The 70,094-nt window shown below is 43.8% G+C and overlaps 7 protein-coding genes across 8 annotated transcripts; 4 read left to right on the top strand and 3 right to left on the bottom strand.

The window, feature by feature from the left end:
* The first annotated feature begins 13,709 nt into the window (after positions 1-13,709).
* LOC307074876 (phospholipase A2, minor isoenzyme-like) lies at positions 13,710-14,829 on the top strand. The gene is made up of 4 exons (XM_079735276.1): positions 13,710-13,814; positions 13,914-14,064; positions 14,428-14,561; positions 14,701-14,829. Exons 1-4 carry the CDS (start codon positions 13,772-13,774, stop codon positions 14,817-14,819), a joined length of 447 nt encoding a protein of 148 aa, XP_079591402.1. The 5' UTR covers positions 13,710-13,771; the 3' UTR covers positions 14,820-14,829.
* A 4,194-nt stretch (positions 14,830-19,023) lies between these two features.
* cox6a1 (cytochrome c oxidase subunit 6A1) lies at positions 19,024-21,475 on the top strand. Its single transcript, XM_079749531.1, has 3 exons — positions 19,024-19,146; positions 19,730-19,872; positions 21,167-21,475. The coding sequence occupies exons 1-3, from the start codon at positions 19,041-19,043 to the stop codon at positions 21,254-21,256; spliced, it is 339 nt and encodes a 112-aa protein (XP_079605657.1). The 5' UTR covers positions 19,024-19,040; the 3' UTR covers positions 21,257-21,475.
* A 347-nt stretch (positions 21,476-21,822) lies between these two features.
* Positions 21,823-27,556, top strand: hps4 (HPS4 biogenesis of lysosomal organelles complex 3 subunit 2). The gene is made up of 12 exons (XM_079739813.1): positions 21,823-22,126; positions 22,318-22,408; positions 22,572-22,715; positions 22,809-22,916; positions 23,087-23,203; positions 23,474-23,568; positions 23,653-23,725; positions 24,052-24,176; positions 24,751-25,396; positions 25,830-25,956; positions 26,366-26,477; positions 26,823-27,556. Exons 1-12 carry the CDS (start codon positions 22,098-22,100, stop codon positions 26,992-26,994), a joined length of 1,839 nt encoding a protein of 612 aa, XP_079595939.1. The 5' UTR covers positions 21,823-22,097; the 3' UTR covers positions 26,995-27,556.
* A 3,763-nt stretch (positions 27,557-31,319) lies between these two features.
* Positions 31,320-37,506, bottom strand: mlec (malectin). 2 transcript variants are annotated; one of them, XM_079754607.1, is made up of 6 exons: positions 37,319-37,506; positions 36,664-36,884; positions 35,839-36,017; positions 35,325-35,501; positions 34,392-34,449; positions 31,320-34,262 (listed from the first exon to the last, which is right to left on the bottom strand). In XM_079754607.1, the coding sequence occupies exons 2-6, from the start codon at positions 36,869-36,871 to the stop codon at positions 34,009-34,011; spliced, it is 876 nt and encodes a 291-aa protein (XP_079610733.1). In that variant the 5' UTR covers positions 36,872-36,884; positions 37,319-37,506; the 3' UTR covers positions 31,320-34,008. The 2 variants fall into 2 exon arrangements, with proteins under 2 accessions (XP_079610733.1, XP_079610734.1); XM_079754608.1 differs by having other exon boundaries at positions 37,325-37,506.
* Positions 37,507-40,061: 2,555 nt separating this feature from the next.
* On the bottom strand, positions 40,062-45,194 carry cabp1a (calcium binding protein 1a; the record flags this gene model as incomplete). The annotated part of the gene is made up of 7 exons (XM_079734402.1): positions 40,062-40,087; positions 40,181-40,256; positions 40,468-40,542; positions 40,664-40,773; positions 40,894-41,037; positions 41,384-41,414; positions 44,475-45,194. The coding sequence occupies 7 exons, from the start codon at positions 45,192-45,194 to the stop codon at positions 40,062-40,064; spliced, it is 1,182 nt and encodes a 393-aa protein (XP_079590528.1).
* A 796-nt stretch (positions 45,195-45,990) lies between these two features.
* Positions 45,991-53,982, bottom strand: asphd2 (aspartate beta-hydroxylase domain containing 2). The gene is made up of 4 exons (XM_079751568.1): positions 53,836-53,982; positions 51,453-52,697; positions 50,641-50,754; positions 45,991-47,920 (listed from the first exon to the last, which is right to left on the bottom strand). Exons 2-4 carry the CDS (start codon positions 52,306-52,308, stop codon positions 47,811-47,813), a joined length of 1,080 nt encoding a protein of 359 aa, XP_079607694.1. The 5' UTR covers positions 52,309-52,697; positions 53,836-53,982; the 3' UTR covers positions 45,991-47,810.
* Positions 53,983-62,021: 8,039 nt separating this feature from the next.
* Positions 62,022-69,648, top strand: ggt5a (gamma-glutamyltransferase 5a). The gene is made up of 12 exons (XM_079729508.1): positions 62,022-62,332; positions 62,498-62,625; positions 62,760-62,855; positions 63,432-63,615; positions 63,734-63,894; positions 64,747-64,893; positions 66,826-66,956; positions 67,211-67,395; positions 67,496-67,587; positions 68,098-68,204; positions 68,336-68,446; positions 68,654-69,648. The coding sequence occupies exons 1-12, from the start codon at positions 62,166-62,168 to the stop codon at positions 68,798-68,800; spliced, it is 1,656 nt and encodes a 551-aa protein (XP_079585634.1). The 5' UTR covers positions 62,022-62,165; the 3' UTR covers positions 68,801-69,648.
* The last annotated feature ends 446 nt before the right edge of the window (positions 69,649-70,094 follow it).

The raw sequence follows: 70,094 nt of genomic DNA, 5'->3' as shown, positions 1-70,094 counted from the left end.
TCTCCCTCATGGAGCACAGGGCCTTTTGCTCCTGTGCTGGCTGGCCGAGGGCTGGCTGGGCCCTGGCCACTGTGGGCCGAGTACAGGGGCGGCTAGCCGCAGATGGTTGCCTCCCCCGTCCTCCTCCCTAGGTGCCTGCCACACACCATAATAGGAAATGGACTGCATTTATATAGCGCTTTTATCCAAAGCGCTGTACAATATTGACTAACATTCACCTATTCATCCATACATACATACAGCGTTGTCAGCCATGCAAGGCGACAGCCAGCTCATCGGGAGCAGTTAGGGTGAGGTTCCTTGCTCATGGACACCTCGACATTCAGCTAGGAGTAGTGTTGGGCAAAATAACCTGCTGAGCACATCACATGTACATTATAAATATAGCTAACTCCTACCCTAGCTTAATGAGCACATCACATGGCAGTCACCTTATAATATAGTCAACTTTTAACACATAACACATACATGAGAATATAGTCAGGTCAGGGCCGGAGCCAGGGCCCCATATCTCCTCCCGGCAGATGGTAGACACTCAGACAATGCACCAGTCATCCTCAAGAACGGGAGGACCACAACAGGTGATGCTCTGAAGCTCTCCCCCGTGAGGAGGAACACAAGAAGATATACATGCATACACTAGTGCCTGGGAGCCAAGGTCAAGTAAAAACACACAGAACCACACACATCTCAAACGCACACACCTCATCACGAGGAGATACAGCATAAGACTGTATCACTCGGAGACTCTTCACCTTCTTCTGAAGCAGACCTTCCACGGAGGCGAAGCTCCAGACGAACCATCAGCGCTGATTAGGGACTTAGACATATTCGATTTCTCACGCTTATGACTCTGTATAACCGTTGCCACTTTACTTAATAAATCCAAGGTCCTCGTGCCGACAGACTTTATTACCTCTCCGTCTCATTTTATCTGGTCCAGTAACTAGACAGACCGTTTTTCCCTTCAGTAGCCGGGGATCGAACTAGAAACTTTACGGTTACCAGCCGCTCTACCTCCTGAGCTCCTGCCACACTGCCTCCACCTAGGTGACTTCTTTTGGGCTCCTCCAGACAAAGGACAAAGGGTGGTGGTGTAAAAATCTGGTTTATTGCAACGGCTTGATAATTAACATGGCAAGGGTGCTCCGCTCCCATCCAAGAGATCTCCCCAGCTGTTTTGTAGAGATGATTTCTCCTGCTCAATGTGCATTACTTATCGTGCAACAGGTGTGCAGACTCACCATCAGACAGAATTAAACCGGCTGTAGGATCAATAGGTCTAATTAGTGAAGCTTCAGCTTGACGCTCCGTTTTCCCTTCGACGCATACATCATTCAATATCCACAAAAATAATCCACCCGACCACGATGGGAAGTTTATAGGGTTTACTTGTCAAATGCAAAATACAAAAAATCCTTTTCCACAATGAGGTTATTATTAGAGGTAAGAGATAGAAAGAGAGCGAGAGGTCAAAAAACTGTGCGGCTCCACGCTTGTTATCCTGACAGTCTGTCACCGGTAGTTAACACAATTAAGTTCCTCTCACACTTAAAAATAAAGTAACTAAATGTGCGCATACACCAAAAATATTGCAAGTGAATTTCCAAATAAAATTCTATATATTCGAAATTAACACAATTAACTGTTATATTATTTCACTTATAAAAATCCAAACATCATCGTAAAATATGAACTTAAATAAAGCAAATAGGCATTTAGGCTCCTACATTACCGGCCCCTAATTGTTATCAATCTCTTTGAAACAATTACCCAAATAACTCAGATTAAATTAAAGGAGCCTTTAGAACAGTCCATTATTGTCATCCAACTCTTGGAGCAAACATGGCTTTGTTATCAGGCTTTGTTATTGGTCTTGGTCTTGACTTTAACCTGACGGACAAAGCCTTTCTTGTCCGGAAAAGTCTCCAGGATCCTCCCAAGAGGCCATGAATTTCTGAGAGATGTGTCGTCCACAATCAGCACCACATCGCCGACGCAGAAGTTTCGTCCAGGAGTGGACCATCGTTGGCATTCTTGAAGCTGTGTCAGGTACTCCTTGCACCAGCGTTTCCAGAAGACGTCCGAAAGATACTGGACCTGTCTCCATCTGCGGTTAGCATATTGATAGTCCTTGTTGAATAATCCTGGAGGTAACTCGGGCTTGACCTTGAGTAACAACAGGTGATTGGGTGTTAAGGCCTCTAATTCGTTGAGGTCTGAAGATGGCTTTGTGATGGGCCTGCTGTTTATGACAGCCTCAGCCTCACACAGCAATGTATGGAGACCTTCTTCATCCAAAGTTGTTCCTTTATGGTGACGTTCAGAATCTTTCTCACTGAACGGATCAACCGCTCCCAGCTTCCTCCATGGTGCGAACCTGCTGGAGGATTGAATTCACTGTCAGCAGACTGAAAGTTGGTTCCGTTATCCGAGTACATCTCTCTGACTTGTCCTCTTCTGGCAATGAACCTCCTTATTGCGTTGAGGCATGCATCAGTGTCAAGAGAAGTTGCAACTTCTAAATGCATAGCTTGTATGGCGAGACAGGTAAAACTGACACCGTATCTCTTTACTTGCACCCTACCACTCTTCACCAGGAACGGGCCGAAATAGTCAACGCCAACTCGAGTGAATGGAGGGTCATCAGGCAGAACTCTGCATGTTGGTAGATCTGCCATGAGTTGTTTGCCAGCTGTTCCATGTAACTTCTTACAGACAACGCACTTGGACAGGAAAGTTCTGATGGCTCCGTTAGCTCCAGGTATCCAGAACCGTTGACGGAGTTGAGCCAACATGTGGTTCCTTCCAGCGTGAGCTGTAATGTCATGAATGTGTCTCAACACAAGCCTTGTGATGTATGAATGCTTTGGCAGGATGGCTGGCTGCTTAGAATGATCTGGCATCGCCGCTCTGCTCAACCTTCCTCCAACCCTCATGACTCCTTCTTGAAGAACTGGATTCAACTTATAAAGTGAGCTACCTTTCTTCACTCTCTGATGTTCCTTCAGCATTGTCAAGTTGTCAAATCTCTGTTTCTGACAGTACATAACGATTTCTGTTTCAGCTTCTAACAAATCGTCACATGCAAGGTTTGTTCCTTTGTAAGCCTTCTTAAACTGCTCCACTCTGCTTTCTCCACATAATGTGTTAGGTTCCTTTCTCTTTGCTTTCAGCTCTGTAAGCAACCCTTTCATCTTCAGAAACCAGCCAACAGCAAGTTTGAGCTTTGTCCAGGATGAGAAGTGGCTCATCAACTGGTCCACTGGATCTGTTGGGTCTTACCCTTTTGACCCCAGAGTCGTCGATATCAACCATTCCAGGATCTGGATTATTTGGCCACTGATCTTCTGTATGGAGCAAGAAATCTGGTCCTGAAAGCCAGCATCCCAACTTCAAAAATGCTTTAACAGTCTGTCCTCTTGAGACATGGTCAGCGGGATTCAGAGTGGTATTGACGTACCTCCACTGTGAAGTCTGTGAGTGCTCCAGGATTGCTGAGAGTCTATTAGCAACGAAGGTCTTGAATCTTGTATGCTCGCTGTTCAAGTATTTAAGCACAGCCTGTCCAAACAGTGTGGTATGGTTGGTGACTTTAAAGGTGTGACCCTGGCCTTTGCCATCATCAGGGTGGATTGAGCTTCTCCAGATGCAGTACGCAGTAGCAGCTTGTTGTTCCATAAGCATCCTCACTCGCGTCTGCGAAGTGATGCAGCTGTGCGAAGTCTGGTGGACCAAACTGCTTCGTTTTAATGCATCTGTCAACTCCAAAATTCTCGAGCTGTTGCAAACTTGAGATCCATCCCCCCAGCCAAACTTGTCTGCATAATTCTTGAAGGATCTTCTTGGCGGGCAGTACCACTGGAGCGACAAACCAAGCGGATCAAAAATGGAACTGACGAGGAAAAGCAGGCCTCTCCTAGTGTGTGGTCGATCTTTGAGGTTTATCTTGAACTTGAACTGATCGGATTCGGCACACCACTGGATTCCCAATGCTCTCTTCATTGGTAAGTTATCTTCATTAAAGTCCAGATCCTGAAAACCCTTTGCCTTTTCATCTTCAGGAACTGAACTGAGAAACTTACAGCTGTTGCTCGACCATTTCGTAAGTCGAAATCCACCTCTTGCCAGCATGCTCCTCAGGTCAACACAAAGTTTAATAGCTGTATCTTCATCAGTAGTTGATTAAGACAGTCGTCTACGTAGACATTTCTCTTGACTGTTTTGGCAGTTTCTTGACCAAAGTCATCCTCAAAATCTGTTGCATATTTCTGCAGTGCAAAGTTAGCAACACTTGGCGACGATGTTGCACCGAAGAGGTGGACCAACATCTTGTGTTCAACCAGCCCTTGCTCGTAGTTCCCATCGGGCCACCAGAGAAACCTGAAGAGATCCGTGTCTTCATTGCTGACTCTGATCTGGTGGAACATGCTCTCCACATCAGCCATAACTGCCACACTCTCTTGTCGAAACCTCATGAGGACCCCCAGTAGCGAGCTCGTTAGGTCCGGTCCCTGCAGGAGTTGCTGGTTCAGCGATGTTCCTTGAAAGCTTGCACCGCAGTCGAATACAACACGTAGCTTTTGCTTGACTGGATGTCTAACTCCGTGATGAGGCAGGTACCAGGTTCTTCCTTCCGTTGGCTTACGCTCAGCACCGTTGAGTTTCACTAAATAGCCCTTCTTGAGAATGTCATCCATGAATGGAACATATTCCTTGTAAAATCTCAAGAGAATCTTTTCTTTAAGTTCAAAGCCCGTTGCTCCGCAACCGCTCTGTTGTTGGGCATGCACTGGGACTTGCTCCTCACTGGAAGACAGACGCTGTAATGACCATCGACGAGTTTTGAAGATTCGGACACCATGTTGATAAACTGGTGATCGTCCTTGGACATTTCGATGTCTTCGTCATGTCCTGCATCAGGAAAGTCCTGCTTGAACTGCAGCTGCCAAAGCTGTTCTAGCTTAGCTACGGAGATGCGATTTGCAGTGATTTCTGTCACTTTGTTTGCTTCCATGGCATCACTTCCACCTCTGAGTGGTCCGTTTACTGTCCAGCCTAATACTGACGGCGTATGGTCCATCATCTACACTGCTGATCACCTGTAACGGCTCCATTGCCTTGGGAACATTGGCTCCTATGAGTAACCCAACCTCTGCTTGGATAGTCGGGACATTCACCTCTTTAAAGGTAGGGCCAACAGTTAACGTCCTCTTGGCGGGATATATTATCCTTGGTTACAGGGATGTTTTTTGTGAGAAAACCTCAGCAAGCTCAATAAACTGGTTGCAATCCAGGCTACTGATTTCCAGTCCGGTTACGATGCGGGTGTTGACGATAGATTCATTACCCATTGTTCTCAATAAGATGCTTGTATTGCGTCCACTCATGTTCAGTTGGTTAATCAGTGACTCTGTAGCAAAAGTCGCTGAGCTACCTGGATCTATAAACGCGTAGTGTCATGATCCGCCCCTGGTTTTCCCATTCACCTGCCTGCCACCCTGATCACTCCCAATTAACCCAACCACCTTCACCTGTGTTTCCCCTATATCAGTCCTTTCCTCCCAAACATTCCCTGCCAGATTGTCTCTTGTGTTTCACAGTGCTTTCCCGTGATTCGAATCCTGACCTACCACCTATCCTGCCTGCTCTCTGATCCTCGCCTGTCTGACTATTCTGCCGGTTCCTGATCCCCGCCTGTCTGACTATCCTGCCTGCTCCTGAACCCCGCCTGTCTGACTATTCTGCCGGTTCCTGATCCCCGCCTGTCCGACTACCCTGCCTGCTCCTGATCCCCGCCTGTCTGACTATCCTGCCTGCCGATCCTGAATCTGAATAAACGATTGACACTGTTCCACGCTCTTCGCCCGTCTGTGCACTTGGGTTCAGCCAAACGCTCACGTTACAGTAGGTCGCCACTGCCTTGGATCCCTTTTGTGCCTTAACACACACTGAAATGATTGAAAGAATGCAATCTTCTTTACCGGCCCCTGTGACACCAAAAGTTTCCGTCATCTGTACAAGGGCGCTTGATATGGATTGTTGATCGCAGCTTTCCATTGTTGTTTCATCTCTGGAGGATTTAGTGTTCATGTGCAGCAGGGTAGGATGCGGTCGGGAGCATTCTCGACATTGAACCTTCTCCTTACAGCCGCTGCTCATGTGAACGTGTTTTAAACATGCAAAACACAAACCTTTGCTTCTTAAAAAGTCAATCTTCTCCTTGTATGGCTTGCTCTTTAATTTTCTGCAGACGGTAAGACTGTGTTGCTCTTCTTTGCAATAAAGACAAGGCTTGCCATAGGAGTTCACTGATACAGTTTGTGCATTTGATGTCGCTTGTTTGTCGTTCTCCATCTTGATTTGGATTTCTGGGGAAACAACCGTTGTTGTAAACACCTTCCTTGGTTTGAGTGTCTCTGTATATTGTTGGTTTCGGTTTTTGTCGCACTGGGTTTCTCGTGCCTGCGTTGGGGTCTTGAATGTTTCCGTAAAGCGGGTGTAATAGATATTTAACCTGCTTGTTGACAAAGTCTACAAAATCATTAAAGTTGACTTGTTTCTTTGTTTTTTCTTGTAGGTCGCAGGCAGACTTTCTCCATGCTTCCTTGAGCCTGTATGGAAGCTTGTTGGCCAGTGCTTTTATGTTAGCTGTGTTGTCCAAGTCTTCCATGTAGCTAATATCTGCCATTGTGTTGGAGCAGCCTGTGAGGAATAACGCAAAGGACTGTAGTGCTTTGCCATCCTCTGGCTTGATCGTCTGCCAATCCAAAGCTTGCTTTATGTAGGCCTCAGCTATGTTGTAGTCGTCACCAAAAAACTCTTTTAGCATTTTCTTGGCTCTAGCATAACCTGCTGAAGGTTCTATGTGAATGCAGCTCTTAACCAACTCATGTGGTTGTCCACTTGTGTACTGCAGCAAAAATTGTAGCCGATCACGGTTGTCATCAGTGCGGCTTTCAATTCCATGTTCAATGGATCTGATAAAGGTGTTATACTCAAGCGGGTCACCCTTGAATTTTGAAATGGTGAGATCAGGGAGTAAAGCTGCTTTGTGATACTTCACAAGGTATTCTGTGGCATTGGCTTGCTGAGACATGGCTTTGCAGAAGCCATCGAAAACATGTTCATTGATGGAATCCATGTTCGGCGAAGGCGGGGCATTTTCCAGTGGTGCAGGCAGAATGTTGTGCTTAACCTTGGGTGGAGATGAGACAAACTGCAATGGTGGTTGAAAGCTAGCTTTCACATTAGTTTCTCCTTTTTGTTCATCAACTTCAGCGCTGCTCATTTCCACTTGTGTTTTCGTATTTTTTCAAAACTTCAATTTTTGCATCTGATTCAGCGAGCACTGTCTGCATTTCATGCATTTCCTTTCTAGCCATCATAGCAGCCTCAAAATCAACCTCTCGAAACTTTCCTTCTGCTTCCCTGCATCTTTTTTCCGCGCGCCAAACCGATTCTTCCTTTTCTAATGCCAACTTGTCTCTTAAAGCTGCAGCCTTTGCCAACAATGATGCACGTTCCATTTCTGCCTTTATCCTGATTGTAGAAGATGAGGATGAGACGCTTCCACATTGGGATCCAGTTCCAATTTGTTTGCGTTTAGTGGTCGATGTGGTCGAGCGGTTTGATCTAGACCTAATTTCAGATTGCATCTCTTCCATGACACACTCTACGGCCTGCTCAGAGCGTTTCATAACATCCTTCATCCATTCCTCATTTTTCCAGAAGAAAGCGTTATTGGCTTCATTTTTAGAATCAAACCAAGTATTTTGATCATCCAGAAACTCATCCTCAGTCATGAGTTGTTTCAAACAAGAATTTTGGTCGCAAAAATCTTGATGCAGATGATTAAAGTCAGCGTGCAATTGATTTTTAACAGTGTCGACATTGGCATCATCTTTCATTAATTGCTGGATTTGATTCTTCATGCTAGTGAGCTGTGACAGCTGGTGTCTTCGTGCATTTACTGCTTTAACTTTATTTTCTTCCAAAGCCTTCTCAGTCATTTTTACAGGTCGTTTTTTAAGTTCCTGTAAAGCAAATAGGCATTTAGGCTCCTACACCGGCCATCTTATACCATTGGACAACACCCCAAGAAGACCAACGGTATAAGATTTATTGCCAAAAAGCATTGTTACCACAGAGAAATAATCAACCAAACACAAATTTCCTTACTTTTTGTGCTAAATTTCTATTTATATATACATATATATATTTTTTTTTTTCTCTCTTTAATAAACTACAAGTCCAGTATTAAAGTGCATTGGATAGTTAATAAATAGTTAACATCTTAATGGAATGTGACTCAAATATAAATAATGCATTTTCATTGTATCACAGAGCTTTGTCATTATACGCTGTTTAAATGACAACTTAATGCTAAAATCGTACATAGCCAAGGTTCCAATGAACTTGAACGCGTGTGTGTGTGTGTGTGTGTGTGTGTGTGTGTTTATTTATTTAAAAGGGACAGTGTGCATTAATCGACATGTCCATTGCATAGGACATGTAAATGTAGATTTAGTTGTACAAACTATTTTTTACCTGTAGTCCCTGGCAGGTTGAAACTAAGATGACAAAGACGTAATGTAACATGCCAGAACAAAATAAGAAGCATGGAACTCTTAAACAGTTAGTAAGCTCACAATCAAAGATAAGGAGGTTAGTATAGGAATACCACACTCAAGGTAACACGTACCTATGGTTACATGTTTGTTTGTCCAGTAGCCATTGCTTTATGGATTTAGTGAAATAGTTTGTTTGTATTATTCCTAAATTCAATTGGTATGGAGTTCCAGGTGTGTGCTGCTCGATAAGAGAAGGCTGACTGAGCAAAAGCTGTTCTGTATGGTATTTTGCAGTCCCCTCTAGCAGAAGATCTCGTCGATGTATTTTGATTTTGTTTGATGAACTCACTAAGTGGAGGCGGGGCTAAGCCATTGAAGGTAATATATCAGCAAACTTGGTCATGTTTTCCCAGTTTAGGAAACCATATCTTGCTAAAATGTTACAATGGTGATAAGCATTTGATTTCTTATCTTATCGTGTTTTTAAAGACTGCTTATAAAGTCTTTCCACTGTTGCAAAGTGGTTCTTGATGTCTGTGTCCAGCTGGTGAGGCAGTAATTTATGTGTGAGAGGATCATGGCATGCATGTACAATTTAGATGCTTCAGTTGTTAAATTATTCCTTATATATCTGAAATTGTTTAAATAAAATTTGAATCTGTTCACAACCTCTTTCAAGTGAGTTGAGTCAATTACTATACTAAGATACTTATATTCATTCATAACTAATAACTTTCTCCCTGCTACCAACACAGCAGGCTCGGGTTCTTCATTTGCAGACTTTGAAAAAAAACATACATATGCAAGGCACTGTACTGAATGTTTGACTGCTTGCATTATAGCACATACGAGAAGAATGAAAAAAAGTTACGTGAGTGAACATTGTAAACGTAAATTAATATAATTATCTTGACTGACCTAAAAGTTTAATTTGTATCAACAAATATCATAAATATAAATCGTTATTGTATATCTCAGTATATATGTAAGTGTAAGTTTACAGAAATGTAAGGCACAACTACAGTATATGCCTGGTTGGGACCCGGCGATACAGATATGCGCAGGGTAAACAGAAAACAATACAAAAAGCTGTGGTTTAATGTGAGTCATGCTAGAAAAGGGAAGTTACATCTTCTCGAATGTTGAACTTAACTAATATTCTTGCTTTCTGCATTAATCTCTTTTTGCTCTGTGGAAATGAAACATTTTCAATGATGCAATGATTAATAATTAACTATTAAGACCAAAATCCCAGAGATTCCAGAATAGCAGGGAGCAAAGACGCAACACCTGTATTGAATCACAAGAATAGCTTCATGGATAGCTCCATTGGGTCTATTCTTAGACAAGCAACCTCAGCATATCTAGTTTGCATTTCGATATCGGACATTGATACAAATGGAAAGTTCCAGTTCCACAAACTCAAACTGTCAAATTTTGTTCCCTTCCCCATAACCTCAATCCGGTTATGGGTTTTGTTTATTAATATTTATCAGCTGACTTTAATTATCCAATGTGTCCCTTAAATAAACCAGACAAACAATATAAAAACATTATTTATAAGATACACATTTAACTGGTTACACTGTAAAATGTAATTAGTTGACCTTACTTAAAAAAAGTATGCAAACTCGTTGCCTCAAAAAGATTAAGCTAAGTAATCTTAAGATTAGTGAGTTAGAAAAGCTTGTTTATTTTAAGTGTGCAGTACTAAATCAAGTAGTACCACTAACACATTTTTTGTATGTTCATGTAACTTAATAGCCATGCCTAGTGTTAACTTAATTTTTTCATTTTCTGTGGACTGCTTGAAATTTTACCCCACTTAGAATTACTAAATAGCTACAACTTAACATTTTTAGTTCTGTTCACTCATTTTTCAAGTTCACTTAAATTAAAGAAATCAATTTCCTTGAATGGGTTGCAGCTGCTCAGGTTTGGGTCAAACCTGTGGCCTCTTCTCTCCCCCATTTCTTATCTATTTTTGCTGTTACTATCTAATAAAGGCAAACACACCACAAACATATACGTTAAAAGAACACTCACTGGGTTGATTCAGCTGCATTGCAACATTTATTCAATGCACATTCAAGTAAAAAACAGCAGCTAAACAACAAAGTTGAGGTTTGATTTACCTGTAGAAAATGACAAAATAAAAAATACATTTCTGTGAGCTAATTCAATGAATAAAACAGTCTCCCAATATTAAACAGGCAAACACCTGATAACTACAGGACTTCAGTGCATGCAAATTCATTGCAATTCTGATCAAAACTGAAAGTACAACAAATGCTTTTGTGTCCCAAAGTGAGCAGTCCAAGGATTAAACACAAAGATTAAACACAAAGAAAAACATCACCCCTTTGGGTTTGTACTACATTACAACTATTACAAGTTTTCCCAAAACAGAAATGTAAACACGACAACCTTGCTAGGTTATTTTCTGACAAAATCTAATAACAAGTAACAACTCTTTGAAAGGTGGCGCTATTTCCAACATTAGCATACCTGCATAACATGGTACAGACTTTAATGGATTTTTTTAATAATGATGGTAAATAAGCGAGAACAGTTGCATAAAATCAAACTTTCTATGATAACAGGAGAACATTAATAGCTGCAAAGCATACAAAGTGCTAGCTACAGCTGATGGCTCTTTACTGTTCTTACCTGAAAGACTGTTCTTCAGAGTTAACAGTTTTGGTGGGATGTTTTTCTTTCCCAGTCGAAGCATCAGTCTGAATGAAGTTGAGTGTATTTGCCATGCATTTTTGGTAATCCAAATGCAATGCAAGCCCAAACAACAGACCTACTGCCTGAGGCAAGTTTTAATATGATCCATGACAATACCTCCCTCCAGAATGATGGCAGTGGAGATGGGCTGGAGGTCCACTGAGCTTTGTCCCTCGTGAGGTCTATCTTCACTGACAACTGTCAGCACACCAACAGTGATGCAGTCAAGGGCCTCGCCTCTCGTTGTATCCTACAAAGACACACACATTCTTCGGCATTGCAATTCATGCTATTCTAAAACATTCATTCTTAGTGTTTGCTAGAAAATATGGCTTTAAATATGTGTTCACACTGGATTGTTACAATATAGCAAACAAAATAAATTGAGTATGGTTAAACTAAAGCTATGGAGATACAACAAGGACTATACATTCTTGAACAGTGACACTGACTTTTCAACCTAGACTCCTACTCCTTAGATTTGAAATGAATGTGTCTAACATTTATGTGGCAAATTTTATTTTTATTTACTGGATGTTTGCATATCTCTCCGATTAGTTGTGGAGGTATAACTATACAAAATAAATCAATCACTGTACAAAATGTATATTGTATATTGAGCAGATAGAATTACATCTTCTATGTCAACACAGGCATAGTTTTGTATAAATGCAGACCAAACTTTTTCTTATGTGCAAGTACTTACAGAGAAGGTCTTGTAGAATTCACTGGAGTCGTCACTCAGTAAAGTGGGAATGCCTTTGAGGACAACAGAGCGAAGTACTGTCACGTCTGGTGACTAATGATGCACAGAGAGAGAAAAGACCAGTGAACAGAGTAATTTGCAAGGCACAAGCAGACAGGAATTAAAATAGACCTCAAAGAAGTCTCCCTCAAGATTCTTACTGGCGATTCTATTAAACTCAGCAAACACCTGAAAAAGTACAGAGGGGTGGGTAGGGATGAAGAGGTGGCAGAGGTATTAATATTCCAACAAGTGTTTGGATTTCTGGCCACACACCTTGAATTTATTTTTGATTGGCATTATTTTATTGGTTGAGAACAAAAATAGCTTACCTGTCTCTCTGTGAAGAGTGCTGGCCATCGTTCAACCGTGTTCTGTACAGCAGGCTCCTTTTTTACAATTTCTTGTCTGCGTAGTGGGAATGATTGGTCCATCCTTTGTGAAATGAGAGTGCCATTTGGTTGTTTTTTCTTCATTTCTTCCACGAGAACCATTCTGGTATTTTCAAGGCTTGTTTCATCAGGTCCTTTAGGTAAGTTAGGCAGGTAGTTTGCTTCCCCTCTTTTTGGCCGTTTGATATTCTTGCTTGAGGATTCTCCCTCTGGGTTGCCTCCGCTTCTTTCGCCTCCATTGAAGTTAGTTGACTGTGGTGATATCCCCAATCACAGTGGTAATCCTGTCTTTGATAAACACAGACGGTTATTGTTGGTCACTAAAGTCAGCTAAATTAGCATTGTCTTAACTTCACAGCCTAGCTTAAAATAAAATGCTATATCAAGACTTGTCCTGATGTTCTGCATAAAGCTCAGGAAACTCACAAACCGCCGGGATCAGTCTCTCATCATGCCAGTCATGATGAGACTAGCAGGCTACTCGACAAAAGTTAATGGCATGGTGGGCTCGCCTGCGTGTGCGACCGTTAGACTAAAGTTTTTCCTCAATTTCAGCGTGACATAAGTCTTGAAAGTTACCTATTTTCAACACCGAGGAAGTTAAGGATTGAAAAAATAATAAAGCACTGACCAAGTTTCATCAAAAAAAAAAGCCAAGTTATGTCCACAATATAGTTAGTTTGCGTTAGCCGACATTACTCCACGCATCATTACTAGCACGCACAAACAACTGGGTCTGATTTATAGAAACAAACTGGTCTGCACATGGGTACAATTTTTACTCACCAAATGAGTGTGGCAAGCACAAGAATCGCTGTAATGCTGAAAATGAAGTGCCGTTGAAGCAATGTATAGGTCCAGCTCCACCTGTTCAGTTGCGGGTATGACGACACGTACCGTCTAGCGTAGAGAGGACTGATCTGCGCATGCACACAGGTCAAAAACTTACTTTTTCTAAATGAATCCAGCTCAGGTTAACTGAGCTGGTAAGATTTTTCAAACTAAAATTACAAGTAACTTACTAAAAGCGAGTGTTAATAGCAGGTTGATAAAAACTGATTAAGTTAAATTTACTATTTTTAATTAAATACCATGTTTGCATTTACAGTATACCATTTGGATCTGTTGGATAGGTCATGGTGCGGGGGCAGGACTATCGAGTCACAGTATTGCTCCAGGAAAGAGTTAAGAGGTAGCTTCGCCAGTCAACTAATAAGCACCGCCTCTTGTCGATATTCGTGAATATAAACGATGTTAATACGAACAGTTCCACTAACATCAATCTGACCCGAACCGTCGAAGATCAAGCTTGAACATTGATCTGCAAAATGAGTCCCTCTCTCTTCCTGCTTTCCTTGTGTCTCCCAGGCTGTAAGTAATTCAATATCAATTGATAAAATACAAAGTACACTTGTGATAATCCAGTACGTCTCTGATCAATTCTCCATTTGTTTTTGCGGCTGTGCATAGTTCTGGCCATGCCCAGTTACAAAAACCTGTGGCAGTTCAGGAACATGATTCTTTGCGTCCTGCCCGACAGCTGGCCTTTGCTGGACTACGCTGATTACGGCTGCTGGTGTGGGAAGGGGGGCTCCGGCACACCTGTTGACGAGCTGGACAGGTAGCCTAATTAAGGGAACCAAGGCCGGTGGTGGTGGTGGTGGAATGTTAAAAAAAATAGGTCAAGTCAATAATTGTGGATCCAGTACTATAGTTATATAGTTATCAATATTTGGATTTTTCATATCCATAAAATATTCTGCTCGGTTTAGGCTATCACTGTATGAAATGTATTTGATATTGCCTTAAGCTTAAATATTAATCCAAAAAACGGAAGTGATATGTGGTACATTTGCTCCAAAAGGAACAGGGTTTGCAACTAAGGGAAGTTAATTCGTAAACAAAACTACCAGGTGTCTGTCAACTGGAAAGTAATTGTGCCGATGGTTTGCAGGAAGGTGCTAATTTGAAGTGTGCCCACTAGATGCTGTCAGGTTCATGACCAGTGCTTTGACGATGCAATGCAGAGCGATGCCTGCTGGCCCATCCTGGACAACCCTTACACTGAGATATACAACTACGAATGTGACTCCCACAACAAGAAAATCACCTGCCTCCGTGAGTCTCTCCCGTTATGACCATTCAACATGTGATCAACAACATGTTGTTGATCACAGTAACCTAATGTTATAATTACTAAATATAGGGTATTTTTTTACTGAGATATCCTTTGTAATATTTTTCTTCTTATTCGCAGAAAAAAATAATCCTTGTGAGATGTTCATCTGTGAATGTGACCGATTGGCAGCCATGTGCTTCGCTCGATCAAAGTACAACCCAGAAAACGCTAAACTCCCAAGTGACCGCTGCCAGTGAGCTAGCCCACACTGGATCAATAGGTCTCCTCAATGAAATCAATAAAGAAAAACTCCTCATCATTTATTTAGTTATTGTTTTTGTTTTCTCTCCTTTAATATAATAAATATACGTTTAGCATTGTGTATATTAATTTGATTTAAGTCCATGCTCTGGACCCTGAGGGTTCCAGACAGAGAAGTGCAGGTACGGCTCCAGATTCTAGTTGTGGATGGGCCAAACCAATTGTGGTGGTCCTTAAAGTGTAATTCCGGTGAAGATTGAACCCAGGGTCTTTATTTTGGCATGAAAACCCATCAAATAAGCCCTCCAGATACCTTTTTCATTGAAAAACGAGTATTAGAGTTGGTCCGGCGCAATGTTTGGCATCCATTATTGGCTTGGGGCATAGAGTTTCGGCATAAGATAACAGCCCTTTAACGCAAATCAGATCAATCATCAATATCACCAAAGATTGCTGCATTGCAAATATAAAGCATTTCAGATTTTTTTTTTTTTTTTCAAGAAGAGTTTTGGGTGGGCCTGTTGAACAGTGGATGGTCCTAGGTCCATCAGGCCAACCCATAACGCCGTGCCTGGAGCAGTGCATCTCCTATTCCGTGCTGGGGTGAGGCTAACCACAGGCGTCTCAAAGATCACTCACGTCCAAATCATCAGGCTGCATATCATCACAAAGGCACAGAGAAAGGGGAAATCAACAAGTTGTAGGTCAAACTTATCCATCCTATCAATAGTTCAAACAAAACAACCAACTGTGTCTATGCTGTAAGTTGTGCCATGTGCAGTGGCGGTTTTAGGCATAAATATATATAGAACACTAGATGTCTTACGGTGGTGTCTAGAACATCATCACAGGCGGCCATCTTACCACAGGCAAGCTTTCTGGTGGAATCTGTGGTCAGTCAGTGATCTGGACAAACGCTAATACTCTTATCTCGCTGAACCTATTATGTACCTATTTTAGAACATTATTCAATTTTTTTAGAACCTAACATAATTATTCATAAGTATGCAGTGTCATTACTACATCTCTGACGTTTATAACAAACCAAACCGTTTGAAAATCAGTAGAAAATTGTAAGTTATGGTTATTTAAAAGTACCACTACCAACACAATGTTATGGGTGAGCAGACTGTGGCAAGATGGCCGCCAGTGCGGACGTTCGACTCCATTGGCCAGCAGCGCGGACGAGACATCTAGTGTTCTATATATATATATATATGGTTTTAGGCACGGGCGAACCGGGCAGCCACCCGGGGCACCTTATTTGTGGGGGGCGCCAAATTACGTGGTGGGCGCCATGAGCAATTTTTTTTAAAAAAAATCATCCGCGCCGCGAAGCGGTTCTCTATGAAGTACCATATCATTGTGTGGGGAATTTGCATAATGGCGCCCACTCTGGCTGCAGGCGCACCTGCTCGTTGAAAAGGTGCCGTGCACAGACGGACTGAAACCTCTGCCGAAGTCCGTAGGTTCACGATACAAACCCCCCTGAGGAAGTGTCTGTTTGGCTTCACTCTTATCTGTCAGCCCTGGGATTCTCATTATTGTGGAAGATAACTGTGTAGCCTCTTTACGTCAGATCTTCCCTTGAGCAAACTGTATTAAAGGGGACATATTATACCACCAGGTGAGTGTGATTATGGTGTGTTCCTGAATCCTCGAACGCCAGACTTCCGAGTCGAAAGTCGAAGATCTCCCAGCTTTCTTGCTGCATTTCTCGAAGGCACGCCCCCTTTTTGTCTTCATCTTTCGAAGATCTGAGAGTAGACCGAGAGCAATGATGACGCTCTCTACAAAATGGCAGCGCCCGTGAAGAGATTATTATTTTTTTGTATTTGTACCACGTAGGTCATTTTAATGTCGATTTTAAATGCTCTTACACAGTTGATTACATTGCTACTTTATTCCGGTCACCAATTTATACATTGCATGGTCTTGCTGTGCGTGCAATACAATGTAAAGTTATGTTGTTTGTTTTCGGGCTGGTTTGCTAAAGAGGCTAATGAAGCTAACAATAAACAACGAATAGCCAATTTCATGACACTATCACAAAGACGAACAGGAACACTATGAATGCTCCGAGACCGGAAGTGACGTCAAACGTGCAACTGGGAAGACTGGCGTCTGAGGATTCAGGAACACACCATTAAGGTATGGCCACACTGAACGCGTTATGCGCGTTGGAGGCGTAGAAAATCGACATTTTTGCATAGCGCAAAGATGCGTTACACGCGCTAAAGCAGTGCGTTAGGCGCGTTAGACACGTTTTACGCACCTAAATAACGCGCCCTACACGCCCAACGCACCTACGCGCAGAGTTCAAAAAATTTAACTTTTAACACTTTTATGCGTGACGCTTAGCCGTGATAGCCAATCAGCGTTGAGCTTGACCAGACGTCACTGGCAGAGAGACGGAGGACAGGCGCTCTGCAGCTCTGCAGCTGATATGGAGCGCCTGTAGTTGGTGTCCTGACGGGAGATCCTGGCACCAACTGGGACTAGCATGTCATTGAACATGGCCCCAGTCAACCGAAAATACCGCTGGAACCGGCCATCATCCAGGCGGAGTTCTTGGGGGAGGTGGTGAAACTCACCCAGCTGTGAGCGCCTATGGAGGATGTCATGCACCCAAACATGACGGCATTTGGGTTTCCTACTCTCCTCAAATTCCCACAACAAATACAGCGCAGCGATGGTGGTTATCTCAGCCATGTTTGTGGAGCAAAAGAAAAGTAGCGGGGGAAAATAAGTTTTGGGCGGGCTAATCTAGCTGCGTAGGCGCATTAGGCGCGTTGAACCATTTTTGTGACACAAAATGATCAAGCGGCAGGTTAGGCGCATAACGCGCGTAATCCTACACGCGTAACGCGTTCAGTGGGGCCGTACCTTTAGCCTTACAAGAAAATCTGCCCCTATGACATCACGAGTGGGCATGTCCACCTAGATCTGTGCTGGATAGATGATCAACGTTTCCTTCAGTCCACTGGGTAGGCTGGTAGACTGATCTATCCAGCACAGATCTAGGTGGACACGCCCACTCGTGATGTCATATAGGGCAGATTTTCGAAACAGCTTGTAAGGCTAATCACACTCACACCTGGTGGTATGATATGTCCCCTTTAAAGGGGGACATATGGGCGTGTCCATCTAGATGTGTGACGGATAGATGGACACGACAACCTGTGATGTCACAATGCTGCACATTTTCAAACCTGCTTGTAATGGCCAATCACACTCACACCTGGTGGTATGAGATGTCCCCTTTAAGCTTTATGTGTCTGAATAAACGTTAAATCTCTCTGAGCAAAACTGCCTTGTGTCCATTTCATTCTTGAACTCGCTGCTCTGCTTAGAGAGACGATCCAGAACCAGAGAAATAAACAACAACACATATTATAACATACATTATTTTGATGCTTTCAAATAATTGTTTTTAATTGTTTCCGAAGAACTTCCGAAAAATGTTATATCGATTCAGATAAGGTTTAGAGTAAATGTAATATGGCAGATGTGATAGTAAGCTTTGGCAATAGGTATATTTGTAAACTATTAAACTGACAAGCCAAGGAAGTTTAATCTACGGATATTCAATTAATAATTGTATCTTTCTTTCATTGGCGTTAAAATATCTTTGGGTCACTTTCTGTTCCCTGAACAAAGGAGCACTAAAAGTCGAACTATTCAATGCAAATACTGAGTATACCTTTATGGTCGTCAGGTATTATTGAATCACGAAAAATAAAATATAACCCAGTAGAAATCACTGCATCTGTGTGATATCTGATGTGTAACCAATAATGTGTAATAAACCCCAATGTGTAACCCACATTGATGTTTTAATAAGCCTTTTTTACACATACAAATGTTAATGTGACTTAATTCGTTTGTTTCCAAGGCTACAGTGTGACGATGTGAGATTCCAAATTATTCAAGCACAAGAAACACCAAATATAAATCTTTAATAATTGTAACATCTTAAAATAATGTGTTCTTGATAGGGGAGTATTTCTTTTTTATGTACGAGCAGGTTCGTCCCATTTATTAATATTTATTTTACAGAAAAACTATAAATAGTTGACGCCAGAGCCGTTTCTCTCTAAATAGCTCTGGCTGACGCTAGAGGGCGGAGTCTGTAATCGCGAGAGTTTAACGATCTCTCACGTGACCCAGAGGTTCTAGCATCACCTTCCGCTTCACACATCGCTCAAGAAACGAAGATGGCTGCTTTGGGAAAGCTCTCTCAAGCTCTGCTAAGGTCCTCTTTCGGCCAAACGAGGCGTCAGCTCTCGGCTACAGCTTCCGCTGGACATGCCGAAAACGCATGTGAGTTTGGAGTTTTGTTCAGAATACAAGTTGTGTTGGTTTAAATTACCTTAGAATAACACCAATTCCTTTGAATAATGACCTTGCTGAGGTTGCTAGCACTAGCAGGCTAATATCCTTGGGAGAGTGCAGCTCAGTCAGAGGAGTTTCACTCTGCTATAGAAGTAGAAGAAGCTTTAACTGATATTGACCCTGGTCCACATTCTTTGCTATCTTCAAAGCAACTTTAGTCAATAGGAATAAAATAATAATAATTGACAGTTAAAAGGATACTTGCATTTGCCCTAAACATTTATGATTGTAACTTGTTAAAGTATCGAGTATGTATTGGATTTGGTTTTCAATGTGTTTTAACACTGCTGCCTATGACCAACATTCAGCACAATAGTCACACCAGACCCTAGGCTCTAAACCCTGTAACTCCTTTGTTTTCTAGTGATAGTTGTGACATAAACCCATGTATAAAGCTCAATCGTCTAGTTGTGTCCTTATCCGGTATTCCCTGAATTCAACTCCAATTATTTTGTTTTTGACTGATTTATTTAGTCCAAAATTAGTAATGGTCGGTTTTCCCCTCTACTAGCCCGAACATGGAAGATCCTGAGCTTCGTGGTGGCCCTGCCAGGTGTTGCCGTGTGCATGTTGAACATGTATCTGAAGATGCAGCAGCATAACCACGAGCAGCCCGAGTTCGTCCCTTACAGCCACCTGCGCATCCGCACCAAGGTCTTCACCACATGCACTACATACCAGTTACACACCTTGTAGTACACAATTGTCTTCACTATGAACACTTTATATCCTTTCCACCTTGTAGTCAACCAAGGTCTACAATACATAGACTTATATTGTTTACACACCTTGTAGTCCAACAAGGTATTCACTGTACGCTTTATATAGTTGACATACCTTGTAGTGCACCCTGGTTCTATTGCATAGTCAATGTATACTATAATAAAAAAAATGCGTAATTTCATGTGTGTATGATGCATCACGTGTAATAATGTATTATGTATACAAGGGGTTCAGAGGTTCCTGTTTGTCACGGTATTTCATCTCTTCTTTTGCTCCGGTTTCATACTCCTAAATGTTTTTGTTCAATGTTTTGGGGCGGTACAATAATTGATAAAAGCAAACCAATAATAAAGGGCCAATATTCTCCTTAAACATGGGATTGGGGATTGGCTGATCGACTTGAAACTTGCCGAATGCAGGCACGGTTCACATGACTCTAAAACCAATGCACAAGAGAGGCCGTCCTTATATTATGTCATGGGACAATTAATATATGTCCTGCTTAACATAATTCATATCTCATAAAAAAATAATTCATCTTGTTTATAGGATGCAATTACCAGCCTGCATCTCACAGGGCTTTACTCTCCCTGTGTTAGATGTATACTCTGAAGTGCTGTTTTACATGATGCTGCATCTCTCTTAAAGGCACCGCGGGGAGGACATTTCTATACTGCTACTGCCCTCATCGAAAGTCATCATTGTTACTGGCTGTGTTTATATATTAAGTCCCACTACGATGAAGTCTTACTGTTGGGTATAAATATAGTACTCCTTAGTACCGTATATAAAACTGCAACGATCCATGCATGTCATCATGCAAGTTATTTTTATGGTATTACCACACTTGTAATGTATACTTGTTTATTTATGTATATACTTTCTCGATTTATGGAAATGTTACACCCCATCTTGGATGGTTCACATTGCTCTTTGTATTTTTTATTTATTTCACAATTCGGATATCCACATAAACATGCTTACTTGACAAATTTATAATATGACAATATCACTGACTTGGGTGCTACTAAGCAGACTAATAAGTAGGGGAGGTGGACGAGTCTACATTAACCTGTTCTGAAGTTGGAGAATTACAATGTTGGACACGCAAGAACCTGTGTGCTCAGTGCATCAATGTACAAACACATACCTAGATTGGGAAGTATTTACCTTCAGTGTAACTATTGAATTCTATTGTAAAGTGTTTCTGTTCCGTCCCTCCTAGCGTTTTCCCTGGGGAGATGGCAACCACTCCCTCTTCCACAACGACCACTTGAACGCCCTCCCTGATGGCTATGAGGGACACGACGAGTGACAACCTCCTCCCACAACCGCTTCATCCTACTGGGACCAGCTTCCCTCATTGTCTCCAATGGACCATTCTCCCAATGCAGTCGACTGGATCATTCAAATCTTGTTTACCTCTGTGCTTCTACTATTGTAAGGCACTCCAAACTGTTCCAATGTCCTGTACCAGAAATCAAATTGTCTGCTCAAATGTATCTTAACGAAAATAAACTATTAAATTCTCTGATCTCATGTGTGTTCTTCCTGTTATTTCATGTAATTTGCCAAAAATGGTGTGTTAAATATATTGTGGACACAATTTTAAATGTATGGTAGGTTATGTGTTATGTATTTACATTATAATCACACATTTTGGTGAACAAGTTGGTACTTTTAGTAAATATTGCCAAAGAGCATGACTATAAAGTATTAACAGTTTCTGAAATGCCATTTTTCCCGAGGTGCTCGCTTTATTACTACAGAGGTTGATCGAGGTCATAGCGCGTAGAACGAAAGATTTGTTTTTGTCCCATTTGCTTGCCGTACTTTCACATGACCACTGCTTGTGACTACTTGCATTCTTGTAGCTTTCGCCCTGAAAACTTGCTCCAGTCTCACGTTGGATTACCAAAGAAGAATAGGATAACGAATGCATTTATTACATATATAACTTAGCCGTACATATATAACTGAGTTGATTCAACTTGATTGGCATGTATTCGTGGATATAAGTGTTACTTTGCCCATGTTTCATGGTTGTAGGGGTAATCGCGATGCGTTAATAGACATTTGACTCACCGTTTCAATGGCAAACTGAGTGGCAGTAACGTTAGGGGAAAACATTGGTCCAAAAAGCTTTTTCGTCCGTGATGGCTGAACTGATGGCCAACTCAGGAAGGTGCGCTATTTATTTGACTCGTATTTGCTAAACGTAGACTAAAGTTTTGTATTTGGCTTCCGTCTTACTTTTTCCTAAGTCCACAATGGGCCTGTTGTTTCCTATTCTATTCTATATTATATGATTTGAAATGTGTAGGCTATTGAGTGCTTTTAATTAATTCATAATTTGGTCCCTATTACTTCTTACAGGTGCACTTATTTTTTCCTCTACGATGGGACCAAGGTCCAAGGAGAGGGAGACCCTACGAGGGAAGGCATCTGCTACTTCTACCCGGAGCAGGTCTGACAAAAGCATGGAAATACCACCAGGACTATTCCTTTATAGTGTTAATCAGAAATCCATTTAAATGCATTGTAGTCTTTTAGTGTGCAGACCTGCATCCTGTTGAATCAGTGTTTTGAATACGGTTTTAACGATACCGGTGCGTCTCTTTCTCTTCTAGACACCCGTGGACCAGCAAGAGCTGCTGTGCGGCCAGCTGGCCGGGGTGGGCCGCTGTGTGTCCGAGCTCTCCTCCTCGCCCGTCCGGGTGCTCCGGCTGCGCCACAGCAAGTTTGCCATTAAAATGGAAGATGACTTTTTTTGGGTGAGCGTAATGGCCTCTGATGTAAATTGTTGCATCCCCCCCCCTGGACAGTGGTCATTATCCCTTTTGTTTTAATTCCTGTTCGGCATGTAGGCTCTCGGTTGCTCCATGGACTTCCCTACAGTGAGTATGTGTGACCGTCTGGACCAGCTGATCAAACTGTTTTGTTTCTACAACGGTCCCGTCCGCCAAAGCTACCAGGTAACAACCTCAACTGTATACAATCAATTAAAAAGTAGAATATCAACTAGCGCAAAGTGCTTGTTGATATTCTTCTTGATTGCAAAAAACCCACTACAGAATAGTCCTTGTTCCGTGTGGAGTACCTTTTGAAGTCCTGCCCAAGACAGTGCGACTCTCTCTTCCTGCAGACAAACAGCAGAGAGACGCTGGCTCTGTGCTGGTCCCGGTACCTCTGCTACCTACAAGCCGGAGCCACGGAGCTGCATCACATCTTCAGCTGCTTGCGGACCATCGACTCAACCCACGTACGTGGCTCTTATAAACAATGGGATTAGGCTACTAGTAAATCTCTGTTCAAGATCATTATATTTCATCAGGTATTTTCACTGTTAAGTTCCCTACTCACTTTCAGATAAAACGAAATGTCAACTAATACGATATACTTAATTCCTTTATCGGATTTCACCAATAATTGAATCCTAAGTAAACCAAACAAAAATGTTTCTGCTAGTAGTAGAAACCAGTAGAAACTCTGCTAGTTTCTACTGGTAGTTAATAATGCTGCTTGTTCTCAGATTGACCCTCTTCTGCTACTGAAAGCTGCCCTCATACTGCAAGCTTGCCAACGCTGCCCTCTAGTGTTAGCAGGCTGTATTTTATTCCGTGGAAGGTGAGCAGGAATTTTCCCGTTCAACATAACCTGTATTTCCGAGAGCTTGGTTGGAAAGAGTAACTGACGTTCCCGTATCCGCAGGGTGGTGAGCACTCAGATGCCTCCATGTCTTACAGTGAGGGTGATGGCCCACGAGACTCAAACCTACAATAAGGTTTGTGTAAGATTACTTACTTGGAGGACACTGGGGTCTGTCGTCCTAAGTGGACAACACGACAGTATTGGACACAATATTATCGATTTGCTCAATATTATTTGATCAAAATCTCATTATTTTATTAACTTTTTGTTTTTATTTATCTAGTACATCTTTTACATCTGAAATTGAACATTTCATTTCTGAATTATTTTGCTCTGCTCATGTGCATTGTTGTATAACGCTTTAATTTTTTTGCAAAATAATCCAGTCCCCTGATTTGGCCTCAAATCGCATCCTATGTTTTTTTTAATTAAAAAAACAACTTTTTCTTATGGTACCAGGATGAGAGACCAAACGGGGTGAGTTCCAGTTTTCCTCTCTCCAGGGCTGTGACTTCCACTACCGTGCATCTAACCCTGTCGGAACTTCAAGACCTGCGCTCCACTACTGTGGACAGAGAATCCAGGTAGACCGCCTATTTCCCATTCTGATGCTCTTTTGTCAAATTGATAGAGGAAAGCTGAATAACTAAAACATTCATTACAACAGAGAGAGGGCTTTTGTGGTTTAGTTTATCATAAATTAATATAAAAGTACGCCCATATCCAAACGAGAAGAGGGCCATTCAATTCTTTCCTAGAATGGGATACATAATGTTGTTTAAAGTCAGGACATGAATGGTAACTATTACAGCCTACTGGGATATTGAGTTGAGTTTATTTGATTGTGTTACCCTGTTGGGCCTTGTTAGTGTAGTCATGAGACCATATACCTTACTCAGTTCATGAAGTGGAACACACAATGAAGATAATCACACAATGGGCTTAGAAATAGCCTGGAAGCCTTCTTTAAATTAAAACTATTAGTATTATTTAGCGGTTAACGCAACCTTTAAAGTAAGACTTTCTTGAAATTGTGGTAAATTGTCTAGTTCAAAGATGCCCACAGGTCGAGAGTGAACATTGGGGTTCGAACCCAGACCCTTTCTGGTTCCACTAGCCCCCTGACCCTCCTGTGTTTCGCCCTCCCCTTCTCTTTAGACCTCACTCCACTCCCAGCCAGGGCAGCCGGCCACGGAGGACCCGTCTGTCCAGAACGTTATCAGACACGCCGTCGACGGAGTCAAACCCCGACCTGGAGCCGGAGCCCCCCGGAAAGCCCATGAGGCCGGACGCCCCCCTCTCCCCGGTGCCGAGCCGGGGTGCCGAGCAGAGGGACGCTACGCCGACCGACGACCCCCTGCTGTCCCCAGCCTCGCCCCGGTTCCCGGAGATCTCTCCTCTCACAAACCAAAAGGGGCCTCGGAGAGGGGGCCAGGAAGAGGAGGATGAGGAAGACGGCCCGCTGGAAAAGTCGCACTACTACAGCTTTCACAGCCCGGACGGAAACACCAGCCAGACGGAATTCCAGGGAGAGGCCCCGCCGCCCACCGACGCCTCCCCACCCGGGACCCCCCCGCCGGCAGGCTGCCGGGCCCCGGAGCGGGAGGGGTCTCCAGAAGGCAGGGCGGCGTCCGGAGGCAGCGGGGACGGCCGTCGCAGCGGAGGCGACATTCTTCCCGGAGCAGGGGTCAAGGACAGAACGGTGGTCCCCATGACGCTGTACCAGCACAGGGTGAAGGGCCTTTTACTGGCCCTACTGGTGGAGCCCCACCTCCAGAGAGACACGGAGGCCATGGAGGAAGTGGTGAGTGGTTCATGTTAACGTCGCTCCTCCTTTGAGGAGGAGTAGTGGATGGGACTTTAGTGAATGAGACTTTAGTAGCGTCAGTTTTGCGGAACTCTGTTTGCGGCAGCGTGCATTTACACAGTGCCACTCTAGGTTATCGCCAGCATATTGATTAGATGAAAAGGATCTGCGGTTGACTATAAGAAACAAGTGTTATCTCTCATGTTGTTGCTTTTAAAATGCAGATTATGGCCCATTTGTTGCTTTGCTTAATTAATAGATTTACAAACTTAGTTAACGAGTTAACCCAAACCCCAAACAGTGAGTTCAGGTCTCCTCATCTCAGAGGTAGAGTATAAAGTAGCGGTTGTTCAGCATTATCATGCTAATGTTGATATTTATCTGCTAGTAAGCCCCGCCCCTTGTCTTTCTGTGTTTTTTCTGCATCCAGTATCACAGCAGCCTGGCGTCCCTGAACGGACTGGAGGCCCACCTGAGGACGGTGGCCCCGGGGCCCCCCGGACTTCAGGGGCCCTACACCTTCGCTCATTACGACTGCGTTCAGAACACCCTGACAAGTGAGTGCTTGTCTTTTAAAAGTCATGATCGTTTGTGTACAACCCTCAATTTGCGTGACGCAATAACCTTCTTTGACCTTCAGTTTCCCCAGTACTGTACTGTTGTTATTATTTATTACATTTGAACTAGGAATGGGGTTTTCACTCCTTTCCTAGTTAAAGGGAGTTTCTCCCCTTCCTAGTTAAGTGTTTTTCACTCCTTATCTAGTTAAGGGGTTTTCACTCCTTTCCTTGTTAGAGGGGTTTTGAGATGAAACGTAAAACCCTGTAGTTCATTTGTAGATTTCTAATTTGTGCTTCATGTTGTCCAACCCTTTCTGTGCAACGCATAAGCGTGCAAAGCCTGCATGTATATGCACAGCCGCAGCCTTTCCAGTAGAGACCCCCTTGTTGTTGTGTCTCCCTGCAGCCAACGTGTCTGGTCGAGCAGGGGGAGACCAGGACCACTCCTTTGTCCGCGCCACATCGCTGCTACACACGCATTTCTGTAACAGTGACGCTCTGCAGGAGGCTATTATCAGGTCAGCAAGGCACAGCTGTGTGTGTGTGTGTGTGTGTGTGTGTGTGTGTGTGTGTGTGTGTTTGTGTTGGGAGTGGGGGGTTGTGAAATATTGAACACTTTTTTGTGTCCCTTGTCAAGATGTCAGAGGGTAGCCATGGGATTCAACCATGGCTTTACCCTTACTGCTCTCAGTAGTCAAACTTCATTTATTGTATATATTTATCCACAATGGCAGCATTTACCTGACATGGAGGCCATTCTGCTCACCTTAAAACCCTGAAAAAAACATCACAAATGTCTCATGCACATTATGCATGAGAATGTTTTCTTAACGTGTGTGTGTGTGTGTGTGTGTGTGTGTCAGGAGCGCCCGGACGGCGGTGTACGCCACCCGCAGCGTGGCCCAGGAGACCTACTTCCTGCAGCACAGCGGGGCGCTGCGCAACTCGGGGGTCCCCAACCACCAGGACACGGCCTTCACCCTGCCCAGCAAGGCCCGCCACAGGCTGCTCAAACACGGGGTCAGCCTCCTCTGACCCGGGGCGGGGGAGGGGGGCCGACCCCCACCCACCCCGACGCTCTGATCACAGTGTTAAGCGGGAGGTGAAAGCTGGTGCTTGAACCTCTGCAGGAGTCCCAAGGGTCTTTTGTAGCTTCCGCTAATCTCTGCTGGGAAGGATTTGACTAACTAATTCTGGATGAAAGCCTGCTTTGACATTTTGAGGAGAGAGTGTGTAAAAGTTAACCTTTGTCAACCAAAAAAATCACATTTCAGTTCAGGCCGTGTGTTAAATGTAAATCTTATACTTTTCTTTTTGTGTTTTATTGAAGCATAATAGGCAAATTATGTTCCAATGTGCCTAATTAATTGTGGCTTCTATAAAATCCCAACAGTATTGCATAAATTCAACGCAGTGTTTTCAATGCATTTTGCTAATTAATGTGCATTTTTTTAATGACCTTAACCCAGAAGAGTTTAAATAGTATTTATTAATGTAAATGAAGTGTTAAGCTTAAACAACCATAGGACAAGATGTCATTGTGTGTCGTTCATAAATAGTTTGCGAGAAGAACAGGTTTACTTTTGCACGCCTTTATTTGAAACCGAACGTCAATAAATAAATTGAATACATAAATAATCCGCTTTGTGGAGTTGCACTAGAGCTATTTTTGTAACCGCTTGTTTTTTATCCACAGGGGCCCCGTCGCCTCATTAGGCCCCGGTAGTTTGCATGTGACCGGGCCGCGGCCCTCATTGTTTACCTACGTCACCTGAATGGCGGGGTGGGAGGCGAAATGTGTAAGAGTAGTTAGGGATCCGTGTGTTTTGACTTTGCACAAATTAAAAGCAGGACAAAATGCACATATAAAGTCCTAATCATGAGTTGATGTTATTAGAATGAGTCTCCGCAACCTCACATGCGTCCAGTACAAGAGGCTTGTAGCGTAATGGCTGTCATTAGCCGAGCGGCTGAATGTGAATGGAGGAGGCGGGCGCTCCTAGGCGCCTCATTATGCACGCGCATTAAGAAGACGCGGCGGGGGGTCATTATGCACGCGCATTAGGAGAGAGCAGCGGGGGATCAATGAGTGGTGAAGAACCCGAACAAAAAGAGGGGAGGGACAATGACGAGGGCCAGGATTCAAATTCTAAGTAGCAAGTGTCCCCCATTGTGGTTGGAGATATATAGGGTAGCCACAGGGGCAACCCCCAAGTCATCGCACAACCGCAAAAAGTTTCCCCCTAGGAAGAGGCCCCTGAGAAGTCGCCATGGCGTGCCCCCGGACCCTACTGTGTTTCTTCACGGTGGTGACAAGCGCCAGTGGACTTATGGATCGGTTAGGTGAAACGAGGGAATATATGTCACCGTTACCACAAACCGGAGAGGAATCCTACAGGCCGAACCCGCGTTTGCACATGGTGAAGAGATGGAAAAGGGACGTGATGGATGGGCACCGACAACCCTGTGCTGAGCTGACCGCTCCCTGGAAGGAGAGCAGCGCGCCGCCCGCGGAAGGGGCCACGGTACTACACCTCCGCGTTAGGTCGTTCGCTCAGGGAGGACCTCGGAGCGCTGTATTCCCAGGGAAGTCGCTTTTTAATTTCGTCCGACGGGCGTATCGCTGCTGTCAGGAAGGGTTCCTGTGCAGAAACGTAAAAGGCATCCAAGGACACTTGCGCGAAGGTAAGCTAAAGTAGACCAAACGTTACGCACCATTCAACTAGAAAGTAAATTACCTATTACGTATTGTGCTTATATGTGCCAAAAACCCTGTTAAGCCCTACAGCATACATTTGAAGAATGAACACTCATTTTTTGTTTTGTCCCCCCAGGTGCACACGCAGAGTTCCTCCTAAGCCCAGATGTGCTATCAATGCCCATAGTGAGAGCTGAACTTCATCTGCAGATTTTCCACCCACAACACCTTTCCATTCACCCTGCGCTGCTGTTCCTGGCGAAGCGCAATCTCCCCACAAGGTAAAGGCAGAGCGTGTTTACAGGCAACAAAATGGTTTCACTCATGGACCCATATCTACGTATTGACACACACACACACACACACACACACACACACACACACACACACACACACACACACACACACACACACACCTTGAAAACTCAGCACAAAGGCTGTGAAAGAACACTTTCTAAACCCCCTTCTCCCTCCCAACCCCCCAGATACGAGGTGTGGCCACGGGGGGACATGGTGGACCTCAAGGTGGACCTACTGCCTCTCTTCCAGGGGCTGGCGGACACCGCAGCAGCTGGTGGAGGAGGAGGGGGGGCCTCCAGCCTGATGAACATGCTGCGGTGGGGGGTGCGATCCAGGGAGGGTCCCCCACGAGCACCAGGCCAGCAGTCACTGCAGGACACCGACGAGGATGATGTGTGGGGGGAAGGCTTGAGCCGCAGGCCGCCGTCCCCTCCTCTAGAGCTGGGCCTGGCCCTCAGCTGCAGCCATGAGGGACAGGCCGTCCCCTGTGAGCATGCAGGCCTTCGCCACTCGCACATGCCCTTCATCGCTCTGTCGTACTGAAAAGGAGCATATGGAACACGTATAGAGCATGTGTTAAAGACTCTAGTTAGGTTTCGTGGAGTGAAGTCACAGTCGAACTCTCTCTCTCTGCTGGGACTACAAGTCACCGACATCCACACAATGTCGGGCAAAGTAATGCACTTCACCGATGGCAGATATATTATTTATGAATGTGTTTATGGTACTTTTATTCATGTGTGTTTGGTATGTAAATAGTGTATATTTCATATAGACTGACTATTTGATGGTCATACATAAATTTTCTTGGATTTATTATGCCATTATAAAACCAGATGTCCCAGATTTAAATGTATATTTTCGTCAATTTTATGAACGGATCAGATTGTATTATGTTACATTTACAATAATAAATATATGTGAAAAGCTATGGAGCAGCCATTTTTGGTTTGTTTACGAGGTTAGCCGGTGGTTGTTGCAGGGATCAACATCTGTACAAACACAAGGCAGTACTGTTGAATGCTAGAATCCTCACGTCAGACCATTCACCATTAATAGTAAAAACAAACCAGTGGAGCTCACATTTCTTACGATTGACACAGGTTATTTGAATACAAATGTTAATCTGGTCATCTAGATTAGTCCATACACAAGTAAATAACCATCAATGTAAATAACAGCAAGTTAGATAAAACAAGTTAGATAAAATAGCACATTTATTAAAAAGAGACAGCATTTATCCACATTTTCCCCAGTTTGCAACATCAGTGAGTGAGAGCAGGGGTCTCAGAGGCCATGTTTGTACTACTTCTGCATCTGAATGGGACTCTTGTTTTGACTCTCTTTAATACAATGAGATATACATGATGCTAAACCAGTTGGGACTGGTGTGGGACAGGTTTCATGATGGTGTTAAGGTTTTATTTCAAAACCATCTCCAACCACTACAATATTAGGATACAATAATGTAGTTTGGACTGCTGAACACAAGACTTGATCAAAAACCGCATAAAAAAAGTAATGGGTTCTTTATAAAATAAAAATAAGCAATACATACCAAAATCTTCCAAGTTTATTCCCCAGCAAGAATATACATGGATATGTTGTTGGAATATGACTTATGTGACCTAGAAGGAAGTTTGATCTTCGGTAAGAAACATCTGGAGCTAGAAGAGAGAAAACATTGTCTTCACTCTGCTCTTATTTTGAAAGATTTGAAGACACCTACATTATCCTCTGGCAGTGGCGGATTTAAATCTGCTGCTGGACTTAAACTGCTTTTATTTAACTGCTACTTACTACTTAAAAAATAAGTTTTATCCTTTGCATCCTTTGTTTACTGTGTACTGATCTTCCCTCACACTATCCACAGGCGCGGAGTGTAATAAACATCTAGGTGGAATAGAAAAAATCAACAGAAAAAAGGATCAACTCATGTAATGTTAGGGCAACAAAGGAGGGACGCAAAGCGACATGGTGGCAAAGCACAATGTATTCAATAATCAAGGCAACAAAGAAAAAAAAAACATACACAGAATGACACGTGATCTGAACATAAATGAGGCAGTGCAAAACACCAATAAAAGGTTAAACAAATAAAAACAAATTAAAGATCCTGAGGAAACAATTCAAAACATATAAATCTGAGCATGAATCAACATCTCTCCAGACTAGCCCCGCTCTTGATAAAATTAACATTTAAAACATACTAGATCGGAAGATTCAAAGTTTACTCTTCTTTTGAGTTTCGACCATCTGGTAATTTTTCATACGATTTATTTCGTACCAACAATACTTCTACTTCAGCAAAAAGGCCTCATGTATGTTTTAACATGACAGAAAAACAAATAATGGAAAAGGGTAACATCATTTTTTTTATTAAACAGAAAAAAAGGGTGACTACTGTTACGCTATAAAAATAATAATTTTTTACCTTATATACACAAGCAACCGTGTAGAAAGATTTGATTTATTAAACAAAGTGGTGACTTTGGTGCTGAATTAAATTAACTTCTTGCATCCTTTAAGGGAAAGAAAAAGGTGCTTGCATTAGGTATATCTTAAAAACAAGAAACACCACCCCTCCAAAAAAACAAAACGCCAATAACGAACAGACATGGAAAACTACTATTTTTGTGGCAGCAATAAACAGGGAGGGTGGATTGAGGGGTGGAGGGGAATACTTAGGACCCGGACCGTTTGTCAATGAAGAGCCAAACCAATAGGAGAACAGTCTTGGGGGTTTTGAAGACCGGAAAGGTATACAGGCAAAGTTACAACATTCATCCTCCTTGGTGAAGAGCTTAGCACTTAATGGAAGTAATGTGATACATAAAAACCCACTGTTCGCCAACGGAGCGGGAGAAAACCCTGTCTTCAGTTACTGTAGAAGAACCCAAGGGGGCGGTCGCCGTCCAGGGGCCGAGTGTGCGCAGACATGACCCATGGTGGGGGTGAGGAGGTGGCCTGCTACCAAATCTACCAGAAAGAGGCAGACACAGTAAAGGCTTCCGTCTGTTTCTAGGGTCCATTCAAGTGGACTGAGATTCTGACAGCACCCAGGTCCAACAGTGACCCTGCCAGTGCTCAGAACCCACAGAGGATCTCGAGTCACTCCACAGCTGAGCCGTCTCCCAAAGTGCACACGATACACATGCTTTCAGTGCACACCTCACAGGCAACATGAAAGATTAAAGCAAGAGTAAAGAAAAATGTAAAATAAGTCAACCTCAACGTTTTGGTTTTGAATAATTCCGTTTTTTCCCCCCTATACCTCACCGTTAAAACAAAACATACCCCGAAACCTATTTCAATGGGACCAAATTTGATGTATAAAAAGGAAGCATGGCCCAACAGTGGATGATGTTCACCATACCTTGTTAGACGCTGTTGGGTCTATCAAAGCAGATACTATTCATTTCAGATAGCCCTGGTTCAGCTGTGATGAAAGACGGGGCCCTGATGGCTACTCTGGGGCCTAGGGCCTGCCAAGGGCCCTGGACTGGACACGGTAACCCGGAGCACTTAGAGCAACCCAAAATGAACACAGGCAGAACAGCCTGCAGTCAGATTCGAACCCCGGACGTCCTGCCAGCGAGGCAGCATTGCTAATCTCTGCGCCACCAGTCCCTAAATAAATAATTGTGTTCAGTTCATAGCCGTGATCAGCACCGTCATGTCCGCAACTCAGATCCACCGTCCATTACCACAACGCCAAACGAAAAGAAAGACAAAACAATTTTAAGACTATTACAAAAGCTTGGCAACATTGTTTTAAGACTGGCGAGCAGCTCATTTTCATTTAGATCGATTCTTCTATAAATAATAAAACAGCATACGTCTAAGCATGCTCATCCTGGGATTCCACTCGCACACCTTGATCTGCTTTGGGGGGACTGAATGCTAAACAATTCCTCCATTAAATAACAGAAATGTTTCTTTGGTGAAACAAATGGAAGGCGTGTGCTTATCAGCAAAACAAGGCAGTGTCCATGTAGCACTCAGAGCTGTTAATGCAATGTGAAGGTAAGGACAGTAATGGCAACGTAATCCATTCAAACATCAATGAAAATATGGCCAATCATCCACTGCGATTAAGGAACCTGAATAACGATTGCCCTAAAAAAAAAGTGAATGCAACTTTTTTTTATAACTTCATAGTTTATAGCTCCATCTAAAATAATAATAAAAAAAATAGTTATAACTGGACTCAAATTTTGTTTGTCAAGGACAGAACTGATTATTGATGCCCAACTGTTTTTGTGTGTAAAAGCATAAATCTTGTAAAAAAGATGACAGGGAGTATAGACTCCATGAATACCCACTGAGAGATGTGGGGAAGGATCCTGGCCAATGTGATGGTACACAGCCAAAATCAATCACAAATGAAATATGAACAGTATCAAATGGCCACTGTGTTCTCATTTGCCAATTACTGTGCTTTCTGTTAAAACACCCTATTAGATCTCCTTTAGAAGTTGGAGTTCAGCGAGTGTGTGTTGAAACTTATGCAGAGCAAGTGTCCAATGTTTGAGTAACTAAACCCTGCACTAGAACATACGTCCACAACCGTAACCCCTGTTTTGTACAACTCAAGAAAACATGTGGTGTTCAACTTAAGACGGATTAACTCTAGATCTTGCCACGTCTTGTGTTGGTGAAAAGGATGCAAGTTTGTTCAGGGCCAGCGCCAATGGATGTTGAACACAATCACATGATCGCCCCAGCACTTACACATTCAACCGTAAAATCCCATGGTAACCTCCCCTTACAGTTTTCTTGCAAAACCAAAAAAAGAAACACACCCTGGTAACTGGTTTTCACCTACACCATATTTAAAAAACAAAACAATTGAGAACAAACACCATCCTCCTGCCTCCATCTCCTGTATGTATGCTTTTGTAGCAGTAATGTCATCTTCAACTCATCCCATGGCGTCCCTCTCTGTCCCCCTCGCTCACTCCGTCTCTCTCGCTGTTCCATTTATTGTCCGTTTAGACCCCTTCCCTAGCACCCTCCCCGCCACCTCTCCTCCTCTGGTGGCCAGATGCTCAGAGCCGACAGAGGCAGAACAGTGTGGGGATGAACACGCCAAACGCCACGAGGATGGGGAACATGAGGCTGCTGTTGTCGGCGGCATAGGGGTTGGGTGTCCGGGGCCCCGACTGGACGCGGCTCTTGGGCGCTGCGGAGGTGCTCTTCTTGCCGCTCTCCTCCCCTACATCAGGGTCTTCTTCCTCTTCCTCCTCCTCCACCAACACCTCACGTTTCTCCAAGCCCGGGTGGGGCTGGAGCTTCGGTACATCTGTGGAGGACGGCACGAGAAAAGATGGTGGTTTACAACCATTTTCAATGTAGGAAGAGCATTTTGTCGACAATGTGTTTGTATTATATAGCAAAGATTAGCTCCGCTGAACGTGTTTTGGGGGCTCACCTTCTAGTGTTCCCTTCATGACGTAGAGAGCGCAGACTTTGGGGTTGTCGTAATAACCCTGAAAAACACGATAGAGACGTGTTAAAAAAAACATCCCTTGTGGATTCAGATAGGGCCAAACATTTCTATATCAAAAGATAAAAACATCCTCTCTTTGGAAACAAGACATCCTTATCATCTCGCTTATCCTTCCCTGTGTAAACTCATTTAAAAAGAAAAATACTACTCTCTAAATACCATAGTCTTTTTTGTAGGTTACCTCTGAACTGCATGATCACATTCAATGTACTTCTCCATCAGATCCTCTGACTTTTCCTTTTCCATCCCAAAGTACGTGAGAGTTTAGTCTATGAACCCAACCCATGTTCCAGTTAGCCCACAAAGTGGCCTAAACTGACCTAAACCTATATCAATATAAATGATTATCTAGTTGATTCTCCCTGTAATACTAAGAATAGCGCTGCAAACAGTACAAATGACCGGTTTAATGAATATGGCCAGAGCTGTCACCTTTCCCTGAGCGTGTGAATATTGACTGCTGGGATTACATTTGTGGACGACAAAAAAAGAAAAGTCCCTCTGAGAGCTTCTCGGGGGCGGGAATAACAAGAGCTGACCCTGCAGATCTTCAGACACGGCAAATATTGGATATGTTCATGTTTATATTAATTTGTAATCAGCTGTTATTTCAGTCATTTGAATATTTCTTTCCTCACCTGCACTTGTACTGAACCAAAACAGCCCACAGAAACAGGAAATCCCAAATGAACCTGATCATAGACAGTCACACTTCCTCATTTCTCTCAGGGATGGGCTATTCATTAGCCGCATCAACATCTGGATGTTCACTGGAGTGTGCCCACATCAAAGCCTTACAAAGAGCAGTGTTACGCCTATGTGCATATGCAAAGACACACAAAACAAACGTCTCACCTTAACGAACTCCACATTGAGCTTGCCATTGAAGGTGGAGACCTCTCCCTGCACGCTCAGCTTGCCCCGGCGGATGGAGAAGGGGACTATTTCGTCGTGGGCTGTACTGTGACCCACACGCTCAAAGATATCCAAATCTTTTACCACCACATGGCCGTTGAGACGCACGTCAAACACCTATGAATGTAGATAAAAAAGAATGAGTTCCAACGCAACTCAAAAAGCAAGAGTTTGCGGCCGAGTGTACAACCAACAGCTGCTTTGAACATTCCCTGTGTGGTTGAACTTGATAGACTTGCTGCCATGCCTTTAAAAGTCATACATTTGGGCTGGATGGTAAGACTACCACATAAACAACCCACATCCAAAGACTAAGAGGAGTGCCGTCTATCTTTCAGTATCACTAGGTCAGATCAATACAATTTTCGCAACCATCTTGTAAAAAAAACAATCTACAGAGGTGAAGAGGTGCTACAGTGGTTGAATAATGCACTTTTTTTTATAAATAGCCTACCTTTTGCTGAGACTGAGCAAAGTAGACCTCTGCATACTTCATGACTAATATGTAGTCCCCTTCCTCTCGGATGGGAACCTCGTAGCCGAAAGTGTCCTCGTTGTAGCGCTCCGTCTGATACAGAACCTGGTCCTCTGGACTCGAGCGAAGAATAGGCAGGCGCACGCCGTAATCAGAGGCTAGAGGGTGGAAAGTAAGATAACTATTTTAATATTAATTCCACACCCATCACCCAATGAGAGTACTGTACACCAAAGTGGTTACAGGACTGATAGATGTTGCATTTAAACTAGGCTTTTTAAGAGTGGTTCTCTTAAAATGGCAGTTTATTTCATAGATCTTGGTTGTGAAATGCATGTTTATGATGAGAAGGCAATGCTTAGTTATAAACATTAATTTAATGCACTCTAGTATTCGGACTTAAAATAATGTGTTCGCCTTTTGTCGGTTGCTCTAGCACAATCGGTAAAAATACTGTCCTGAAATGTACATATTCCTTGTCGTTCTGTTAGTTTCTATTGATAGTTATTTCTAGTCTTGCTAAGCACACAATCTTTTCAGTCCTGAGGCAAATGGGAAAACCTGTAGTGTCTACTTCCTCCCCAGCCACGCGAGAGGCGGAGCCAAAGCAGGCTATGATGACTTGTCATTGGCTTTTGATTAAATGCGGAAACCACCATGGCACAAGCTGCTGCTCCAAAAACGGCAATACATTCCTACGAGGAAGCCAGCCACTGTGAATGCATTCAACATTACGTTTTAAAATCACCCTTTCGAATAAAGCACTTGTTAATACGAGCACATCGCCGGTTGTCATGCACTCACCTTTTCCGAGTTTCCCTTCCAGGGGATCCTTTTTGAAATGGATGCCGTGCATGTCTGTGTGCGCTTCCCCTCCAGCGTTCACTGCCCATATAACTCGCTCGGCGAGGCTGGGCCCCCCGCCGTCAGCCCAACACCGGTACAATAGCAGCGACAGCACCACGGTCCCCAGCCAGGCAGCCCAGGGCGCCGTGGCTCGCTGCGTGGCCATGCGGAGCTCGGTCCTAGGACGCCGGGAGAAACACACAGCCTGTGTCGGTGTCCACTGGAGCTGGATGACTAGCTAGCTGGTGGTCTTTTTTTTTTGCAGTATGCACAGCTTCCCGGAATGAATTCCGAGTCCCAATGGAGACAGATGTCAAGCGTTTGTTGCTAGCCCCCCTGTCAGGATGACTTTACGCTGGATGTAACATGATATCGATAGCAGACATGCTAATGGAAACACTACGAGTCGCCGGCAGAAATCGTCGGCCTAAAAACAAGAAATAGTCTATAAAATAATGACTTCCACCAGCAAAACAAAGGTGTTAGCCTACAGTTAACCGGGTTAAAATGGACACGTGTTATAAGTTTGTCGTGTTGGTTCCTCCGACGGCTAACGTCACCTGTCTCACCCACCGCAAAGCTGAAAGCTACACCGAAACGTCCAATGTCTTACCTTTACCTTCGTTTTCAAAACTGGAGTCAACCAATATTTTGCAATTTGTAATCGTATCTCTTATAGAAACAGACTGGCTAGCTACATACAGCGTATAGCCTACGATGACTCAATTTGCAGATCTTATTTGATCGCTGGTCGTCTCACTGTAATAAACTGACGTTGACTTTCATTCAATGTGCATTCAACCATTAGCTAGCTTCTAGCTACAGCGGGGAAGGGGCAGTGCTACCTAACTTGCTAGCTACTATTCCTAATAAGTGACAACCTTTCTATCCAATCAGATATCTATATGAATTACCCATCGTAACGCGTGTAATTACCATAAATAGGAAACGGGCATACTATGGTTTTCCTTTTACAATTATAATACATTTAAATATTTTAAGATTTGAAATACATATTTTGGAAAACAATTTTGTATCAATGTTGAGAGACAGATCATTTCATATTTATAAAAGCCTATATTTCGATTTTGTCTCTAATGTGAACTGAAAAGTGAAAGCTCCCATTCATTCGCTTTATCGACTTTTCTGGTATCATAAGACGCAGGAGGCGGAATCCAGAGGACAAGGTCTGCCCCCTTGGTCAGGGGAAGTGTAGTTTGGTTGAGAGCTCAAGTAATATTCATCTAGCTGGCAACAGGCGGAAGAAATGTATATTTCATATTAATAGATTTGGGGTTTTGGCGGCGTCTTTTTCCCCAGCTTTGACAATTCGTCCTGCATACATGAACAAAAATCGTACTTAAATAAACTATTATGTTTGTATAATAATAATAATAATAATAATAATAATAATAATAATAATAATAATTCATGAATGAATAAATAGCAGGCAATGTGTTTATTGGATCAGCGGGAGACAAAACCCGACAAAAGGCATAGTTCTACATCTCAAAATTACAGTATAAAATAACAGCAATTGTTGACATGCGTTCGTTATTAAAGGTCTAGTGGATGTTTGATCCTCACGAACTTTGGAATGTTCAGAATCGTACCCAATCAGACGAGTCCAACACAGCGTGCACGCGGTGCACTCTGGGTTTGGTTAGCCGAAAGATATGCATGGGTATTGTTGCCGTAGTATCAGAAATTTGAGTCGCCTATGGGCGTAGTCAGTGTATCCTTATTTGTATGACCAAAATAACCTCTCGCACCTTGATTAGCGTAGAGCTCCAAATGTTATGAACACACATGTTCACGCAAACACACCCACACAATAGTATACTTACACGGTTATTTGTAGATCAACATGTGTTCATCAAAGGATAATCACAGAATCACACTTGCGTGTTTATCTAGTGTGTGTTCCCATTGCTATAAACAACATACAATTGTGTTTCAGTGTAAACATCAGTTGATACCCTGGGGTTATCTTGGCAAGATTCGTTTTTGCTTCTTCTTTATGACACAAATGCAAATGTGCATATTACAATTCCTGAACCTCTCTTTGGCATGCATGACAATTACCACTAAAGACATAGCAACATTTATAATTCGATATACCAAACAGCTACGACAGTACATCCATTCTACTTCAGCAATAAATCAGAACGCAATGTGTTAGTGTCTTGTGGTTCCCCCAGACCAGGAGGAAGAGGCAGTGTGAGGCAGAACGGTTGTCTCAGATAGTCCTGTGCTCCGATTCGGGAAATAGCATCTCATGACTGTTGCTATTGAGTTCATTTTAATGTGATATCCTGTGCACGGTGGATATGTATGATTTGGTAAACAACCAAAGAACATATGGTATTCACATTTTTTTGCTAAGACACTCGTGCAGAGCTACCATCAGTTGGGGAACTCCTGCCCCCTTTGTACAATCCACTTGACTTTAAGAGAGGGCAACCTGCTGACTTCACCATATCCCAGTAGCATTTCTTCTTGCTTGGACCACACCCCCATTAGAAGATCAACAGGTTAACCCAGATGACACAGAAGATAGGGGCTCGATGGATCTGAATAAAATCCCTGTCAGATGAACACATTGGATAGTATTATGGGATGCACTGGATACCCTGCACAGGTTTGGATGTGTTACATATGAAATTACATACACAACTGGTATCAGACAGTTTTCAATGTGAAACACCACAGCTGCTGGTTTCATGAGCTAACGTACAAACAAAACAGTAAGCTTCCATCCAACTACAGAGTTTCAACACGTGGCACATTACAGAGATACACAGCAGTGATGCACTCTACGTAAGAAGCAGACTTCTTGGTTGCAGGACAATCAGCCATGTCACATTCAGGTGGAGAAGACAATGGCTCGTTTGACAGAGACCCAAACCGTGGCCATCAACCTTTCCTTTACATATATATTTTACATATTCCACGGGACACATTGTATTGCCACGTCGAGGTCGAACAGAAACGAAAAGCATTGACAATCCTATTATTTAGCTTCAGTGAGAACAGAAGTGCAAAAGAAACGCCCCTCGTCCTTGACAATCTCATCTGCCATGGCTACAAAAAGATTTGGCCTCAGTTAAACTGAGAGCATCTCAAGGAAGAACACCCTTCGAGGTGAACCTTTTGAGGAGTCTGGGGGGAACTCCTTCTCCGCTTCCTCCTCCTCTAGAAAGTTCAAGCAGTTTTAGTTGAATCCAGTGACTTAGTTTTTGAATGGCTCAGAGCTCTTAGCATCGCTGCTCACTTTGCTACCCGGGGTGATGGATGGATGGAGGGCAGAAAATGGGGCAAAGGGGACTGGACAGAATGTGATCAATCAGTCTGTCCTATCGAGACATCATCCGGACGAACTCTGTAACAGAAGGGTAGGAGGATGGAGATCATGAAGAACTACAAACATGGAGGACTTTTACTGACCACTGGGAGGAAGGATAAGAGAGTTTACCTTCAAAGTCAACCAGCCCATCTCCATTCAGGTCCACATCTCTGAGTATGTCTTCCAAGTCTTTAGGACACACCTGCTGAAAATAAATGTTGTGGTAAATGAACGTTTAGAAAGTTGTTGGACACATTTCCTTTCTCAAATTCTCACCCGCAAGATTTCTAAATGTATCTTGCCTAAAGCCCTAACTGGCCATCTTAGCCAATAATGTACCTTGGGGTATAACAGCAATAATTAGGGTGTAGCCCTAGAAAAGTAATCTAGTATTTGAGAAGCAACGGAACCCTCACCTGTTGACCAAGCAGCTTCCTCATTGCCTCTCTCAGTTCAGAGAGGCTTATTGCCCCGTCCCCGTTGGTGTCAAACTGTGTGTTCAGAAGAGATAAAGACCCACCAAACAATAGAAAGGAGAGATATGTCAATAGAAGCTCAGAGCTGATCGCAGCCATCATTTGACTTGCAAAGTGTCTGTCGGGAATGGCCTACCTCTCTGAAGGCCTCCTTCAACTCCTTTATACCGATCATATCAGCGGTCTCTGCCAGAAGTTTGGGTCCCATTAACTCCACAAAATCTTCAAAATCCACATGTCCGCCCACTTCAGAAACAAAGAAAAGGATTAAGTGTAATCAGAAAACAGTAACGACCAATGACCACAATGTTATTAGCATGTTGTTCCATGGTTTGGTATGGAAACCATAGAATGTTTAGCCCTAACGATTCATGTTGATTTGCTGGCTCAGTTCGATGAGCTCCATCTCGGTGGGCATGTATCCCATGGTCCTCATGCAGTTCCCGAGGTCTTTACAGCTGATGAAGCCATCTTTGTCCTTGTCGAACTCTTTGAAAGCATCCCGCAACTCTGTGGTGCAATCACACAGAGTGGTTGAGAGAGATAATAACTTTTATATTTGTCAACACAGAATAAATATGGTGAATCTTACACAAATATTCAATGAATCTATTTGAGTTCTCCATTTTCTCATATAATAATCTAAAATATTGAACATCCCAAACTCTCAAATCTGAAAGAGCTGTTTCTAAAAAATCTAATTTGAGTTGTTTAAATGCTGTGAGTTTGTTCTTGTTCTTCTAAACACCATTTTGTACAACTAGAATAATTTAAGGAAGCTAAATATTTGTGAATTATTTTTCATTGAGACCTTGAAATTGTGGAGGAAAACTCTAATTTAATAAACATAGCATACCGTCCAGTTCCTCTGGCCTCAGCTCTCGGTCCTGCAATGACAGATAAAGAAGTTTTAGAAAAATAATTGAGCCGATAATCACACACACACACACACACACACACACACACACACACATACACACACACACACACACACACACACACACACACACAAAACACTTCATGGCCTCCCATGATGGACAGTCAACATACTACCCCCATAGCTTCGCGACAACCCTAAAGACAAACGGGTAAACCCTTCCATAACAAACAATCTATCTCCGGGCCTGCTTGTGAATCATAGCAGAACACTGTATTGCAAACAAATATCCTAATCGGAATGGACTCTCGCTAGATCTGGGAGAGACGTTTCAGGTACTTCACTGAATGATATTCCCAGGAACGCTATCAAAACAATAACCGGGAAATGCTTCTGTGTGACACCAGTTTGTCTGGGGAGCTTACTATGAAGCCCACCATTAAAGGACACAAAGAGAAGGAGAGAGACACCAGATCCTTCAGAGGGTCAAAGCAGGAGCAAGGCAGAATGTAAACAAAACACAGACTCTGTGACACAACGCTCAGATCCGACTGGAACCACTGACAATGAGAACTTAAAAGGACAAGGGAGCCAAGACTGTCCTAGAAGCTGGCTATAGTGTCAGTGTAAATAACGTTACTTCCATGAATGAAGAAATTTTGGACTTACATATTTGTAATATATCTTAGTAACGCAGGTACTACTTTTGGAATGTAATAACACGATATTATGTGATATTAAAAAGTATAGCGTTCAAAAACACATGCTCATCTTCAACCTGCTCTCCTCCTGGCTCAAAAAAACAGATGGTATTTAGTGGACGGGAAACATCAGAGAAGAGAGAGAACCGTGGCTTTGTGTTTTTTTTGTGAGAGTGTGAAAGAATTTAAAAATCAAGAGGACAAGGTGGAAAGTATGACGTGAGCTGGTCAATAATGAAACAGCTGGCCAAGTTTCCACTCAACTATACCAGTATACCCGTGACACACACACACACACACACACACACACACACACACACACACACACTAAACACACACACACACACACAAACACACACACACACACACACACACACACACACACACACACACACACACACACACACACACACATACACACACACCACACGGTATAACAACGTGACGTTCAGCCTTTTGTGTACTGAAGACGCAGTAGAAATCAAATATGACTTACGCCAACTGAACAGAGTTTGCTCTGGTTAAAATATTAAAATCTGCCGTCGTCCAAGGTCATGATTTGAAACAAAGTTTGACAACATATTACTCACGCAAACGTCACTGTGAACTGACAATGAACGGAGGATTTGATTTGTAGACTTGCAACACTGGAAAAACAAAAGCATGGGGTGGTTGAAAATAACAACTCCATATGCTAAACCCAAACGTTTCCTTTTCAGGAACTTGAGCTACATTAGATAAAAACTTGACCATCTAGAGTGGTAATTTACTGTTGAAACAATGGATGGTTGCTCAGCTAGAGGCTTGCAGAGCCTAAAACGTTCCTAGAATTAACATTTACTCCACATCTACATTTTCTGCCGATTAAATCACAGAAGATTCAACAGGGACCAGGGGGGGAGAAAGATAATGGCTTACCTTCATGAGGAGAGATTCTAGCCCGTTTCCCATAATAATACAAAAATAATAATTATAAAAATAAATCAAATGCTATAATTGCTTTGAGGGCTCAAATTAGAGAATAGCAAACTGCAATTTACTCCAATCACTGTGAACTCTAACTCGAGCATGTCCAACACTCGAGAGAGAGAGAGAGAGAGAGAGAGAGAGAGAGAGAGAGAGAGAGAGAGAGAGAGAGAGACAGAGAGACGGGGAGGGGGCGAGGGGGACATTGCAGGTGGGGGAGAAAGAGGGAAAGAGCGAGAGTGAGAGCGAGAGCGAGAGCGAGAGCGAGAGCGAGAGCGAGAGCGAGAGAGGGAGAGAGAGACAGATAATAAAGGGGGAAGGAAAAAGCAACAATGAACGGTGTTGAGAAAGGCTTATAAAATTGCATGGTGAAATAGAAGTAAATCATATCTGGTCGAATATCAAATTAATGAATGGGCTTTCATTCCAAGCCATTTTGTAGACTTTTCCAAAGCTAATATTTGCCATGATTGCTGTGGCACTTTTCAACCATCTTTGCTTTTGATGTATTGCATGATTAAAAGATACACACAATCTCACATAAGATCATTCAAACTCAATTGTATGTGGCTCTATTTTTAAACACCACCTTCCACAAGCAATAACACCTTCTGAAACACACACACACACACACGCACACACGCACACACGCACACACGCACACACACACACACACACACAGATGCCTAACAATCTATTAACCAGTGCCCTCTGGCTGCAGAACCTGACAAGGTCATAGTGACCTCGCTGACGGGGGAGCTGCTGGGAATCAGCGGCAGACGGGGGGGGGGAGCGGGGGGGGGGGGGGGGGGGGGGGGTCGAGAGTGAGAGGGTGACAGTACTCACTCAAGGTCAATGCATTCATCCTGTAATTACATTCGGAGATGACGGAGGTGTGTGTATGTTTATAGGGTTTCCCGTTCTTTCAAAAGAAAGGGAAGCATTTCTGTACCATTGGTTCACAAACCAAAACAACAACAAGGTATCATCCTCTTACTAGGTTCTCGTCTCCTAAATCATCTCAGTCACTTTTATAGGCCTATAACCCCACCATGGTGTTGTTTGTTTTGTATTAGTACTTGTATTAAATTAGGTCGGTATGTATGATTAGGTCACCTTATGCCCCAATAGTAGGCCGACTGAAACTGAGGGGGACCGCCGTGCAGTATGGCTTCGCATTTGCAATAGCTTTTACCCTGAGTACTGTCATTTAATGTTTGATGTTATGTGAGCACTCTCAAGTCCATGGGCTACAGACGCAACGATACCGGTTTTGTTCGGAGAGACACACATTATGCACATATCAGAGGAAATTCATGAAGTTCTAGGGCATCTCTCAATGAATGATGGATGCATAAGCCTGACTTAAACTTACGCCAACGACCCCCCAACCAGTGCCTTACCTGCCCGAAGAGAGAGTTCAGGACCGTGCGCAGATTTAACCCGATGGTCGAGGATGTGGTGCTGGACCTGCGAGAGCGGCGGCAGGATTGGCTGGACGACGGCGGCGGCGGCGAGAGGGAAGAGGGGGACGGTGCGCGCCCCTCATCAGGACCACCGCCGCCCGACTCCGCGGGCTCCTGGCGGTCCGTCCGCTTGAAGAACGGCGCCGTGTCGTCTGTCTCGGACAGAGACGGGATCCTGGGGACGGTCCGGACGCTGTGCGTGTAGGACCGCTGCGGTGCGTGAGGCGGCTCATCCCGGTCAGGCCTTCTGCGGTGGTGTCGGTGGGTGCTTCTGGATGCCTTGCAACTCTCTCTTACAAGTCGCTCCTTTTCGCGGGAATCCTGCGGATGGTCCTCCTCCTCCTCCTCCTGGGAAGGAGCGCTGGACACCCGGTGGTGATGCTTTGGGGAGTGGTACCGGTTCCCGTCCCGGGGGGGAGCGGGGTCCCGGTTGCCCGGGGCAGAGTGGTGATACGGGGGTCTCACGTCGCACTGGGCCGACCAGAAGGACTCATCCGCCGGGTGGCCGCTCGCTAGAGCCGCGGGACGGTGGTGGTGGTGGTGATGATGGTGACTCCTGTGGCTCTCGGGCGCGCGTTCGAGGTGTGACGAGGGTCCTCTGGTCGATGATTTCAGTAAGGATGTCCTAGATTCAGAGTTGGGGAAAGAGGAGCTCATCTCCTACAGTCTTTTGGTTCCTGTCTAGCCTACTAGTGGTTGGTCTGCATTTACCTGCCGCCAGCTCATCACTGAGCGGTTTCGTGCATCACTGCAGATGCACGGGTGCGCTGCTTTCTTCCCGCGTCCTTCCTCCTCCTGACCGCGCGGCTGCGCGACGCGGGTGCGCGCAGCCAGAGCGCCTCGAAGGGCGTGACGCCGCGTACACTTTTCCCTTCATCAGGTGATGTCGAGTTGTTGGTTTTCCATACAAGCCAAATACAAATACATACAAACGCTGTATAGAGCAAATCATTAGCCTATCGATACATCTGATCAGAGCGGCTTCTATTTAGACCCACGGATCAAATGGTATACAGAGATGATATATTGGCCAGCCAGTAGAGATTAAAGAAATATGCTGTAATTATAGATTTCTAATATAATACAGAATACCCCACACGTACGACATCAGTTATCATATCAATTTAAAGAAAAGTACATCCATTTTGGGAATTTTGCAATTCAATAATGCTTTTCCTCCATAATAAAACGTTTCGATTATGTCAATCATTTGCCAAATTAATTCATAATTTAAAAGGCTTATTGGAGCGTATTTGATTCAGTCACACAAACGCTTATTATAGGACTAGTTACCATGGTCTATGCAATGTATGAAAGAAAATCGGAATAACATGAGTTCAATCACACTCCTGATTCCTATAATTCATAATCCAGCTGTAAACAAAGGATTGATGCCCTCTTAGGAGGCTCAAGAATCACATCTTTTATTACAAAGTGAATTGACAGTGCTCTTCTTTAAAGGCCTGATAATGGACATCTTCAAAAATTCAACGCGTTTTAATATTGTAAACAATTTCCATACATTAAGAATACTTGTAAACAGTCTCAATGAATTGATTGGATCTTTTGAGTGATGGGTGGGGTAGATTCAATACACGCATGATTTGAACAATAAGAATTAGGGATCGCCATAACAACTGATTACATCACCGTACAATGCTGCAAAATACCAGATTGAGTCAACGGAAAACACCACTGAACAAGAAAGATATCAACTCACATTTAAATAATCGACCAATCAACGACCAAAAGCAATGCAATACTGTTTCTGAAAATATTGAGTGAAATGTCATTACTTTTAATAAACAACACTATAGCTACAATAGTTAATATTTCAAAAACATATCAACCGACAATTTTCGTTTGCCTACTGCAAGTACAAACCTGATATCAAATACAACCATAGTACAAGGGTTTAGTCAAATCTACTAAAAACACTCCTCCTTCTCTTCCACCTCCACCGCCACAAGAGAACAAGGCTGACTCACACAATTTTATCATAAAAATGTGCTTATCTAACCATGCATTGTGAAAGCAGTATCGATTTCTTTTTCAGAGAGGACATCCGCTTTCACCTTCCCGACACAGACGGTTCAGATAACGGTGGAGACGGGCTATTTTCTGTATGTTACTGAACCGACGGATCATGGTGGAAACATGGGCTGTTTTCTGTACATTTCTGAACAGAGGTAGAGATTTGCGCTATTTGAATTGACTCAATCATTACGCAAACACCTCGCCCAATGGCCAACAGGATGCCATCAGAATACTGAACCTCAACGTGGGCTCAAAATTCCCAGACCGGTTATGGTGTCATTTATGTACTATTATTAGTGAAGTTTTATCATGAAAAGTATAACACATTTTGAAATCCTACAGGCAAGGAGTGATCAAAACTTTTTGATCCCAGTTGGGTTTTCAGGTCGAACCAGTGCCACAATCCACTTGACTATAAACTGTTTATCCTAATATTCATCTGTGCAAAACAACTATTGTGTTAGTTTGTGAAGCACAACGTTGTTGTATTGTGCCAACCAATAGCAAAGGAGCCCGTAGCAAGTGGGTAACATGTAAAAGTTGTGTCATGGGAGATTGCATCATCGCAATGTTTTGATATATTGACAATAAAAAGGTGAATACATAATCGCCTACTCAGCGGACATCGGTCGAATATCTCGTAGCCCTTTCTAAGCGCTAAAGTGTTAGAAAACAGTGATCGTCTTCAAGTGTTCAGCCTAGTTTCCTATAGAATCATAGTGTTAGTGATGATGGTTATTCCTTCTCCGAGGGCAACACTGAAGTGAACCGATAACCTTTAAATCGGGTCGAACGAACCCCCCCTCCCCCTGAAAGACCAATCTCCAGTGTAAAACTGACGTGCTCGCAATTAACACCGACAAATCTCGTCCATTGCCACCGTTGAGCTATATACACACACACGCACCAAAAGGCCATTTACACACATCAACTAATATCAATGGGCTAATGTTCACAGTTACAGCTGAAGGTGGCTAAAAGGAATATGGTGGTACTACATCTTCAAGAGGCCCTTTGGTACAAATTAAATAATCAAGCAACATATGAACACATCGATAGAGGAGGCCCGATACTTTGCTGGGACGCCTTTGAAGAAGATTGGTGGGCAGGAGCACATCGTACACAGTGGGTCTGAGCGTGCGGGGGAGGGGGGGTGAAGCCCCCGCAGGCCCGTTTTCTCGTCGTCAGCAGCAGTCTCTTCCCTGGACGCGGTCTCCCCCGACCCCTGACCCCGTCTCAGCGTCCCGGGGTGAAAATGTAGTCCAGTGCTTGCCGCTCGGCCGCGGCCACGTTGGGGTGCCAGAGGTCCACCATGAAGACCACCCGGGGGCCGTCCTCCGCAATGCCTGGCCAGAAGCAACACACAACACAGAGTTCAACTCCCACCCGATGGTTTGTTGCTGCAGATATAAGATATAAGATATATAAGATATAAACTGCAATCACCGGGCTCCACTTTCCTTGTTTATTTTCCCTGATTGGAGATATTTCAAGGGGGACCCATTTTGTAGTCTGTACACTCGCCAACAACAACAGCTGAAGCGGTTCCCCTACTAATAAAATATGAACCTTCTGATTCCTCTGGCATAACAGAACTCTGTGTATACAATTGTTATCGCATGCTTTTTTATAGTGTGATGGAACTGTATGTGAATTTATAGTGTAATATAACTGTATGTGATGTAACTGGGATGTTATAGTGTGATGTAACTGTATGTGATGTAACTGTATGTGATGTTATAGTGTGATATAACTGTATGTGATGTTATATTGTGTTGCAACTGTATGTGATGTAACTGGGATGTTAAAGTGTGAAGTAACTCTACGTGATGTTATAGTGTGATGTAACTGTATGTGATGTTATAGTGTGATGTGAGTCACATCACACTATTACATCACATACAGTTACATCATGTGACTGTACGTGATGTTATAGTGTGCTGTAACTGTATGTGATGTTATAGTGTGATGTGAGTCACATCACACTATTACATCACATAGTTACATTATGTGACTGTATGTGATGTTATAGTCTGATGTAACTGTATGTGATGCTATAGTGTGATGTAACTGTACGTGATGTTATAGTGTGATGTAACTGTATGTGACTGTATGTGATGTTATAGTCTGATGTAACTGTATGTGATGTTATAGTGTGATGCAGTGGAGGCTTCTCCAGTGAAGAGAGGGAGGAAGATCCTCCTTAACATTGTTGAGGATAAAAAATGTAGATTGCCCAGACTACTGTAATGAATTAATACCCTTAAATATGAATACTTTAATGCCTTTGTATATGTAATGTTTGTTTCGCTGGGTAAACGGACATTAGCACCACCTATCGCCTATTAAAAATTACTTCAGGGAGGACGTTCCTCCCTCAGCCTCCATTGACTCCCATTAATTTCCCCGAAAGTGTTGGCGGCTGGTGAATAACATGGGGTTCAATGGGAGAGAGGAGGAAAGTCCTCCTCTGAGTGGGTGTGACTAGCTAAGGGATGTAGATCGCGTCAACGTCTATTCACGAATAGGCTGGAGCCCTGGCTATGCTATGAACCAATAAGCAGGAGCCCTGGCTGTGGAGCAGCCTGGAGGGAGGGGTTATCCCCTCAAGTCTAGGCTACGAAAACCAACGAAACCGGCGCTCAGTCGTATGCCTCGTTTCCACCGAGCGGTGCGCTACTTTCGCTGTGGTACATTGTGTCTCTGTTCCGTTTCCGCCGAGTGGTGCGGTTCGGTGCGGCTCGGTTCGCTTATATTGGCGTTTCCATCGGCAAAAGTTGGGCACCGTTCCGAAATAAACGCGCTGAGCCTGTATATTTTTTGACATTCCTCCGTTGGGTTACCAAGCCGTCTGAAAGGGTGGCGAAAACGTGGAGCTACACACGCCGTTATTCTGAAATCATTAAAAAAAAAAATCCTGTTTGGTATGACCAGGTCCCTGATATCTTTGCAACACAAACCGCGAGGAGGATAGTCTTGATCTATAAATTAATGAATCTTAATTGGCTTAACACCATGACCAACATTGAAACATCCATTAACATCCACATTTGCCTCAAACAATGTTAGGCTTACAGCCTATGTAAATAGTTATGAAATAATGTTCTTGTTGTTCTTTTAGTTACTCAGACAATTCTATTTGATATTGTGGAAGGACGTTAGTGAATGATTCAGAGCATGATGCATTTTAAATGGCATCACTTTTGGTCTCGTGTCTTAATTTTTCTTAAAACAATTGAAGCTGAAAATAAGAATAGCCAAATTACAACCAATAGCTTCAGTAATGAGGGCAAGATTTTTTTATTGAGTTTTACAAATCTAGAGTAGGCCTGATTTTGCTAAATGGCTTTGCATCCTTTCCTTCTGCCCTGGTAGTCCAAGTCATGCTGCCCACCAGCTTTCAAAGTACAATGCTGCCACTGGTGGATTTGTATGAATTTTATTCATATAAGTATCACTCCCTGCTATTTTGTAGTTCACCAAAACACCCTGAAACAACTTGAGTCTCACATACTTATGCCACCATACGCCACTAACAGTGCAAGCAGGCCAATGGCAACCAAGCGTGCAGTCCTTCCTCCCTCACTTTAAAAACCACCAGTCGCCACTGGTGTGATGTAACTGTATTTGATGTCACTGTATGTGATGTTATAGTGTGATGTTACTGTGATTTTATAGTGTGATGTAACTGTATGTGATGTAACTGGGATGTTATAGTGTGATGTTACTGTGATTTTATAGTGTGATGTAACTGTATGTGATGTAACTGGGATGTTATATTGTGATGCAACTGTACATGATGTTTTAGTGTGATGTAGCTTTATGTGACGTCACTGATGTTATAGTGTGATGTTACTGTATGTGATGTTATAGAGTGATGTAACTGTATGTGATGTTATAGTGTGATGTAACTGTATGTGATGTTAAAGTGTGATGTAACTGGGATGTTATAGAGGGATGCAACTGTATATGATGTTATAGTGATGTAACTCTATGAGATGTTATAGTGTGATGTAAATGTATGCAATGTTATAGAGTGATATAACTGTGATGTAAATGGCAGTACCCTCGTGGAAGGCCCGGTGGAGGAAGGAGTCGTCAAAGAGCAGGCAGCTCCCCTCGGACCAGCACTGCGGTTCCCCCCCGACCACCAGCTCGCAGGCAGAGGGCACGCGGAGACCTAGCAGCACGTAACACACACACACACACACACACACACACACACACACGTTAGAGTGACTCTGAGACCTAGCAGCACGTAACACACACACACACACACGTTAGAGTGACTCTGAGACCTAGCAGCACGTAACACACACACACACACACACACACACACACACACACACACACACACATCACACGTTAGAGGTCACGCTGAGACCTAGCAGCACGTAACACACACACACACACACACACACACATCACACGTTAGAGGTCACGCTGAGACCTAGCAGCACGTAACACACACACACACACACACATCACACCTTAGGGGTCACTCGTCATGTTCAAACAACGCTGGGCTTGGAAGTTTTGCAAAATGGATGGATCCAGCAGCTAAATATTGGATGACCGTTAAAATTGATAGGATTGAGTGACGGAAGACAATCTTTTTCATGAGAATGTGAGAAACAAGTCTTTAAAATAATAATAATAATAATACATATAATATATAAATATATAATAATACTATAACACTCTAGTGTTAGCATTACAATACAATTCGAATGAAAACAGAACAGCATTGCACTCAAGCTATTCTGAAACGATTCAAAGCGGTACTGTCAATGGTTATTGATTGAACCGGACAAACATAAGATACCCTTTGTTCATTGCATCCCCAGAGTCCCCGGGGGGCAGCTGGTTTGAGCTTACCCAGGTGGCAGCGCAGCCGCACGTTGGTGGGCCCGTAGTGCTCCGAGATCAGGGCGCCGGGCGACAGCACGGAGAAGCAGGCGTTCCCAAACACGTTGTTAGCGATGAAGGTGCGCAGCTGCCCCAGCACCCTCCAGGCGCGGGGGCACCTCCGGGCGTTGAGGGCCAGCGGCGTGCCCTGGTTCACCAGGTAGTAGGTCCACCACTGGCCGTGGGGGGTGCTGTTGGCCTTCCAGCCGGGGGGCAGGGGGGAGCCGCTGCGGGCGGGGGGCTGGTTGTACACGTTGCCGAACTCGGCCAGCAGGGCGGGGAAGCTGCGCTCCAGCAGCTCCACGTCGTGCTTCTGGGCGTCGCGGGAGAAGAAGGGGGCGGACGGCAGGTCGGGCAGGAAGAACACCTCGGGCCGCTGGATGGTGGGCCGGCTGGAGAGGTACCGGCCCTGGTCACGCACCCCCTTGTGCACGCGGCCCATGCCCGACCAGGTGTAGCGCTTGGCGTACTCCTGGAGGCTGTGGTACAGCCGCTGGTTCAGGCCCTCGCCGGGGGCGGTGCAGCGGAAGCACTCGGCCGACTGGCAGTAGGCCAGACCGTTCTGCTCGTCCAGCGAGCCCGGCGGCGCCTTGGCCCCGCCCGCCGCCTCCGCGCCGCCCAGGGCGCCGGCCCGCAGGTGGCCCGACTCGGCGCCGTAGCGGCCGCGCAGGGGGCTGGAGCCGTGCTCCCGGCCCACCCGGTAGCAGTACCACAGGAAGAGCAGCAGCAGGCAGGCCGCCGTGCCCACAGCGCTCGACTCGCAGTCCCGTATGGACTGCATCCCGTCGGCCACCAGCTCCCGCACCCTTCCCAGTGACCACTCCATCTGGGCTCCCCCAGAGAGCACTCCTCTTGCTGCAGATGGGTGGGAGGTGTGTGTGTGGGGGGGGGGGGGACGGAGAAGCAGACCAGTCTCTCCTCTACTCCCCCTGCACCTTACAAAGCCCCGTAGTAGGACCTCTGCAAGCACAGTCTAAAGCACTTGGTATCGGACGCTCTCCTCCTGCACAGCCTGGGGTAATGGGAGCTGGCTCTCTGGCTGCTGCTGCTGCTGCTGCTGCTGCGGGCTCCTAACATTTCAGCACGCTGGAACTTGGGGAAGGTCTGTGTTTTTTCCCCCCTCTTCCCTGTGCGGCGTCTGGCTGCTTGTGCTGCTCCCTCTCGCGTCCTTCTAGACAAATGCAGACAGACGCTGCATCTTAGGGCATCTGGAGTCTGAGAAGAGAAAGGGAGTGGAGAGCACAGCAGGCTGAAGTGATGCTACACGCATGAAACTGACCAGGGTAGTGTCTGCATAAAGTGTGCCTCAGGATACACACACCCACCCACACACATCCAACCACACACATCTCATGATCAGTTGTGTCCAATGGGTCTGATTAGGACACATGTTCCGCCTACAATTCAAGAGAAAACACACACACGCACCAAATCTTAAATGCCGGAAGCTCTCCCACACACTTTATAGATAGAAATAACTGCACACTGGATTCGAACACACGCACACACACACACACACACACACACACACCAGGAACTGTGTAAAACCATGAGTCATGCATGCACAGCATCTGACTTAAAAATAAAAGTAGAATACATGGCTACAGTTTAGGTATTCGATAGAGAATGGTACAAGCATAGGTTTAAACCCCCAGTGGTAATCCAAACATAAACAACGCGCAAATATGCATTTATTTGCTACAGACATTCATTGGTGGCACGTCAGCAGGGGGCTCCGTATTCGGGTGATGGGAATGGGTGGACCCTGCTGAACTGCAGGACATTAAATCGGTGTGCTGCCTACCTTTGTTGAACGAATTACATATCTTATCACGGATAAGGCTGTGTCATTACGTCACACAGAAAGCATAAGCACGATGTCGTTTCCAATGCGTCAACAACGTGCAACCACAACTCTACCACGCTACGTTATCGATCCTGACCAAAAAAGGGTCGGCGATGCTGAACCACGAACGGATCCTACTGGACAGCAGCACGATGCCCACCAACAACACCACAACCCGTCCACCCAGGACATTGCTCCAGGACACACCGTCACGTTACACAACACGTCAGCCCAAGACGAATAATGTAAAACGACCACTGTTTGATCATCGCCGACCTTCACCATCACATATGCGAACTATTCACAAGGCGATCAAACAAGTAACACCGTCTACAGAGCTGCAGTGCTTCGCTGTGGGGTGTTTTTCGGACACAGACGCACAACCACCCCCGTCGTTTAGAGACAAGGGAAGACACAAAGTGTGCTACAGAGACGAGCAACAACATGAGGATCTCTTCCGTTGAAGGAATCTAAACATTGCGATACGTTATAGCTGACGAGACATACCTCCTCAGCAGTCGTGAACCCAGCCTTGTCGATTTTCTGATGCATAGACGAGTCGTAACGAAACAATTATTCGTAGTGATGAACAGGACCGAAGCTTTCCGAAACACTGTCGAAATGTAGGGGACGGTTCGGCGCTATCAACCGTTTGACAACTCATCTCACTGATGACATCTGCTGGACGTCCAATCACTACACCGTCTGCCTGTTCCGAAGCGGGCTAACGACGCAAAACGAGGAGCTTGTCTAACCTGCAACAGAGGGGCGTAAGGTAAGGGGGCGTGACTTGTAGCGGGGGGCGTGACTGGTAGCAGGGGGCGTGACTTGAAGCGGTCCAATTCACACAGAACCACGCGAGATGTGGTTGGCAAGGGAACTGGGTTAATCTGCAGTGTGTTCATCCCCCAAAGCATGTTCTGAAGGTATGTTTGGAGCATAGCAAGAGTCATTTTAAAAGGAAAGGGCTTCCACAATTTATTATAGTAATAGTTAGGAGAAGGTGGACGTAGCAAGTCATACCATCAAAAGGCAGCGTATAGAATAACAAATCATTGAGCAAAAATAAAGCTAGGGCTTACCTCAAACAATTTATATAAAGTATCTGGCAAAAGTATTGGGTCTTTAATGAAACAGGCTACTATAAAGAAAGCAAAATCATGTCACATCAGAAGGATTGGGGGAGGGGTCATAGAGAAGAAGGTGGCGTAACCGGTTAGGACTAACAGGGCTCAATCACGCTCTACAGATAGTGGGAAAACACACAACATGAGTGCAAATTAAGGAGACAGCAGAGCACGTGTTGCTGCGATGCAGAAGGTTCTCCACAGAGTAAGATACGATGTTGTAAATAGCAATTTGCATGTCCAAACTCAGATAAATGTGTACTTTTATACAATGTAACAATCCGGGCAAAAGGGTTAGCCGCCCTTTAAGGCGCGCATGTAGGCCTATCTGCCTAAGCCCACGTTGAAATAATTTTGAGGTTGAATGTTGATGGCGCAGTTGTTGAAATAAACAGATTAATTTCAATCAAATCATAAAAGCCTCTCCCTGTGTCATTGTCTGTGCGTGTATCCGAGGTGCGTGCTTGCGTGGGGGGTTAGGGTTGTTTCCAGTGGCGGACTGGGACAATAATTCAGGCCGGGAATTTGATGCCATTCCAGGCCACCCTTCTCATGCAGACCACCATACCTCTAGTTGTGTATTCTAACACTATTTGATAGTTAAAAGAGATTTAGGAGTGACCGATGAGTTATCTATTTGAATATATGATTTTCATTGAAAACCCTGTTTTCAAATGTTATAGCAATGGATGAATACTCAAAAACTATTGAGGACAGCAGCCATAGGATACACAAATGTACAAGGCAAGACACACAAAACAATGGGCCTATATTTGTAAAAAGAGAGACAAATACTAGCTTGGATGTTCAATAATTAACTTTACTTTCAAGCATCAAACATATAAAACATTTATCAAAACTGGAATATATTAATTTCTTTAAATTTAACAAGCAACAATGTAAGAACAACAAAGAAGAACTTAGAATACAATATTCACTCAGTGTAAATAAAGTAGATCACTAAGAGTAACCAGTCAGCGATTATCCCTAGTAAATCAGTAGGCGGCGCAGTAGCTCACTGCTCTCTGCCAGCTTGTCAATAATGTCATCTTTGTCAAGTGCCATTAGAATCTCCTTCTCTGTTGCCATTAGCATGAATGCTTCTAAGTTCTCTTGATTGAGAGAGGTTCTCAGGCGATTCTTCACAAGTTTCAGAGTAGAGAAGGTCCTCTCACAGGCCACCTGTGAGACTGATAGTGTGAGGATGAACTTGTAGCCCAAACCAATGATATGATATGCATCTGTGAGCAGATTGTACTGTGACAGGAGTAAATAGCAGCATACCAGGCAGGTTTTACAGGTTGAACAACTTGTGCTCACAAACTCCACACTTTCATCAAGATCCTCTCCAGAGTCATCACTGGTGGTGGCAGCCCTGGTGTTGTACTCCTCTTTTAGTGATTGTTTGAGTCTTTCCCAGTGTTGTGCAAGGCTGGTCAGTTCAGCCTGCAATGCTTCAACAGTGGCACGGTCATCAAATTTCAACAAGCATTTGCTGAGCTCCTTCATGGCTGTGTTTGGAAGGCCCTTTTCTCTGATTTCAGGAAAGCGTTTAGGATCCATGCAGGAGACATCTGCACAGAGCACTGCATTTGCTGCATAAAGATGGTGGATACTTTCCAGAACAGTGTCCAGTATCACATTGTGGATTTTGATTTCATAATTTTTGTCAGCATTAGCAATGTGGTCATCTTCTGCCAATTCACCTGGCCTTCTCTTCTTTTTTTTTGTTCTCTTCTCTGGCAGAGCAGTTTGAGCTTCAGCATCACAGTTCTGCTGTTCTTCCAGAATGCCATTGGCCCACTCAACAAAGTTGTCTGGTGCCTTCTTCACACTCTGAAAGTCTCTTGCATACTTTCTCAGATTATCCTCTGTTCCAGTCACTAGGTGTTGTGCTGTCACAAAATCTATCCCACTTGTTTGCAAATATTTCGAGAGAGGGGATGTGTTCTCAAAGATCCTGAGATAAATCTCAGCTGTGAGAATCGTCTCATACCTTAGAAGAGCATCTTTGTACCCTTGGGCCTTGCTTCGGATAGAAGGTTTTATGGTCATGTCCTTTTCAATTTTCTCCATAGTGATGATGACATCTGTGTAGAGTGCCTGGTTGGGCTTTGCAAAGCCTCCGAAGACTTTCTTCAATGCTTCATCTTTAGCCCACCAGCGTGTTTCACCAATGACACCTAGCCGCCTGCGTCTCTTGTCCTCAGTGGTTTCCTCCCATAGGTGCATGCGCTTATAGGAGTCTCGAATTAACACTGCAATGTCGTTCAGGAGACAGAAAAGGGATTCGCTTGCAACAACAACCCGAGTGGTGTCACTCAGCACAAGATTTAGGATGTGTGAGTAACACCAAATGTGGACTTGGTTGGGAGATACTTCTGTAATCAATGCAGAGAAGACTCTGTATTTTCCCTGCATATTAGCTGCTCCATCTGTTGCATTGCCAATGCAATGTTTGATGTCTATGTCCATCTTTGCGAGTGTCTCTTTTACAAGGTCCACAAAGTACTGTCCAGTTGATGACTCACAGTCAATGACAGCAATGAGTCTCTCATGGACAACAGTAGTGACATATCGCAGAACTAATGCACATTGGTCTTTGGATGTCAAATCCTGTGTTGTGTCCAGTTGTACAGAGAACATCCCTGCCCTTTTCACTTCAACAGCAATTGTCTGCTGAATCAATGACCTGATGACTTCAATAACTTTATTTACTGTCGTTTTGGACATCATTGTTACCAATGACCCTCTTCCTTTACTTCCCATCTGTTTTTTACTCTTCTCAATACAATCCTTAACGTGCTCTTGTAGGCAGACATCATATTTGCTCAGCAACAAAATTAGTTCAAGAAAGTTGCCATGGTTGCTGGCGATGTTTTCCAATGTATACGCGGCTTCTTGGCTGTGTCCTCTGTAGCTAAGACCGCATTTACCGATAACTTTTACTACATTTATGACACGTTCCATGACCTGCTGACTCTGAGAAAAAAGGCTTCTGCACTTTCTCTGTGAGTCTTGCTTCTCTCATGCTCCTGTACCTCTGATGGGCATGTTTCCAATCATGCATCCCTCCTTTGGCAAATGTACTTTCACTGGCAGAGGGTTTTGCAAATGCTAGACATACTGAACAGAACAAGGAGTGAGTTCCTTCATTGTATGTCAGCCATTTTCTGTTGGTGCCATCTTTGGAATTGAATACATTAGGGATGATTCTTTGAGTGGTTTGTTTTGGGTGGTTCTTAAAAAATAACTCATAGTCCTTGGGCTGAGGGCGGGCAAAATAATCAAATGAATGTTCTGTTTTCTCCCTTTCATTTTCTCCTGTGCTGGACTCTGAACCTGTCTCTCTCTCTCTCCCTCTTCCTCAACTTCAACGTCTGGTTGCTCTGCAGAATGAGATTGACAAGTATAGCCTGATTCTAAACTTGTATTACATATTATGCAGTCATCAATTGTATTCTTCCTGATTACACTCTTACTGATAGTTTCATTAATAAATCACCTATTAATCTAAAAGCATACTCTGTGTGCTCTTAAGTGGTACCTGGGAGGTCCTGCTCTGTTTCTGACTGTGTACCAACACTCTCCAGTTCTGCAGGAGCACTTGGGGTACCAGTGCTGCTGCTGGTTCCTTCTCCACCTTTGCAAGGAAAAACCCAAGAGCAGGCCATGTTTTAAGTTTATTGCACTGCTGTTTACATTCAAACAATGTGTATTGCACACACAAACCAGAAAGACAGGTGTCTGTGAACACAGCCTATAAAGTTTATAGTCATACCATATAGAGCCTGTATATATTATTATGATAGTCAAACTATCATTTATGGTGCAGAATTGCAATAAAGAAAACTGCCACAAAGCTGCAGCCTAATAGTTTAAGAGTAAACAAAAAAGCTAGCTGTATTTAATAATGCTTTATTATTTCAGCATGTATAAACTATCCTGTAGTGGCTCAAACATTATGCAACATATTTTTCATTCATGTCTAGGTATTCTGGATTGATTGTCGGGCCGTGTGCCTGTGTCAGTGTGTGTATGTGTTTGTGTGTGGAGGGGGCTGTGTTGTAAACTCTGAAACCACCATAAGAAATAGTAGGATCTCTTCTTTCTTCTAGAAAAAAAGTTTGTTTCTACCCTTTTCCGTTACTTAGTAATTGGCATTAGCGCGTCTTTCGCTTCGCCATTTAATTCCTATTATCGCATGTCTTCTTCGTGTAATAAAAACTGACAGCTCATCCTCAAAAAGAAAAATGTGTAGAAAAAATGTTCTAACGACTAATCTAGCGATTATTTTTTCGATTAGTCGACTAATCGAACGACTTTCTTTTCTTTTTTTTTAACATGACAAAAGTTCTCTTTTCACCAGAGTATAAAATCCGACCCCGACAAAGTCTATTCATATTTCATAATATTGTAATGACCACGGAAGAGGCAGTGAATGAAGTGATTAGACAGCTTAGATACCTAATAAACCGTTGGAACACGCAAGACCGGTCACCATGGCAACGCTGGTAAACAAAATCTCGGAGCTCGGCTTTAGGCCGAGTTTTATACCATATAAAGGAATGAAGACATTTAATGGTCCAAATATTATTAATAAATATTCGAATATATTCGAATATTAATATTAATAAACATACGAACTTTTATCTTTGGTATACTACTGCGACTGCTTGATAAACGAACATTCCAGGTCGGGGAAGAAGGAAAATCAACAGAACTTGCGGTGGTTTGCGGCCAGCTCCCGGGTGTTTTCTTTTTAAATGCTCGTGCATTGCCGTAGTGCTGCTGTGGTACGCTAATGTAAATTTGCATAGTCTGCAAATAACCACCTTGTTGGGAGCGTTGAGAGTGAAAAAATCCCACACTTTTGAACACCTCAGTCGTGTTTTTTTTGCTGTTGGAGCCTCTGTGCTCCCGCTACTACTGCTTGCCGCCGCCATTGTTATGATTAAACGATTGGCGATGATCGTTTTTGACTGACCTTCCCTTCTGGTGAACATGTCACTTATTTTGCAACATTTTGCTCCGTCTGTGGCGAGGGCTTTACGTTTTCTGTCCCTCTCTCTGCTCCACCTTTCCTCTTTTTCTGACTCTCCATTTCTCTCGACTACTGGAATGAAGACAGCGGAGCTAATTGGTTGTTGTGTTACGCCGACAGGTCGCCGAGCGGCGTTATTACGTAACTAGATGGATCGATTTGATTGGCCCGGGCGTCAGTCACTCAGTCCGGTGACTGTTCAAGTCAGGCCAGGAGGACCATCAGGCCACCGTTTCCCGGTGCTCCCGACGGCCAATCCGCCACTGGTTGTTTCCCTGGCACGAAAGGGGGAATAAATAACAACAAAACATCGGTATCGGCTATCGGCCAAATTGTTATTTTAAACAATAAAATAACTGGGAAACTCACTCCTTACTCCCATTACACATGATGCAGCAGTTCGCAAATATCCTGAACTGAAAGAGGAAGACTTGTGAGTCCAACTGCCCATGTTTAAAAACAAGTACAAGGTCAACACAACTGCAGATGCTGTGCATGCTTTGAAAGAAATGCCCCCTGAAGTCAGTGGCCTGTTTGATCTGGTAGAGACACTAGTGAGATCGTTGATGGTGATGCCCATGTCATCTGCTGAGGCAGAGCCTAGTTTTAGTGGGTTACGCCGATTGAAGACATGGTTGCGATCAACCATGACGCAAAAAAGACTCAATGGCATTGCTGTGTGCCATATTCACCAAGAGAGGCTTGACAGACTGGACAGACAAGAAATTGGCCAGCAGTATGTTCAGGGTAATGGAAGGAGGAGAGATGTTTTGGGGTCCTTCAGTGAGTCTGCTTAGACAGTAAATTTGTTTGGCTTTTTTTTCATTTATGTAAATATGTTGTTGTTTACACTTCTGAGTGTATACACAAATGTTTAAATAAAACATTTTGCATAAGGCATGAAGTTTCTGTGGGTGATTGACATATAAGAATTCAAATAAGGATTTTCCAATGGCTTTTTAGTGCAAACCATTGGCCCATAGGCTATTACGAAAGTAACTACTTGAGCGCTAGGTAAAGCCCAAATTACACAAAAATAACGTATTGAGTTGAAATCATTTGCTGACAGCTTTGTCCCCCCCAGTTCAAAAATCCCATCTGCTCCACTGTTTGAATGGGGTGCTCAGATAAACATATCCTTTGTCTATCTAAGAAGGCAAATCATTTCACTATCCAATCATGGAGCCAGGGGTGCAAGCCTTTCTAGTAGTCTTTTCTTGCAACCTGCCAAGGTGTAGATCATCTGGGGCCAGTCACTCAAATGTGTTCATAATGAATACAATCAGATTAACTCATGATAAATAGCCTGGTTATAAAAACTGGAATATCTCTTGAGACACAAACTTCGATATATGAGTCTTCAGGAGGTTGATCGTCAAGGTCAGTTTCTGTATCTAAAGTTATTTGGTGAGCAGCTGCTTATTGTCTAAGTAGAAGTCTTTGTTATTGTGCTTATCCATGTAACATCTTAATGCAAACTCATTTATGTGGTAGAGGCATGCTTTCTTTTATTATACATGGCTACTTTAGTCAAGATTGTGTTTGTCCCACATGTAAACTACCTCAAGCCAGTGATGGTAGACTGACAATTTAATCTCACAAGCATATGTGTTTTATTATATCGGTTTAATTAATAAGGTGACGAGTGGCTTTCAATCTCAGAGTACATCAGTGCTCTACATCTGATACAACTGTAATGTTTAAGATGGTTAGAGAGAAGAGAATGTAGTCCTGTGCCATCCTCCAGCTGTGCTGGGCTGACCGCAGCAGGACCTCACCTCTCCTCCGACACCTCCGCCAGCAGCAGGACCAGGCAGCGAGGGGGACCAGGCCGCAGGAGCAGAGGAAGCTGCCGCCCACAACCTGGGACCAACCTGCTTCATTTTTCTTTGCCCCCCTAATATAAATATATATTTTATAAATATATAAATTATGGAAAGATATAAAGTATGTTTGATTAAACGGCAGTACATCTTTACACAGCTTTTGACATGCGTAGATTTGCCAGGCTCCTCCCTCACCCTCCCTTCAGCCTGACTGGCTGTAGGGCGGTGTTCAGACGGCGTAGTATAGCCCGGGTTCGTCCGCCTCCGTGTGACGTTCCTGTGTGCTTAATGAGCGGCCTGGGACTCGAAGCATGAGGCCGTATCTACGGCCTTGTGTACCATCTCCTATACCCATACTTTTCCCCACTTTCTTCCTCTACAGTCGGTTGGCTGTTCAAAAATAACATTTCTAAAAATAAACAGATGACTCCCTGTGTGGCAATCGTATATAGATATAATGTATTCGTGCTGTAGATGCCAAACCTGTCCAAATAAAGATTCATCCAAAAGACAAATTCCACTTGGCTCATTAAATAAGTTAACTTTTACTATACTGTGCGGCGGTAGGTGAAGGTAGGGATCGGGTAGGTATTGGTGTATCACACGACCACCCTCACGGTGGGACGGTGCGTCGGGATCCGTCCCCCTATATAAAGCAGACACCGCCCAGGAGTATGCTCATGCTGGCTGGCGAATCTGAACTGTCACACTGCGAGCTATTGTCTACCTGCAAAACATTGGCTAAAGAGAGGGAGGAGACTTTATTGTTCCAGTCAGGCACAAGTTACAGAGTCTATAGTATTTAAACCTCAGTGCATCAGTCTAACTACATGATCTGCAATGGCGCGTTCAAAAGCAAGGATATGGACTTGTGGTTTACTTCTGTGTAGTTTTTTGGTAGTTTTGATAGTGTGTATTGTAATGCTGGCGAAGAGCCCGTGTCCGGAGGGGGGCTTCACGAAGGGAGCTGTAGCCGCAGACTCCGAGACCTGCTCCAAGATTGGACGGTGAGTGCCTGCATTTTTGAACATCAGTAAAACGCTTCTGTTTACACTGGGCTTTCCCACCTTAGATTATTACACATTTTTCAGTGGGCGACTTTTCTCCGTGACGTAGGACTACGCATCTCATATTAAAAGTGATTCCGACTTTGTTTCTGCGCGACTCTCAAGAGATATTCTTCGAAGCGGTGGGTCAGCGGTAGATGGCGCGATCGCTGCGTTGCTTTGCACGTCAGTCATCAACCCGCAGAGCATGGGTCTGGGCGGAGGGACCATCTTCACCGTGATGGATGGCAGTGGTAGGGCTATCACACGCACCAAGAACACATCCCTCACTCACACACAGTTAATCATTTCATAATTTACTTCCATGACACTATAATTGACGTCTGGATATGATATTTAGTGTTACTTCTTCTTTTCTTTTTTTAAGGGAAGGTGAAAATCATCAATGCACGGGAGACCGTCCCCAAGATGTTCAATAGTAACTTAATGGAGGACTGCTCTAAAACACCGCGCTGGACTCCAGGTATTGAGCATATGGCTCTGTCTGTCTGTCTGTCTGTCTGTCTGTCTGTCTGTCTGTCTGTCTGTCTGTCTGTCCGTCTGTCCGTCCGTCCGTCCGTCCGTCTGTCCGATTTCAGACATTGTGCATGCAACAACCTCAGGAGATTGGAATGCTGCCAAATATAATTTATAATTGTGTTTATTTATCAAGATAATCATCTGTGTACACTACCCTTCCTCTTTGATGGCCCCAGGTCAGGCCTGGTTTAAGAGGTGGGGGGGGGGGGGGGGGGGGGGGGGTGTCTTGCCAAGACCACACATAGAGGAACAGCAGCTCAAACCATTCATCTTGCTGGAATACAAACACATCTCACTAAACACCTAGTTTAACAAGAGCTGGGTGCCATGTTCCGTCACTAATGTCAACAACCGAATGCTCTGGCTATATTAGTCTCTTGTGTCTGCCTGCCTTCCTGTCTGCCTGCTTTAGACAATGTGTAAATCTGCCTGCTTCTGTCTGTCTGCTTCTTCGTCTGTGTACACATCTGCCCGCCTGCGTATTAGATACAGACGTATCATGCAAGTGTTTGCCTTGCAGTGGGTCAGTGGATTGGGGTTCCAGGGGAACTGCGAGGTTATGAACTCGCACACCGACTGTATGGGAAGCTCCCTTGGGCCAGGCTCTTCCAGCCCACTATCAAACTTGCTCGGGGCGGGTTCCCCATTCCCCCTGTCCAGGCTCGCTTCATCACCTTCTTAGAAAACACCAATGGTTCTTTACGGTAAGAACCCCCCCTATCCACTAACACCAGAATACGAAAGTACATACAGATTTTAGGTCACAGTATGATACCATGTAGTGAAGAAGTAATGATATATTGTATCATTTTTGACCAACAGCAAGTTGTACTCTGACAAGGATGGCAACCTCCTGAAAGCTGGTGACATCATGAAGTTTGAGAAACTGGCCGACACACTGGAGATTTTAGCCAATCAGGGAGCAGATGCATTCTACACTGGACAGATCGCAGAGGCTTTTATCCGCGATGTACAAAATGAAGGTATTGTTGAATCAGTCTCCCATCTGTGCAGACCCCAGAGACAATATAATTACGTAAGAATCTGCAAAAGACTCGAGACTCATTTGTTCAGAGTTCACCCTAGACTTTGCATAGCAGAGACTTCACCTAGACTTCAGCCTAGACTTCACCTAGACTTCACCTAGACTTCAGCCTAGACTTCACCTAGACTTCACCTAGACTTCAGCCTAGACTTCACCTAGACTTCACCTAGACTTCACCTAGACTTCAGCCTAGACTTCAGCCTAGACTTCACCTAGACTTCACCTAGACTTCAGCCTAGACTTCGGCCTAGACTTCAGCCTAGACTTCACCTAGACTTCAGTCGAGACTTCACCTAGACTTCACCTAGACTGAAGACTAGGGGCCCCCCACACCCCTCTTAAGCACTTATTGTATGTTGTACGCCCTGGCACTTAATGTACACACTTATTGTATGTTGTACGTCCTTGCACTTAAACATAGTACAAAGCATTGTGTAGCATCTTATCCTAGCTATCTTTGTTGTATACAGGGAATGGGTTAACTTAGCAATTGTTAGTGCTTGGTACTTGGTTCTATGACCATCCTGACTGTATCGACACTGATATATTGCTTCTCTTTCTTCTGACAAATGTACTTATTGTATGTCGCTTTGGGTACAAGTGTCTGCTTAATGCCCTTAATGTAAAAGTAAATGTAAATCAATTGTAGGCGGCAAAGCCAGGCACAAAATAGTCAGATGCTAAAAAACGACCCGGCCTGGTTCCATCGCAATTACAAAGGATTCAGATCCACAACGCATTCGGTTTGCCTCTGCAGATCATTGTTTCTCCATTCTGCTTCTCCAACCAGGGGTCAAACTCACCACTGAGGACCTGGCGTCCTACGAGGCCAGAGTAAGCGATGCCTGGAACGTTTCCCTGGGGGAGTATCAGATTTACTTGGCTCCGCCTCCTTCAGGGGGCGCCTTAATTGGCCTCATCCTCAACATCATGAAAGGTTCCAATACACGTTCCCACTTACACATGGACAGGGTGGTTCCACTCCTAGCGGGGCTGTTAGGCCAAATTCAGCAATTTGCTCAATTAAAATAAGAGCGTCATATTTGACACAGATGTACATTTTCAATGTTATGAAAAGATATAGCATAGGGTGCCGCAAATCTTGCCCTTAGGGGCCATGGAAGATATTTTTTCAAAATGGCCAAATACCAGAAGCATGGTTACTTGTGTGTTTAAGCTCTCCTCATTGCATTAAAGATAGAAGAACAATAAATACACATAAAAAAATGGCATAGTTAACCAAGATACCACCAGGCACATTATCTCATCCAGAAAGGTGTTTTTTACAGTCTGAGATAATAGTGTTGATGATGTTGAATTTCTTTCCCCTATCACCCAGTACTCTGGGCATATCTCCTGATAGATCTGTTTAGGGCTAGGATAAAATACTGAGACTGGATAAGGTGCTTGGTTATGGGATGTTGCCGTCCAGGCCAAGGAATTTATGGTGTCAGATCAACTTGTCTCAACTTGAGCCACCTACCAGAATTAAACCAGTCCAAGGTTTCTGTCCATAGCTTGGCTCTTCCTCAGAGCTTTATACTCATCTGGGAAACAACATCGGCCTGATGGAGGAGCTTGGCTTTGGCTATGAGGGAAAAGGACGACTTCAGTTTAGTCTGATTTGCGTGACCAGCTCTTGCCGTGGCTGAGGTAGAGTTGGTTCAGAGAGGGGTAACACAGAGGGGGACTAATGGGCATATTCCTTTGAAAGCACCTGAAATCCACTTCTGAGGGGATTAAGATCCTTCAGGTTTTACCCCCTGGAGTAAATGCCTCGGACAGGGTTGTTTTGGCTGTCCACATGCACATTTTAGTGAGGTCTTGATTCCCATGCTGCGGGTCCCTACAAGAATCCGGAACCCAAGAGTTCTGCTTAGAGAGGAACATGCCACTGATTAGTCCCACAAATTTCAGACAAGCTCAAATCGAGGGGAACGGGGTGTTACACTGCATTCACATCATATTTGCTTTGAGCAATCATGAGGCTGGAGGCAGGGATCTGTAAGTGCGTAATTGGCAAACACAAACTTGACCAGCAGATGTTAAGTTTTCCCTTCTGAAAGCTTCATCAACATAGTTTTCTCAGATATAATATCTTTGTTATCTAACAAGAAACAACGCAAAACTCAGACTCTTGCGGTATCTGATTTCCGACCCATGCTCTGTGCCGTCTCCCCCTAGAAGTTTGAATCATCACCTGTTTTCATTTATCTGGTTGACGATCTCACCGTGTTAGCTGTTTAAAACTGGGGCCTTTGGAAATGTGGCCCTGCTGTGATGGGCCGCATGCTGGCCAGGGCTTAAAGAGCCCAGGCAAATTCAACATGAACAGCAACATTGGCTTGTCCGCAAATCACCAATGTGCCCCACCAAATAAGCATGGTCTGGGCCAATCAGCATTAAAGGAAGGGCCTTATTGATGAACTTACACTTAAGATAAGCGTAAAGCCTATCCAGGCTATCTACAGGGCAGGTGGGCTAACAGCTGTTAATGCATTAGTGGTGGTACACTTCCGCTCTGGGTTGAGAGGAGAGATGTCACACAGAGATTCCCTAAACTGCATCCTGAGTCCACCAAAAATGGTAGACTTTCCTGGGCTCATCCCTGTGGCTGTCCACTGCTACAAGCTCCTAATTAGGGTTTAATACAGAGGAAGAATTTGGTGTGTATGTGCCTGTGTGTTGGTGTGTGTTTGGGGACCACCATGCACTAAAGAATCTCACCATTGTGTGTGTCTCTGCACTAGTCCCATGATCGTCAGCTGGGATATAATGTACACTTCTCAAACCCTGCACTGTGCAATCTCCTCAACACTTGAATGATCCTACTTACACACTTTCCGATCCCCCTCTTTTCCCCACACAGGATATGCTCCAAATCCAGAGTCTATGATGGGGGAGGAAAGGGCTCAAACCTATCATCGCTTTGTGGAGGCTTGCAAGTTTGCCAATGGTTTGAAGAAACACCTCCGTGACCCACAGTTCAACTCAGGAGCAGTATGTATAACTTTTGGAGCCAATTACATCATGTTGAAGTCATCAATTTTATTGAGAAAGTGTTTGTCAAACACAGATACAGGTCATTAAGGAGCAGGTAGGGGTTGGAGCATCTTGCTGAAGGATGCTTTAGCTGTAGACTGTGGAGGTCAGGGATCAACAGTCTTTGGTCCGGGAGTCCCCACCACACTATCCCAGATGCTGTACTCGTTATGTGCCTTTGTCCACGTAGACTTTGTTTTTGATGTCACTAGGTGGCAGAGAAGATCACAGAGGAGAGCTTTGCCGACCGCCTTCGGAGTCTGATCAGCGGGAGGAGGAGCCACAATGCTCAGTACTACAACATGACGCCCTATCTGGACAGCATGGGGACCACACACGTGTCCGTCCTGGCTGAAGACGGGACCGCCGTGGCAGCGACCAGCAGCATCAACCTAATGTTTGTTACACTATCACGTCTAAATCACGCGCAGATTGAAGGCCTCATGTCGAGCAGGATTTAGGATTTAGAGTTCAGTACATTTTGTTTTATCACTCAGATTTGGATCCAAGGTGTATTCCCCCAGCACTGGGGTCATCCTCAACAATCAGCTGACAGACTTCTGTGGTAAAGCAGAGCACATTGTTGCAGGTATTGGCTTTCGCTTTAATCATTATGTTAACATTGCATGCAAAGCCATGTGAGATATATTGGGCAGGGGATAGAGGATTGAGTGTTTTTGAGGATTTTTGAGGATTTTGAGGATTGAGGATTTCTTTTCACATGTGTCTTGGCCCTTAAAGAATAATATTAAACTAACAAGGCTGTTGCTGATATTACAAACATTGCATTACCAATGGCCCTAAACATTAAATTGGTAATGTTTAGTGCCATTATGCAACAAGATGATACACTGTTATGGTTGAGTAAGACATTTCTGATCTGGTGAACATTAGAAAAAAAATCTTCATTTCATAAGCGTAAAAAATATAATTTGGTATGATAATTGTTTTCCATTAATCAATGTTAAGGATATGATATATATGTAAAATGATTTCATGTAAACATTGATGTATGGCTTAGTCCCTCTGTGTAAGATCTGTGTATGCTGTAACATTGCTTTATATTGTACGATGATGTCATCCTCTGGGTGGTGTACAGGAGAGCAGCCCCCCTCCTCCATGTCTCCATCGATCGTGCGGTCCAAGACCAGGACGCTGGTGATCGGGGCGTCTGGGGGCAGCATGATCATCACTAGCACCGCCTTGGTAATCACACGGCCGGCTATCTGTCACAGGAAGTACCAGAAGACAGCATGTACAGAACAGTACTCCCTGATGATTCAGCCTCAATACCCACCTGTTCCGATAGGGGCTCATATGTGTCTGGTTTCTTGCAGACTCTCATGAACCACTTATGGTTTGGAAAAAGCCTCAAAGAGGCGACCGACAGCCCTGTGGTCTTTGTTGATTCCAAGAATGAATTGAAATTCGAACCCAGCTTTGACAAGGTAATGCACCACTCTGACACAAGGTCATTTAACAGACTTAGAGCTGAGGCTGAGAACAACCAAAGCAATCAATCTAAATTTAGTAGCCAAAAAAATGAATAAAGATGCATATGCTACTTTTACATCTTACGAATTATAACCTGTGATCAATATTAATCCAATGACTCTCTTTTGTGTGTGTTTTTCTATCTTGTATATTTCCTACAGTCTTTGATAGAGGCGCTCAGTTCAATGGGACACACCCAGGCCAACGCATCGTACTTCTACAATGTGGTGAATTCTGTGGAACAGGACAACGGCTGCATCACTGCAGTGTCTGACCTCCGGAAACACGGGAAAGCAGCTGGCTACTGATGACAAGTCATATTGGTTGTTAATTTTAACATGTCACATAAGGAGAATCTGGGACTAATGGGTAGAAGCCGGAGATGATATTAACATATCTGGAGATCTACAATTGTTACATTAAAGTCGGGGAGAATTTGCGGCCAGTAGATTAAAAGATTGTGGTCCGAGGTCAAAGAAAGAAACTAAAAGGGCATTAGAAAAAACTTGACCAATTTGGTTAGGAGCAGGTGTGAGGGTGCGTGGTTCAACGTTGAAGGAATGCACGTCACACTTTACTTGTGTGTACGTGTTTTCTTCGCCTTTAAAAGAGGCACCATTAAACAATAGGACTGTTTCTGTGATTGGTTGCCTCCCTTAACATAGAAAGAGAAATCCCATATTGTGTTTCGCTCTTTTTACTTTTCTACCTCAGCCTCTCTTTTGGATTTTTGTACTACTTTTCTTGGTTGAGGGCATTGAATAGTGACATTTGATCATGTATTTAAGTTTATTTTCTTAGCTGAAATGTGTCTCACATCACACCTGGCCAGTTAGGGAGGGTGGCGGTAGCAAATGGGAGGTACACCTGTGTGTGTCTTTTTAATTTTAAATGTGCAGATTATTAAACCTGCCATTTTGTTTTACTCCTTTGAATTAAACTTTAACTATTTATTTACTATTTTGTGTTTTATATTCAATCACTTTTCTTTTACCTCAAATTATGAATGATATTGTAATTAACTGACCTTCATTAGTATGAAATAAATACCGATCATGAAATGGACAAGAAAGACTGTTTTATGCTTTTGAAATATGAGGGAAACGGTTCTTTGCAAATTAATGGTGCTAACAACCTATTAAATCTCTTTCAATGATGTAGAACTCTTTTGTTGTCCGGACAAAGTTGGTAATGAGTGTTTAATAAAAGGGTATCAGGAGTAAAGGGTTTATATATTTTTATCATTATTAAAATACTGAAATTATTGCCATTATTGTACTAATAATTCAACAAATTGATAATATGGTGATTTAACAATCTTCAAAGTCATATCAATTCAAATCTGGTTGATCCTTCAACAGCCTCCTGTGCCATTTCAATGATTGATCAAACCGCTGTTTTGCATGAACAATAGATTATGCATACAGTCGTTTTTGTATCCTATTTTTTTTTGTGCCGGGGGAGGATAATCAGATGAGGAAATGAGTCACACAGACGCAGTTTTATCTGCATTGCCTCAGAGGAACGTGATGAATCTATCGTCAGGGCTCGAGCAGAGTCTCAATTCAGATGTAGCATACAAGCATTGTACCTTCCTAGATG

This window comes from Pollachius pollachius (assembly GCF_949987615.1).
Source record: "Pollachius pollachius genome assembly, chromosome: 1".
Taxonomy (NCBI): Eukaryota; Metazoa; Chordata; class Actinopteri; order Gadiformes; family Gadidae; genus Pollachius; species Pollachius pollachius.
This window is presented reverse-complemented; position numbering and strand designations above follow the sequence as displayed.

Bases quoted from the DNA above. Each gene is read 5' to 3' on its own strand.
- LOC307074876 (XM_079735276.1), top strand. From the start codon at position 13,772: ATGAGTCCCTCTCTCTTCCTGCTTTCCTTGTGTCTCCCAGGCT. The intron at 13,815-13,913 runs GTAAGTAATTCA...GGCTGTGCATAG, and splicing joins TTCCTTGTGTCTCCCAGGCT to TTCTGGCCATGCCCAGTTAC. The intron at 14,562-14,700 runs GTGAGTCTCTCC...TCTTATTCGCAG, and splicing joins CAAGAAAATCACCTGCCTCC to AAAAAAATAATCCTTGTGAG.
- cox6a1 (XM_079749531.1), top strand. From the start codon at position 19,041: ATGGCTGCTTTGGGAAAGCTCTCTCAAGCTCTGCTAAGGTCCTCTTTC. The intron at 19,147-19,729 runs GTGAGTTTGGAG...CCCCTCTACTAG, and splicing joins TGGACATGCCGAAAACGCAT to CCCGAACATGGAAGATCCTG. The intron at 19,873-21,166 runs GTCTTCACCACA...CGTCCCTCCTAG, and splicing joins ACCTGCGCATCCGCACCAAG to CGTTTTCCCTGGGGAGATGG.
- hps4 (XM_079739813.1), top strand. From the start codon at position 22,098: ATGGCTGAACTGATGGCCAACTCAGGAAG. The intron at 22,409-22,571 runs GTCTGACAAAAG...TTTCTCTTCTAG, and splicing joins GCTACTTCTACCCGGAGCAG to ACACCCGTGGACCAGCAAGA. The intron at 25,397-25,829 runs GTGAGTGGTTCA...TTCTGCATCCAG, and splicing joins CGGAGGCCATGGAGGAAGTG to TATCACAGCAGCCTGGCGTC.
- mlec (XM_079754607.1), bottom strand. From the start codon at position 36,871: ATGGCCACGCAGCGAGCCACGGCGCCCTGGGCTGCCTGGCTGGGGACC. The intron at 34,450-35,324 runs GTGAGACGTTTG...CGTGTTTTTCAG, and splicing joins TCAATGTGGAGTTCGTTAAG to GGTTATTACGACAACCCCAA. The intron at 34,263-34,391 runs GTGAGCCCCCAA...CGTCCTCCACAG, and splicing joins CATGAAGGGAACACTAGAAG to ATGTACCGAAGCTCCAGCCC.
- asphd2 (XM_079751568.1), bottom strand. From the start codon at position 52,308: ATGGAGTGGTCACTGGGAAGGGTGCGGGAGCTGGTGGCCGACGGGATG. The intron at 50,755-51,452 runs GTAAGCTCAAAC...ACGTGCTGCTAG, and splicing joins GCGGCTGCGCTGCCACCTGG to GTCTCCGCGTGCCCTCTGCC. The intron at 47,921-50,640 runs GTACTGCCATTT...GCTTCTGGCCAG, and splicing joins CCACCGGGCCTTCCACGAGG to GCATTGCGGAGGACGGCCCC.
- ggt5a (XM_079729508.1), top strand. From the start codon at position 62,166: ATGGCGCGTTCAAAAGCAAGGATATGGACTTGTGGTTTACTTCTGTGT. The intron at 63,616-63,733 runs GTAAGAACCCCC...TTTGACCAACAG, and splicing joins AACACCAATGGTTCTTTACG to CAAGTTGTACTCTGACAAGG. The intron at 68,205-68,335 runs GTAATCACACGG...GGTTTCTTGCAG, and splicing joins TCATCACTAGCACCGCCTTG to ACTCTCATGAACCACTTATG.